This window comes from Leptodactylus fuscus, chromosome 6 (assembly GCF_031893055.1).
Source record: "Leptodactylus fuscus isolate aLepFus1 chromosome 6, aLepFus1.hap2, whole genome shotgun sequence".
NCBI lineage: Eukaryota > Metazoa > Chordata > Amphibia > Anura > Leptodactylidae > Leptodactylus > Leptodactylus fuscus.
The window spans coordinates 87,723,796-87,776,182 of NC_134270.1; the positions used below are offsets into that span (position 1 = coordinate 87,723,796).

At 42.9% G+C, this 52,387-nt stretch overlaps 1 protein-coding gene across 1 annotated transcript; it reads right to left on the reverse strand.

The window, feature by feature from the left end:
* Positions 1-3,639: 3,639 nt before the first annotated feature.
* LOC142209126 (uncharacterized) lies at positions 3,640-51,168 on the reverse strand. The gene is made up of 4 exons (XM_075278064.1): positions 51,003-51,168; positions 49,868-50,190; positions 32,596-33,123; positions 3,640-4,227 (listed from the first exon to the last, which is right to left on the reverse strand). The coding sequence occupies exons 1-4, from the start codon at positions 51,166-51,168 to the stop codon at positions 3,676-3,678; spliced, it is 1,569 nt and encodes a 522-aa protein (XP_075134165.1). The 3' UTR covers positions 3,640-3,675.
* Positions 51,169-52,387: the final 1,219 nt, after the last annotated feature.

Below are 52,387 nucleotides of genomic sequence, written 5' to 3' on the forward strand. Positions count from 1 at the left end.
CAACAGTTGGGAAGTACAGGTTAGAAGTGCGAGACCCCCCAGTAAGTAGGGCCCTGCCAAAGTCAATTGCCCAGGGCCCCGCAAACCCTGGATCCGCCACTGAAAACAAGGAAAAGAGACAAAATAATGGCTATGGGACCAACAGGGTTAAGAAAAAGTAATGAAACGGCACCATATGGAGGAGGGGGAGTGGAGTGCGTAGAGAAAAAAGGAAGCTGCTATGAAGAATCACGGAGATGGGGAGTCAACCGTTGTCTTCGAGGTGTTGCACTCAGAAAAGGCAGGTGCTGGAGTCGTGACATCTGTACATTCCACACAGGGGAAGGTGGAGGTGGAGGGGCAATGATCTCCCTGTCCAGCAGGTGTGGAGGAGGGATTTCTGAGATTTCAGATTCACGTGGGACTGCAGGGTAGCAGAACATCCATTATGCCGAGCAGTAAGGCCTAAAGCGAATCCCCAGTGGTAAGGTACTTGACGGTCACGAAGAAGTTGTAGCAGAGGGCAAAGGTGCCTCAGTTTCTGGAGTGTGATCCAGGAGAGGTCTTGATATAGCTGAATTTGTGCCCCATCAAAATCAAAGTTCCAAAACATCTAGCTTTGGTTAGGATAGCTTCTTTCAAGGCAAAGTAATGGACGCAGCAGTTGACATCCCGGGGAGTAGGGCCAGAGCCCTTAGGGCGCAGGGCCCTGTGAGCCAAGTTGAGCTTGATCTTGTGGGTCGGAGGTTCCTGCAAAATGGAATAAAAAATCACCTCCAGAGTAACATGGAGGTCCTCAAGGAGGCCCTTGACTCTAATGTTATTACACCTTCCTCTATTATCCAAGTCCTCAAGGTGGCGTTGCATATCCATGATAACTTGACGCTGAAAGGAGACAGAGTCCTGGAGCTGGTAGACATAAGCACAAGTCTGATCGTGGTCGTCTCAGTGTAGAGATTTCTGCTTGGATTTCCACCTGACATGCTTCCGTGACCTTAGCAACTAGAGAGTGGAAGTTGTCTTTTGATGGCAGATTATTGAGCAACTGGTGCCACTGCAATGGAGTGAGTGATGCTGGAGGAGTGCTGTGTTGCTGGGCTCCAGGTGAGGTGGTAGGAGCAGGAGACTCTTGGGACGCAGCCGCAAAGCGGGATAGAAAGGGAGGGGCGCCAGGTGAAAGAGGAGCCTCAGGTACCCCAGGAGCAGCGGGCCCCTCAGGAAGAAAGTTTGTAGCTTTGTCAGCAGGGGAGGCTGAGGCAGAGTTGCGGCTGGCCCTATGGACAGGAAGCCTGGAGGCCTACGGGTCGCCCCCCACTAGGGAGCGAGGAGGGGAGACTAGATAAGATGGCTGCTGAGAGGCCGTGCTGCAGTCCAGAAGGAGGGGGAGTACCTGCAGAGGCGAGTGGGCCCAAGTGCGGTGGGTGCTTCAGGGCTGCAGCAGACATCACCAGGGCCTCCTCAGGGTTGCAGCATTGCTATTCAAGGGCGCACTGTGAGGCTGTAGCAGCTTCATACCTGCTAAAGCTAGGTGGGGCCGCTGTAGAGGTGTTCACTGTCTGAGCCGAGGGAGAGAATGGGGCCTGGGAAGATGGCCACTGCCTTGTGGATGTCCGGGCGGAGCATATAAGTGTCCGCTGCCTAGAAGTTGCAGGAGTAGCAGGAGTCACAGAAGACGCTGCCCTAGGCAGCTCCCCATGGGCGCTCAGTAAGGCAGGTTAGGTCCTGTTATTTAGAGCAGGCAGGGCAGGAGCTCCAGTGGTGTGCATCTGGCTACATCTAGGTTCAGGCCACGCCCCTTGTGACAAGGTTTAAAACAAAAGCAGGATGAACATACAAGCTTCTTGCACATGTTGTCCTTGATCAGATTTGAGACTGGGAGTGAAATGCTGCCTAGCGATTACATGAGGTTGTTTGACCTTTGAGGCCCTCAGCAATTATCAGAATGGAGGAACCATAGTACTGGTTCAGCACTGCAGGGACACTCCAGTGTGCAGGGACACTCAAACCTCATGCTATGCTGGGGGAGCTGCAGTGTCACTCCATTCAAGCCACACTGTGATGGGAAAAAAATGGACATTGGCAATGGTCATATCCCATTGACTTAATAAAATATTGCTGAGATAAGCAATGGAATGGAAGATAACACTTTGAAACATAATATGAAGATTATTTTAATGTATATAAATGCTTTATTGTCTTTTTGAATGTTTTAAGGGGCAGCTGTCTATCTCGCCTCATGTTGGGATATGGTTCATGCAAAAATTGCACCAAAGGGTTGGTAATTTGGTATTCCCTTTAAGGGCCCCTTCACACAGAGGATACTCTGGCTGATTCGGAACGTGTAAACGTTCCGAATCAGCAGCGTTTAAAGCAGGTCCCATTGCTTTCTATGGGAGCCGGCATACGTGCGCTCCCCATAGAAATGAATCGGCTGCTTTTTCCCATTCATTTCTATGGGGAGCGCGTGTATGCCGGCTCCCATAGAAAGCAATGGGACCTGCTTTAAACGCTGCTGATTCGGAACGTTTACACGTTAGGAATCAGCCAGAGTATCCTCCGTGTGAAGGGGCCCTATGACAGACAGCTGTCGTATGTGAGAATAGTTGTAACTCAAGTATGACACATGGGATTTTTTGTGCCAGAAATGCACCACTTCCCTCTTTTCTGCCATTTAATAGCCACTTTTTACAAAAGTCGGCAGAGACCACTTAGCCTGGCAAGCTTACAATAACCCATGTCAGAATTTTTGTTTCTAATAGTATTATCTCCTTGTTTTCCTTCAGAAATATGGACCAGTGAACTATAACTTCCCTCTATAATTTGTAGTCAGGAAGATCAGGACTAGGCCTCAGGCAGAGCCAACTGCGCATGCCCACAGGCCACAAGAAAATGGCCGCTTACACCAGCTTACTGAGTAAGCAGCCACAAGAAAATGGCCGCTTACACCAGCTTACTGTGTAAGCAGACACAAGAAAATGGCCGCTTACACAGCTTATTGTGTAAGCGACCATTTTTCTTGTGGCGGCAAGCATGCGCAGTCTTCTCTGCCCGAGGCCTAGCAGATTGAAACCCAGGACGGAAGAAGACACAGGGAGAGGGCATTCCAGAAGAAGATAGAGGCGTCACTGGAGTTTTCTCTCGCAGAATTGGGGACCACCCCCAGTGCTGCGAAAGAACTCATTTGCATAACAAAGAAAACTGGGATTTCTACCAAACGGCGGCGTGGAGAAGACATCTAAAGGTAGGAGAAGAATAGCTATTCTTAAGGCTATTCCTACGTGTTAGGGACAAACAAAATGTCATTTTAATGATAGAATCACTTTAAAGGATGCACCAAAATCTGCTTCAAGTTCCTGAAGCAAAAATTTTCAAATCCAGTGTGAAATTAACTTGACCTATAGGACTTGACCTATTACTGGACATTTTCCACTTATCCCTTATAGACTCAAATCCAGGCAAGATCTGTGAAACTGAGTGACTCAAAGATACTAAATGGCCATGAATTATGGACTGTTTTGACTGGTTTTCGTAGGCATTTTAGCACTGCCATGTGAACATAGCCTAATTGTGCCTCATGAACAAAAAAACAAAACTTTTGGAAAATTTGTATTAATTCTGGCTGATCTTTAGCAGTATAGTAAATGAAACAACCAACAAATCTTGTGCAATGTATAACTTACGTCCATATACACATATTTAGAAATAAACATTTTGAGATTGTTTTTCTGATAGCCCCATGGGGTCATGAATCAAACAAGCCAAGTAACAGCAGATTATCCAGGCCTGATCTACTTGTGCCTCCATGTTCTGTGGATATATACACTTTAAGAAGCGAAAGTGGAGAGCTTTATCTATTAGACTTAAGATACTTAAAACTTGTCTGCTCATTTCCTTCTGCTGCTTTGACAGCCGGGTTGGGACATTCTGCATAAAAGGTGGTAATTCAAACAGTGGACGTATCCCTTCATACATCTCTTCGTGTGACTTGCCATCCATTACTTTAATAGCTATTCCAAATGGTAAACTAGTTGAAAAAGTTATAAAACCATTGGGAGAAGCAATAGCATAGCCACGTCGTAAATAATGATTTCTGGAGGGATGGGTGGAAGATGGTTTAGCACGGTCCTTGGCTTGCACTTCAAAAAATAGGTCTGTACAGTCCATGATAGTACATGTAAGTCCTTGATACTGCACAGTTCTCTTTGGTTGAAAGAGATCTAGGTATCTGGCACTGTATCGGATGGGTATCTGAAAATGAGAATGAAATACATTATAGAAATGTCTTTGAAACAGATTGATACTAGCACAATGTAGAAGTGATGAGTCTCCTCCCCAGTACAGTATGTAACACATTGCATGCTTTGTTAATGAATCTACTATAGGTAAGATGTATCTGCATCATGTACAATCTGACTCTGAAGTCTTCAACACTTAATTCCTATTTATATTGCACCAACATATTCTGCAGCACTTTACAAATTAGAGGCAACAAAATCAGATATTACAGTGTAACAAATGAATTAACGTATCAAACAATAGGAGCGGAGTCCCTTCTCTCAAGAACTTACAATGCATGAGGTAAGCAGGGTGACTCGAGGGCTGGTTTGTTAAACATGTATGCATGTAATATGCATTCAGAAAAGTGACGCTGAGGCTTCTTAAATTAATACCAGGTTAGAAATATGCAAATAAGGCATTACTGGTGAAATAGAGGACGTACCTTCTCTCCCTTCTTATAAACTAACACCATCATTTTCAATTTATTTATTATAGAAAAATTGCATAAGCTGGTTCGTATGTTCTGCTTGTGTTGTGGGTGAAGTCAATGGGAGCCTTTTTTGCAGGCGGATTTTGAGGCGGATTCCGTGTCAAAATCTGCCTGCAAAGAACTCTGTATGAACTAGCCCTAAATGGTTATACAACCAGAATCTGAGTTAGGACACTTTTACATAGGCCAAATCTGAGGCCCAAAACAAGCCATGACTGACGATATGCAAAGTTGCAATGTAGACAAGTAATCATTAACATGATCATTTATTTCTTATTCGTTTTGAAAACTAGCATAGATGGAATGGTAAACCCCTTTCCCCATTGTCTAGCGTTAAAGCCAAACCAGAACAATTTTTCTGGAAAATGCAAATGAGTGTTGGTTAATGGGTGCTTTCTTCGGACAGGCCAAAAGTCAAGTGATTGAAAGCTTGTTCCAAGTTACCAGCCTGTGTAAATATCCCCTTACCTTAATATGGATAGCCCAGACACAGCTCCTGTGTGTGCTATCCTTATGCTGTACATAAGGTAAAATAAAGACGCAAGGACCGGATCTCAGGAGACTCGCATCTATACAACTCCCATGCCAGGACAATCTCCCTCCCCGATAACATCAGCATTTTAATTTTGTAACAGACTGCTTGGATGAAGTTCATATTTTGTTACAGTCACTACTTGCAGAGGTGTAGCTATAGCGGAGCAGCCCTAGCAGTCACCACTAGGTTAAGGAACCCTGAGGAAGGCACAAAAGCCCCTCCAGCACATAATATATACCACTATTCTAATTGGCACATGGTGGCTAGGGGCCCCATTACAGGTTTTACATTGGGTTCCAGAAGCTTCAAGTTATGCCTCTAACTACTTGAATTAAAGGGAAAACACCATATTCTGTAGTGCTGTTCATTTTAGATGTGCGTTTGTTCCTCAATCACGCAAAAACGGCTGAACGGATTTGAATGAAATTTGGCACATAGATAGATTGTAACCTCGATTAAAACATATGCTTCTTTTTATTCTGCTAAATGACATGGATTCACGACTGTAATCAATTTATGTTCACATACTATATTACACTGCTCTTATCTCAGCTTCTGAGAAAGCCAGGTCTGTTATCTCTCTGTGTAAACACATGCTAACCCTCAGTGGTTTGTGTACACATATTTGCATATTATCTGATCCAGGCACTGCTGACAAACTGACAATACTAAGGAGCTCCTTCTATTCTTCGTCTTTGTGCACAAACAACAGTTTCACATCCACATGTGGGGTATATTTTAAGAATCTTGCAGTTCTGACTATGATCATTAATCCAAATAATATGCTGACACTTCCTTTTTTTGTAGACTTCTTTGCAGCAGCCACCTTACAGCACACTGATGATCACAGATATCATATATTTGTAGATAAGACACAAAATCCACCAGTCACAATAGGTAATCTTCTCCCCTGTGTACAGCGACCTCAGGGCATACCTAAAAAAAAAAAACCCTCTCCCATAGAAGTCAATATTGTCCCATACATATATAAATAATAAAAAACAATCCGGTCTGTCAGCAACTTGTATGGATGGAAAATGTCCTTTTATTGGAAAAAGCAGTACACAACGTATTGGTCCACACTGGGACCTTTTTCAAGTGCAAATGAAAGCGAAAGCCAGTGTGGACCGATATGTGGCGTACTGCTTTTTCCAATAAAAGGACATTTTCCATCCATACAAGTTGCTGACAGACCGGATTGTTTTTTCTATTGCAAACCCTTTTGCCTGGAGAGGGGTTTCTGCCGTGCAATTTGTGGGATATTCCCCAGATCTGCTGTCCGTCTGTCTGTCTGACCGATCTTCACAAAATTTGGCACACAGATACTTCAGGTGTCCGGGAAGGTTTAAAACGAGGCCTCAACTTGCTCGGATGTACCGTTGCTGAGATACAGCATTCGCAAAACAATGACCCCCCCCCCCCCCATTAGCCAATACAAACATGCAAGTCTTTCACTCATATTCCACACGGTCACTCCACATGCACAATCCAACACTGATATCCAAACTGAATTACACACATCAGCGGATAAGATACACAGATCAGCACACAATATCACACGCCAGAGGATTAAATATGTGCTTCTGCACACAGTTCCACATGCCAAAGGATTTGATATGCGCATCTGCACACAGTTCCACACGCCAGAGGATTAGATGCACGCATCTGCACACAGTACTACACGCCAGAGAATTAGATACGCACCACTACACACAATACGTCACGGGTGAGGATTAGATATGCGCCTCTACACACAGTACCACACGGGGGAGGATAAGATATGCGCTGCTGGGGCCCAGCGGCGCGATTTGCTGGGCCCCAAACCTCACTGCCATAGAGAAGGATCAGGGAGATGACTGTGTCAAATATCTTCAGCCAGACCCTCAGCTGTGGATTTAGGAGGTGCAGTTGTCTTCTGATGGTATAGAAGGTTCTGCAGGCTTTTGCTTTCAGGGTTTCTATTGCTGCTTTGAAGCTTCCTGATTGGCTGAGCTCCAGCCCCAGGTGGTGTAGCTGTTGTTTTTCTCCAGTGTGGAGCCATTCAGTGTGAATTGTGGGGTGGGGGCTTTGTTGTGGCCCTTCTTCTGAAATACCATGACTTTGGTCTTCTTGTGGTTGATGGGTAGAGCCCATGTGGTGCTGAATTTTTCCAGCACTGACAGGCTTTCTTTCATGTCCAGTACTCTTTGACTCCCATATATGTAGGCAATATATGTAGGCAATATCGCTACACTACACAAATATCTTTGCCCGAGCAAAGCGTTATTCTGCATATATAGTACTAGTGCCATACCCTGGGTACCTGAATTTGAATCCGCTCCTCATTCTAAAGAGTAAATAAAACATATTTTTGTGAGGGGTGGGACCTGCACATGTATGGGCCAGGACACGTTCTGTTGAGGCTACTGCACAGCACCTCTTTAGAATGACCATAAGCCGGTTTTACTTGCAAAAATGGGCTAGAGGCTGCTCAAGTGCCATCCCCTGGGAACCATGATACCGGTGACCGGGTCCTGCAGTCCTCCCTGGACTCAAAATTTGTGAGTCAGCCCAGCCACCTTCCCTGCCTATATCTTGCACCTCTCCTCCACTCCTGACACAGCAGGACCACTATGCCTCACACAGGTGGTCCAGGTCCACACCACCATGACTGCCTCCCCTATTGGGCCTGGAAGCTCCCATCAGTTCTCAAGGAGATCATCCAGCTGGCTCAGTTCCATGCGGCCTTCTCTGACTGGACCATGCCATCTTCTTCTCCAGCATCCTCTCCTGGATGCCCTGTGTTCCCTCAGGTCAGTGGTGAGCTTGGGGCTGTCCCCTGCCTGTTTCCAGGGTATTCCTAGCTGCGGCTCATGACTCCTCTGCAAGGGGACCTACTTCTCTTCTCCTTGCACTGACTCAGCCACAGCTTCATCCTCTCTGGTCGTCCACTTTTGCTCAACTACTGACAAAAACGGACTTCCAGTCACTTATTGCAGAAGTCAGAGACTTGCTGTGCAGAAATTTCTGCGGTTAGAAAGGATCTCCATCATATTGCCACTCGAGTTCAGACTTTGGTGGAGGACCAAAAGACCACCCACTATTATGTTCCCCAGCTACAGGCCATACTTCCCTCCCATAGACATGCACCACCACCTGGTAGACTTAGATAATTGCAGCAGACGCAATAACATCAAATTCAAGAGCCTTTCTGAGGCCACCAAAAAGGAAGACCTTCATGCCACGCTTGAAGCAATCCTTAATCCACTGCTCAATAAACCACCAAATTAAGCTGGATAGAGCGCACAGAGCCCTCCATCCTAAAGGAGTAGGACCTACGTCTAGAGACGTCATATGTTGTTGAGAAACTTTGATGGCGCTAAGCTGAAATTTTTCCAGGATCTCTCTTTGACCATGTCACAAAAGAGAAGGCACCCCCCACCCCTCAAACTGCTAAGGGTTTCCCTTTGCGCTGACTACACGCTGAGATGGCCATTTTATGCTCCTTATCAGATCTTCCTCTCTCTCCTTTTCTACTGTTTAATGTAGATGTGAAGGATAGCTCCCACTCTTATATTTACCTTTCTTTATCTCTGTTCTTTAATTTGGCCTATATGGCCTTCTCATGTCCTGGCCTGTTGTTTGGGACCACTTCCCCCCACTTGGTGCTCCGGCCAACTGTCTTCCTAATGTGGACTCACTTGGCCAAACTCTGGCTCTATTGCTGGGTTCCTCTCCTTAGCCTCATGCCAGGAGATTAAGTCTTGTTTATCGACTCTGTGTTTACAGGATGTTTTTCCCACCTGCATTTTGCTTTGATGTGTTTTTGTTCTTTCTTTTAGCTCCAGACCCAGAACGTCATCACTCCCCAGCACCTCCTCTTTGTGGTGTGTGGTGACTGCCCACTGTATTGCGTATATATTGGCGGCCGGCCCATGCAATGAAGAGGTGGCCTTCCAGTGACAATGTCCTGGGATACAGACACCATTGACATTCCGGCTGGAGGCCGCCGATAAAGTGTTTTTATTTAATTTAATCCATTAAAGGATGGTTGTTCTTCTTTTACAACTTTTTCAGTACAGGATTGGCAAAGTTGGTTCGTGCAATTAGGGGATAGTTTTTGTTTGTTTTTTTAAATTACAAATTGCACACTTTTTGGTCTGACCAGTGCTGGAGCACAGAAGAGGATGGACAGAAGGGATAAGCTGGGATCACCAAGGGACTAAAGCCAACCAGCATCCTGTAATTGCTGGAGGATGCTTCAGGTGTGAAGTTGGATATAGCCAATGGGGAGGAAGGCTAGAGCAATTAACCCACATTGTCCGATATGCACATAATAGTAAACAAAATGTGGTTAGACCCATACTGGCCTAGCCTACCTCTCTGATTTGTGCTCCATAGGGATAGGAAATATTGATATCTGTGAGGAGGTGTGTCCTTTTAATGTCAGTTTTTTGTTCATATTAGGCCAAGACTTAACCTCCTGTGTGTGCCATCATGGAGGATGACAGTGAAAAATAGTGCTACTTATCCCGTACGACGAATATCATAAAGAAAGAACAAAAATCTGTCATGTATTTTTGTCACCGTGCCTCCATCAAAAAGTTACACATACCAAAAATTGCTACCAATAAAAACTACAACTTGCCTAACGTTAAAGAGATGTGTTAAAACATGTATATATTCATTTTATATAGGCACCATACTTTTATTTTAGTATGCCCTGTCCCCTTTATGACTCATCTATCCCTGGCCCATATGTTAAATGTACAGTCCTATGAAAAAGTTTGGGCACCCCTATTAATCTTAATCATTTTTTGTTCTAAATATTTTGGTGTTTGCAACAGCCATTTCAGTTTGATATATCTAATAACTGATGGACACAGTAATATTTCAGGATTGAAATGAGGTTTATTGTACTAACAGAAAATGTGCAATATGCATTAAACCAAAATTTGACCGGTGCAAAAGTATGGACACCCTTATCATTTTATTGATTTGAATTCCCCTAACTACTTTTTACTGACTTACTGAAGCACAAAATTGGTTTTGTAACCTCAGTGAGCTTTGAACTTCATAGCCAGATGTATCCAATCATAAGAAAAGGTATTTAAGGTGGCCAATTGCAAGTTGATCTCCTATTTGAATCTCCTCTGAAGAGTGGCATCATGGGCTACTCAAAACAACTCTCAAATGATCTGAAAACAAAGATTGTTCAACATAGTTGTTCAGGGGAAGGATACAAAAAGTTGTCTCAGAGATTTAACCTGTCAGTTTCCACTGTGAGGAACATAGTAAGGAAATGGAAGACCACAGGGACAGTTCTTGTTAAGCCCAGAAGTGGCAGGCCAAGAAAAATATCAGAAAGGCAGAGAAGAAGAATGGTGAGAACAGTCAAGGACAATCCACAGACCACCTCCAAAGAGCTGCAGCATCATCTTGCTGCAGATGGTGTCACTGTGCATCGGTCAACTATACAGCGCACTTTGCACAAATAGAAGCTGTATGGGAGAGTGATGAGAAAGAAGCCGTTTCTGTACGTACGCCACAAATAGAGTTGCCTGAGGTATGAAAAAGCACATTTGGACAAGGCAGCTTCATTTTGGAAACAAAAATTGAGTTGTTTGGTTATGAAAAAAGGCGTTATGCATGGCGTCCAAAAAGAAACAGCATTCCAAGAAAAACACATGCTACCCACTGTAAAATTTGGTGGAGGTTCCATCATGCTTTGGGGTTGTGTGGCCAATGCCGGCATCGGGAATCTTGTTAAAGTTGAGAGTCGCATGGATTCCACTCAGTATCAGCAGATTCTTGAGAATAATGTTCAAGAATCAGTGACGAAGTTGAAGTTACGCCGGGGATGGATATTTCAGCAAGACAATGATCCAAAACACCGCTCCAAATCCTCAGGCATTCATGCAGAGGAACAATTACAATGTTCTGGAATGGCCATCCCAGTCCCCAGACCTGAATATCATTGAACATCTGTGGGATGATTTGAAGCGGGCTGTCCATGCTCGGCGACCATCTAACTTAACTGAACTTGAATTGTTTGTCCAAAATACCTTTATCCAGGATCCAGGAACTGATTAAAAGCTACAGGAAGCAACTAGAGGCTGTTATCTTTGCAAAAGGAGGATCTACTAAATATTAATGTCACTTTTCTGTTGAGGTGCCCATACTTTTGCACCGGTCAAATTTTGGTTTAATGCATATTGCACATTTTCTGTTAGTACAATAAACCTCATTTCAATCCTGAAATATTACTGTGTCCATCAGTTATTAGATATATCAAACTGAAATGGCTGTTGCAAATACCAAAATATTTAGAACTAAAAATGATTAAGATTAATAGGGGTGCCCAAACTTTTTCATAGGACTGTATATATATGACTTAGTATAAGAGAATAGGAGCTATAAGAGCTATAAAATAAAAGTAATGCACAATATGTATTATTAAATAGTGACTACATTCTCTTTTTTCACCTGTAAGTAAAGAGCCCTGACATATCTCTGTCAACAAAACAGTAAACAAGTTGTAGACTTCAGAATATGATGACCCTAGACAAATCATTTATTTTTTTTCGAAAAAATACATTTTATTTAGTAAAAGCAGTAAAACATAATAGAATCAATATAAATATTGTATCTCTTTAATCATAATGACCTGCCTGCCATGTCAGTTTTAATGCAGAGTGAACACCGTCAAAACAAAATACAAAATATAATGATAGAATTTCATATGGACTCCCCAAAAACATTAAAAGCTAATCAAAGCATTATATATACCCCAAAATGAAAGTGCAACTTGTCAAAGAATAAGCCCTCACCTAGTTATGTTGAAAGAAAAATAAAAAAAAATATGGAAAAAAAATAAATTGCTGAGCATTAGTGTCCTACCCTGAGTCCTTAACCATTTCCGGACCACCCATAGACTATATACGTCCGGGAAGTGGTTGCCTAGTTCTGACACGACGTACCGGCACGTCCAGTCAGAACACAGTAGCTGCACGGAGATCGTGCAGCTACTGAAGCTGGGAGCCGGCTGTAACTTCAGCCGGAGCTCCCACAGAGATGGCAGGGAAGGTTTATTACCTCCCCTGCTATCTTGATCGCTGTGTATACAGCGCTCAATGAGCGCTGTACTGTATACACAGCTATGGACGCTGCTATGATTCAGCTGCCCTCTGACCCGGCGGTCACATGATCCGCCGGGACCAGAGTCTTGCAAGAGCTGCTGGGTCCTACAGGACCCAGATCAGCTCAGTAAGCTGTATATACAGCGTGCAGGAGGCTGGATTTCTCCTGCAACTGAGGCTAAATGTACGAGCCCCAGTTATAGGAGAAATCAGCCTCCAATACAAAAAAAAGTAATCAGATGTCCCCAAAGGTCTCTTATCACCTTATGGGGACAATCTGAAAAAAATAAAATAAAAATATAATAAAAAAGTTTTTAAAAAATGTAAATAAAATAATAATAATAAAAAAAATATATACGCTAATAAAACGCCGTTATTAAAGGTTATAGCCCCACCGTAACGTATTATAAAGTTTTTCAGTGACACTGTGTTATTAAATTAAAGAAAAATAATAAATTGAAAACCAGACACAATTTCCCTCCTATTTTGTTTATATTTTCCCGGATATAAAAAAAATTAAAACACATTTGAAAATAAAAACAACATAAAAATAAAGCCCTATGTGTCCCCGAAAAAAGACGCAAAAATTAGTTGACTGAGACTTACGAGAAAAATGTTACAGACCTCAAAACTGCGCATACAAAATAAACCTAAAATGTGTCTGGTCCTGGACCACAAATTGGCCCGGTACTGAAGTGGTTAAGGAACAAAAGCAACAATCCAACATATTTTTTTTTTTTAGGTTTGCAAGGTAGTAAATCAAAATAGATTCAAAATATGCTAATAGGCTGATGCCCCATGTTATGAAAATGCAGATTTTTTTATTCACATTTTACTATGGTTTTTTGAAGTAAGGCCAGGAGTTGGGAGAGGTAGAAGGTAGTAGTTGGTAGAAGTAAAAGCACTTCCTTTATACTGTAGTTCCCACCCTATTTTTTAGCTTTGGCTTAAAAAACGCAGCAAAATCTGCAACAACAAAAAAAATATGCTGAAGTATATGTCTAGTACCTCTGCATAGCAAGAACATACATTAATTGCAATACAACTCAAGTTCACACTACCGTTGGTGTCCATTATGAAGGTGTCCATTTAAAAGAAAAAAACGGACACCTATCATAACGGACATTAACTGACACTAACTGATGCTAACTGATGTTAATTAGAGATGAGCGAGTACCAGCCGATCTGAACAGCACGCTCGCATAGAAATGAATGGACGTAGCCGGCACGCGGGGGGTTAAGCGGCCGGTCGACGTCAAAGCGGAAGTACCAGGTGCATCCATTCATTTCTATGGAGCGTGCTGTTCGGATTGGCTGATCCGAACAGTACTCGCTCATCTCTAATGTTAACCCCTTCCCGATATGCACCGTAATAGTACGGCGCTGCCGGGAAGGGCTTCCCGCAAACCGCCGTACTATTACTGCGGGCACATGGTGCGCACACAGATTCTGTGTGCGCACCATGCGCTGCGGGTGACAGCCATATGTTACAGCTGACAATGCCCCGTAACACCCGCGGTCTGAACCGGGTCCGATCGCGGTTGTTAACCCCTGATATGCTGGCGGTCAATAAGACCGCCGGCACCTCCGGGGTTTCGTTTGAAAATGGTGGCGATCGGCACCCCCCGCGCCGGTTTCGGGGGGTGCCGGTGTTCGTAGGGGGCAGCCCAGGGTCTGATCAGTGACCCCGGGTCTGCCCCATCACTTACCCCCTTCACGCACCTGGTTGATCCTGCCGTAAATGAAGCTGTCAGCATGTGCGTCCACACAGGCTGACAGCTTCCTGTACACTGCAATACACGTGTAACACGTGTATTGCAGCGTATATGTAGTGAAGCGGTGATCAGCCGATCACTGCTTCAATCCCCCATGGGGACAGAAAAAAAGTTAGAAAAAAGTAAAAATAAAAAAATTTAACCCCTTAGTGACCAGCCTGTTTTGGACCTTAATGACCAAGCCAAATTATGGAAATTTGCCCTGTGTGACTTTATCAGTGAATAATTCTGTAACAGTTTTAGGCATACAAGCGATTCTGATATTGTTTTTTCGTGACATGTTGTACTTTACTGAGAAGGTAAAATTAGACTGATATAACTTGCGTAAATTTATTAAAAAACTCGCAAATGCTGAAAATTTTGAAAATTTTTCAATGTTTTCCATTTTTAGCTGCGATATCTCACATATACACAATAATACAGGGCAAAAAAGTTAGTAGTTATATATTTCTAAATGTTACTTTTGTGTTTCAAGCATATTTGAAATAATTTTAGCATATTTGGGTAACTTAGACAATTTACAAGTTTATCAAGTTTATAAGCAAATTTTGGAAATTTTGAATGTGTGATTTTTTCCTATACCAAGCTATGTTTGAAGACAGGAATAGGTGGCATAATGACAGAACCTCCCTTTAAATGACCCAATTTGGAAAACTAGACCCCTTCAGGTATTCTTTGAGGGGTATAGTGAGCATTTTGATCAAACAAATATTGTTTTGCAAGAATTATTACAAATGACGAAAAAAATTACATTTTCATTTTCTTCAAATATGTGTCATTTTAAAGCCAGTTTTTTTGCACACAACACATCAAAAAGAAGAAACACACCCCAAAATATATCACCCCACTTCTTCTGTGTTAAAAAATGTCCATTTTGTGGCCTTAGTCCTATGTACGCACGTACAGTAGGGCCCAAGAGGTCGGGAGGGCCAAATGGATTTCAAAACACAAATTTTGCTTGCAGATATTTTAGGCCCATTGCACATTCAAACAAGATTTGAGTTACCAAAGCAATTGAAAACCCCCATAAATGACACCATTTTATAAACTAGACCCCTTAGGGTATTCATTGAGGGGTATAGAGAGTACTTTGACCCCATAAGTTTTGAGAAAATTTGCGTCAAACAAAAAAAAATTCATATTTTTTTCACAAGTGTAATTTTATAAGCAGTTTTTTTGCACATATCACATGAAAATGAAAAAAAACACCCCAAAATAGATGACTCCATTTCTCCTGGGGTCAAAAATGTACACTTTGTGGCCTTAATCCCATGTACGGACGCACAGTAGGGCCCAAAAAGAAGGGAGTACCAACTGGATTTCAAGACACAATTTTTGCTTCTAAATGTTTCAGGCCCATTGCACATTTAAACAAGATTTGAGTTACCAAAATAATTGAAAACCCCAATAAATGACACCATTTTATAAACTAGACCCCTTGAGGTATTCATTGAGGGGTATAGTGAGTATTTTGACCCCATAGGTTTTAAAAGAATTTGCATCAAACAAAAAAATTCTCATATTTTATTACACAAAAGAGTAATTTTAAAGGCAGTTTTTTTGCACATAACACATGAAAATGAAGAAAAACACCCCAAAATAGATGGCCCCATTTCTCCCGTGTTCAAAAATGTACACTTTGTGGCCTTAATCCTATGTACGGACGCACAGCAGGGCCCAAAAAGAAGGGAGCACCAACTGGATTTCAAGACACAAATTTTGCTTGCAGATATTTTAGGCCCATTGCTCATTCAAACAAGATTTGAGCTACCAAAACAATTGAAACCCCCCATAAATGACCCCATTTTATAAACTAGACCCCTTAAGGTATTCATTGAGGGGTATAGTGAACATTTTGACCCTATAGCCCAGGGGTAGGGAACGTACGGCTCTCCAGCTGTTGCAAAACTACAACTCCCAGCATGCATACTGGCTCTGCTATTCTGGGAACTCCCATGGAAGTGAATGGAGCATGCTGGGAGTTGTAGTTTCACAGCAGCTGGAGAGCCGAAGGTTCCCTACCCCTGCTATAGCCGTTTCACAGATTTTACTAACTTAGGGATGTGTAGGTTAAAAATTACTAAAATGTCCCTTTATCCCCAAAGTTTTCATTTTCACAAGGGGTTAAAGGAGAGAAAGCCCCCCACAGGTTGTTACACAATTTCTCCTGAACACGGCAATACCTCATATGTGACCATAATCTGCTGTATGGGGACATGGTGGGGCTCAGAATGGAAAGAGCGCTATTTGGATTTTGGAGGGCAGATGTTGCTGGGATAGTTTTCTCGTGCCATGTCGCATCTGCTGAGCCCCTAAAGTATCAATACAATGGAAACCCCTCAAAAGTGACCCCATTTTAAAAACTACACCCATCAAGGAATGTATCAAGGGGTATTATCATTTTGAGCCTAAAAATGCTTCCCAAAAATTAATGTACAAAATGAAAATTGAAATTTTTAAAGAAATATGCCATTTCGGTGCCCAATACTTTGCCCCCACTTTGTGTTGTCAGAGACCTGCACTCCTAAAACTATTAAGGGGCCATCCCGAGGGGCAAAAAATTATATATGTGGGTGTAAACTGCTGCTTGGGCACACAGCAGGGCTCAGAAGGGAAGGTGCACTGCGCTTTTTAGCTATTGGGGTACAGAGTTAGAGGGACTTTCGGGGCGCCATGTTGTTTTTGCAGAGCCCTGGAGTTGACAGTAAACTGGAATTCGCCAAGAAGTGACCCCATTTTGTAGGGGCAATTTTAGGGTCTCTGCAAATGTGACATGGTGTCCAAAAACGAAGAATCTAAATCTGCACTCCAAAAGCACATATTGCTCCTTCACATCTGCGCCCTGCTGTGTACCCAAATGGCGGTGTATGCCCACATGTATGACACTGGTGTACCCCGGATAACGGACTTAATGCTATATGTGGGTAGAAAGGCTGTTTGGGCACAGCTGGGCACAGAAGGGAAGGAGCGCTATTTTGGTTTTTGGAGCAGAGTTTGGTTTTAGGACACCATGCCACTTTTGCAAAGCCCCTGAATTGCCAATAAAGTGGAATCTGCAGACATGTCACCCCATTTTGGACACTAGCCCACTGATGGGATTTATCAAGTGGTGTTGCGAGCATTTTTAACCCTTGAGTGTTGCATTTATTTGGTTTTCAGAAATGAAATTGCGGCTGATAATGAGAAGTTAAAAATGAAGTTTTCCAGAGATTCGCCATTTCAGTATCTGATATGTTGTGCCCGACTTATGTCAGCAGAGATACATACTGCAAAAACTGGTAAGCGGGTATCCCGGGCACAACAGCTTTTAGAGCGTTCATCTCTGATACAAGGTGGGCACAACATATTATGCACTGAAATGACAGATTCCTGGAAAAATGGTCATTTTCACCTTTCACAATCAGCCTCGTATTCATTTATGGATAATAAGTTATAGCAACACTTAGGGGTTAAAAATGCTGTCTGTACCCCTGGAGAAATCCTTCAGGGGTGTAGTTTCCAAAATAACGTCTCATATCAGGGGATTCCACTTTACTGGCGCTTCAGCTCTGCAATAGCCTCATGGCATCCAAAAACCCAATAACCCTTCTTCCCTTCTGTGTCCGGCTGTGCCCTAATATCAGTTTTAAGTGTTTTTAAGAAAAGCGGAATAAAGAACGTATTTTATCTCAAGAGAGTAGCGCAGTTTATCCTCGCATCCATCGGTCTTTCTTCTTCTAATATCAGTTTATTCCCACATATGACATTACGTACATTATCCCGGGTACACCAGTGTCATACATGTGGCATAAACTGCAGTTGGGGCACACAGCAGGGCGCAGAAGGGAAGGAGCGCTATGCAACTTTTAGAGTACAGATTCAGATGTTTGGTATCTGGACGCCATGTCATGTTTGTAGAGCCTATAACGTACCAGAAAACTGGACTCCCCAAAGGAGTGACCCCATTTTGAAAACTGCACCCCTCAAAGAATGTATCAGGGGGTGTAGTGAGTATTAGTATCCCGGACGTGACTGCAGAGGGGATGGCGAAGAGGGAATATGTAAGCGGTGCGGAGGACATTGGGAACACCAAATTGGGACCAAATTGGGAACACCAAATGTCCCATGATTGGGGGAGTTACTCTGGGGGTCACTTCCAGTGTCTTTTCCCTCGTAAGCTCTAAATCTGGGGTGTCCCCTGATATTCGCTCGCACAGCTTATATATTCCTTTCCTGCCGCAGCCAGTTGTGTTCTAATGATTTGGCGATTTTGGGGTTGTTTGTCTTCACATTACTAGATGCTATATTTTCTTTATTTTTCTGGTGACGTGGCCATATAAAGGCTTGTTGTTTACGGGATGAGATGCATTTTGTAATGACACCATTATTGGGTGCCTACAACTTACTGAATACATTTTATTAACCCTTTTTTGCTGGATTTTTTAAAGAAAAATCAATCCTGGCATTGCATTCTACCTTTTAAATTTTTTGCCATGTAGAGTACAATATAAGCAACATGTTCCCTTTATTCTGTGGGTCGGTACAGTTACGGTGATACCGCATTTATATTATTTTTTTATGCGATACTAATTCTGCAGAACAAAAACACATTTAGGGACATAAATCAATGTTTTTTGCATCGCCATCTACTGAGAGGCGTAACATTTTTATTTTTCGGTTGACAGTGCTGGTTGAGGGCTTATTTTTTGCGGGACAGTGTGTGCATTTTATTGGTACTGTTGTGGGGTGCATATGACTTTTTGATCACTTTTTATAGCATATTTTGTAAGGTGATATGGCGAAAAATCACTATTTCCGGCGGGTTTTTTCCGTTTTTTTTTTTTTTTTTCCAACGTTCACCGTATACATTAAATATTGTTGCAGTTTTATTGTTCAGATTGTTACGGACACGACGATACCAAATATGTATTGTTTTTATTAACTTTTAGCTTTTTTTAAAATATAATTCATTTTCTATAGAAAAAGGGAATTTTGGGGCTTTATAAGTTTATTCATTTTTGTCAGACACTTTATTCCATGTTAGAGACACTGGCACCCCCCGATCTCGCCGCGGGGGATGCCGATTCGGCCGGCACCGTCACGGAACCGCTTCAGTTCCGTGATCATGTTTGATCCAATTATGTTTGATCCTTCCCTGACTGCCCGACGTAATTTTACTATAGGGCAGTCAGGAAGGACCTGCAAGTGCCGACGTAATTTTACTATAGGCCAGTCGTTAAGGGGTTAAATAAGTTTAAAATAAATTAGAAATAAATAAAGCCCCAAAAAATCCCTTTTTCCCCATACATATTTGGTATCGCCGTGTCTGTAATAACCTGAAAAATAAAATTAATACATTATTTAACCCGAACGGCGTAAAAAAAAAACAAAACGTAAAAAACCGCACAAAATAATGATTATTCACCACCTTTCCCTTACAAAATGTTCAATAAAAATTAAATGGTCATATGAAAACCAAGATGGTACCAATAAAAAGAAGAGGTCTTCCCGCAAAAAATAAGCCCTCAACCAGCTCTGTCTAGCAAAAAATAAAAACGTTATGCCTTTCAGAAGATGGCGATGCAAAAATAATTGATTTTTTTCCCTAAATTGAATTTTATTCTGCATAAATAGCAACGAATTAAAAAATAATATAAATGAGGTATCGCTGTAACCTGGAAAAATATGGCATGCACTCAGCCCCTTAATAATAAGATAGTTTTCTGTAGTGCCAAAAAAGAAAAAACATGTTCACTTACAATTTATGTATTTTACGGTGTTCGCCTGAAGAGTCCTCCTGGATGCACAGGAAAAAGGGCTCCCTCCGGCTGGAGCCGTGGCAATTGCAGTAGAAGAGAAAAAGGATCCAGCACCCAGAACTCTTGCACACGGGAGTAGGGTTAAAACTTCGCTTTTATTTTTCACATTAAAAATTCGGACATCTCACAATAGTGTGGTCCATATGCAGAGGTGGTACTGTTTAACGCCGACGCGTTTCAGTGCCGTGGCACCTTAGTCATGGCATACTGACAACTGTTCTGTGAGGACTTTATATACTAAAAAGATTTATATACATATGTACAAAGGGTTAAAAAAACAGGGAAGTACCTCCCTACTGCATTACAGCGGAAGTGGTCACCATTCAAAGTGGGGTAAATAGTAAGATACAAGAAACAAAAAAGAAGAGGAGTAAAAGATTGCATAGTGTGAACTTATATTTTCTTACTTTACTCCCTTTCTTTCTCTCTCTAGGGTACAGGTATTATGTGAAAAAATCTATGATTGACGTGGACATGTATCATACGTACGAACAGAAGAACGATGTTAGCATGAAACAAAGATTATGTCATGTTAACCTGCCTGTTTATGTTTTGCAAGTTTATAAAATAAAAATGAAACTGATATGATAATGATCAAAATGTAATGTTGGAAGAATAAAAGGGAGAAAACATATTTTTAAACATGTATCTGACAGTGTTTGTGATTTAACCAATCATGTGTGAGCCTACTCGTCCCATTATAATGTATGAGAACCACGACAGCCAATAAGAAATCAGCCTATAAATGTCCATGTGACCAATCACGTTTGAGCCTACATATCCCATTATAGTCTATGAGAGTCCCGGCAGCCAATGAGAAGGCTGCCTACTGTTTGAGTGACGTTTAAGAGCTGTCGGACCTGAAGGAGAACTTGTTACATCTGATACTGGACTCAGCCGTGTTATTATGTATCCAATCACAGAGCAGCCTACTTTCATCCATGATATATATATATATATATATATAGGGTGCGCTGTGACCAATCAGAGAGTTGCCTACCTCCTATGGGTTTTATTGTGGAGAGCTAGAGGGTCACATGTTAAGATAAGATATTCCTTTAATAGTCCCACAATGGGGAAATTTCAGTGATACAGTTTCATAGATGGTACAGTAGTATATAACAAGAGAGAAACACATAGAAGCTCATGGCAGATAGAGAAATCCTAGGAATCATAGCAACTAAAAAAGAAAGAAACACAGACACACTGCAGGATCATTTAGTTCTCTGTGCAGATTGATGTTAATAATAATAATTATAATAATAATACAGCCGACTTGGTTGTAGGACACGAGGAGGGGGGTCACAGCATGTGGATATAACAAGCAGAAATTTTTGCAGAGGTGGGGGACATATGCAGCTATCATGATAACATGTGGCAGTTCCTTTGGTAGGTGGTGAGATCTCCTACTCACAGCTGATAGTTCGGTATCTTGCATCAGCACTATTGTCCTTTTAACCACAAAAAATGCCCCAAATGTCCTTCATCACAAGCCCTCCTCCTCCTTACCACAGTGTTCTACTGCCCCAAGGAAGTCAGAGACCATCCAGGTATACATGGTGCTGCTCTCTTGCTAAGCTTCCATAACTCCTGGGGTAGGTGGGTGATGGTAGGTTCCCAGGTTGTAACAGTGTCCCACGTGTCCACAGTAATAGAAAGAAATACCAGTCAGCTGTAGCATCTTCACACATCAGCAATTGACGCCAGAAATCATCTCCTTGAACGAAGAAGTCTGCATTTCCATGTAGGTTTCTCTTCCATGCCGCATGTTGAGCCATGCTGTCCTAGCTGGGGGGATGGTAACAGGCACATGTGGAAACCAGCTGAACCAGGTCTTGAGTCCATGCTTTACAATGGAAACAAAAGGAACAAAAAACTCCACAGGGTCTTCCATTCGATTTATAGTTGCTAAATTCATAGTGCTAGATTGCTTGGTTACCGGATTCTTGAAGATATAGAGAAAAAGAGTGAAAAGGAAAGAAAAAGTTTGCTCCCAGCTTGGAGCACTGCATCAAAGGCAGCCAGCCATCATAAGGTGGCCTATCGTTGTCTGTGATATATAAGAAAGGAGTGTAGCCAATCACAGAACAGCCTACTTTTGCCCATAATGTGTATAGAGTTGATTCTGACCAATCATAGGATTGCCTACTCCCTATGGGTTTTGCTATGGAGAGATGCTCTAAATTGTTTAGAGAGATCACATGTTGTTATGTGACCAATAGCAAAGGAGCCTACTATTACCCATAATATGTATAGAGTTGATTCTGACCAATCACGGAGTCACCTACTTCCTATGAGTTTTACTATGGAGAGCTGCTCTGTGTTTTTAGAGGAATCACATGCTACTGTGTAGCCAATCACAGAACAGCCTACTATTCTCTATAAGTATGTATAGGGTTGATTCTGACCAATCACGGAGTTGCCTACTTCCTATGAGTTTTACTGTGAAGAGCTGCTCTGTGTTTTTAGAGGAATCACATGTTACTGTGTAGCCAATCACGGGACAGCCTACTATTCTCTATAGTGTGTATGGGGTTGATTCTGACCAATCACGGAGTCGCCTACTTCCTATGAGTTTTACTTTGAAGGGATGCTAAATGTTTTTAGAGAAGTCACATGTTACTGTATAGCCAATCACAGAACAGCCTACTATTGCCCATGGTATGTATAGGGTTGATTTTAACCAATCACGGAGTTGCCTACTCCCTATGGGTTTCTATAGAAGGCTGTTTGGTGTTGTTTTGAGTAGGTCACGTGTTATTATATAGCCAATCATGAAGCGGCCTACCATTATCCATGATATATATAGAGTTAAATATAGCCAATCGCAAGGCTGCCTCCTTGTTATGAGTTATGTAAAATTAACTATTGTTTCGCTGTAATAGGGTCACGTTTTATTATATGATTAATGCAAAACAGTTTAACTTCATCTAAAAATAAAAGGAAGAATAATAAGGCCAATCACAAAGGAGCCTACTACTTATGAGTTTAGTGTAGTAACTACTGCTTTAACGGCTAGTCTTATGGCGTGACTTAATTAAAAAATGGATCTACTGCATATTATTATCTGAATGAAAGATATATATACATTCTTCATTAAAGAGGCAATATATGTGTATTCTTATATGAACAAAAATAAGTAAATCTCATCTCATAGAAGTATATATATATATATATATATATATATATATATATATATATATATATATATGCAGTACATGTGTGTACATACACATACATACATATTCCCTGAACCCCATTAATAAAAGTAAGACAAATCTGTCCTTTTGTTCATTCCCAGTGGATACCTGGTATTAAAGGTATGTATCCAATAGGCCTCTCTGGTGTATAGCTTATGTTGCCAATTTCCACCTCGGTGCGGTTTAGCAACCGCTTCTATGGCATGGAAACGAAGACTTCCAATATTTCCCTGGTGTGTTTCAGAAAAATGTTTAGAGGCTGCTGATTTATTGAGAATGTTACTATTAGTACTGCCTCTAATGTGCTCTGCTATTCGGGATTTTAACGGTCGGGATGTGCAACCTACATATTGCAGTTTGCAAATGTCACAGATGATTAAGTAAATAACATGATCTGAGTCACAATTTAAAAAAGTGTTAATATGGTATATATTGTCCCTCGTGGAATCTGTAAAAAAATTTGTTTTATGTGCAAATTTGCATGTATTGCACCTATTTCCCCCGCATCTAAAAAAGCCTTTCATATGAGAGGGTAATTTAGGGCTTTTTTTATCACTCAAAAAAAGACTGGGTGACAACATATTGCCAAGTGACTTGCCTCTTCTGGCTACGTATCTACAGCCATCCTTGAGAATATGGCTGAGGATATCGTCCTGTTTTAAAATGGCTAAGTTGTTATTTATAATTTTCACGATGTTTTTGTAGTCCAGGCTATATGGGGTAGAAAAATAGACTGCAGTATTGTCTTGTGTTGTTTTTGGTTTGTGGCTCAGAAGATCTGCTCTCATTTTGGAGGCAACTCTATGTTTAGCGCGTTCTAAATGCCATTTTGAATATCCCCTGTCACAGAGTCTGTCTGAGATTACTTTACATTCTTCAGTGTATTCTTGTTCCTCTAAACATTTTTCTGAAACACACCAGGGAAATATTGGAAGTCTTCGTTTCCATGCCATAGAAGCGGTTGCTAAACCGCACCAAGGTGGAAATTGGCAACGTAAGCTATACACCAGAGAGGCCTATTGGATACATACCTTTAATACCAGGTATCCACTGGGAATGAACAAAAGGACAGATTTGTCTTACTTTTATTAATGGGGTTCAGGGAATATGTATGTATGTGTATGTACACACATGTACTGCATATATATATATATATATATATATATATATATATATATATATATATATATATATATATACACACTTCTATGAGATGAGATTTACTTATTTTTGTTCATATAAGAATACACATATATTGCCTCTTTAATGAAGAATGTATATATATCTTTCATTCAGATAATAATATGCAGTAGATCCATTTTTTAATTAAGTCACGCCATAAGACTAGCCGTTAAAGCAGTAGTTACTACACTAAACTCATAAGTAGTAGGCTCCTTTGTGATTGGCCTTATTATTCTTCCTTTTATTTTTAGATGAAGTTAAACTGTTTTGCATTAATCATATAATAAAACGTGACCCTATTACAGCGAAACAATAGTTAATTTTACATAACTCATAACAAGGAGGCAGCCTTGCGATTGGCTATATTTAACTCTATATATATCATGGATAATGGTAGGCCGCTTCATGATTGGCTATATAATAACACGTGACCTACTCAAAACAACACCAAACAGCCTTCTATAGAAACCCATAGGGAGTAGGCAACTCCGTGATTGGTTAAAATCAACCCTATACATACCATGGGCAATAGTAGGCTGTTCTGTGATTGGCTATACAGTAACATGTGACTTCTCTAAAAACATTTAGCATCCCTTCAAAGTAAAACTCATAGGAAGTAGGCGACTCCGTGATTGGTCAGAATCAACCCCATACACACTATAGAGAATAGTAGGCTGTCCCGTGATTGGCTACACAGTAACATGTGATTCCTCTAAAAACACAGAGCAGCTCTTCACAGTAAAACTCATAGGAAGTAGGCAACTCCGTGATTGGTCAGAATCAACCCTATACATACTTATAGAGAATAGTAGGCTGTTCTGTGATTGGCTACACAGTAGCATGTGATTCCTCTAAAAACACAGAGCAGCTCTCCATAGTAAAACTCATAGGAAGTAGGTGACTCCGTGATTGGTCAGAATCAACTCTATACATATTATGGGTAATAGTAGGCTCCTTTGCTATTGGTCACATAACAACATGTGATCTCTCTAAACAATTTAGAGCATCTCTCCATAGCAAAACCCATAGGGAGTAGGCAATCCTATGATTGGTCAGAATCAACTCTATACACATTATGGGCAAAAGTAGGCTGTTCTGTGATTGGCTACACTCCTTTCTTATATATCACAGACAACGATAGGCCACCTTATGATTGGTTCTTTTAATAACATGTGACCCTCTAGCTCTCCACAATAAAACCCATAGGAGGTAGGCAACTCTCTGATTGGTCACAGCGCACCCTATGGATGAAAGTAGGCTGCTCTGTGATTGGATACATAATAACACGGCTGAGTCCAGTATCAGATATAACAAGTTCTCCTTCAGGTCCGACAGCTCTTAAACGTCACTCAAACAGTAGGCAGCCTTCTCATTGGCTGCCGGGACTCTCATAGACTATAATGGGATATGTAGGCTCAAACGTGATTGGTCACATGGACATTTATAGGCTGATTTCTTATTGGCTGTCGTGGTTCTCATACATTATAATGGGACGAGTAGGCTCACACATGATTTAACCAATCACAAACACTGTCAGATACATGTTTAAAAATGTTTTCTCCCTTTTATTCTTCCAACATTACATTTTGATCATTATCATATCAGTTTCATTTTTATTTTATAAACTTGCAAAACATAAACAGGCAGGTTAACATGACATAATCTTTGTTTCATGCTAACATCGTTCTTCTGTTCGTACGTATGATACATGTCCACGTCAATCATAGATTTTTTCACATAATACCTGTACCCTAGAGAGAGAAAGAAAGGGAGTAAAGTAAGAAAATATAAGTTCACACTATGCAATCTTTTACTCCTCTTCTTTTTTGTTTCTTGTATCTTACTATTTACCCCACTTTGAATGGTGACCACTTCCGCTGTAATGCAGTAGGGAGGTACTTCCCTGTTTTTTTTAACCCTTTGTACATATGTATGTAAATCTTTTTAGTATATAAAGTCCTCACAGAACAGTTGTCAGTATGCCATGACTAAGGTGCCACGGCACTGAAACGCGTCGGCGTTAAACAGTACCACCTCTGCATATGGACCACACTATTGTGAGATGTCCGAATTTTTAATGTGAAAAATAAAAGCGAAGTTTTAACCCTACTCCCGTGTGCAAGAGTTCTGGGTGCTGGATCCTTTTTCTCTTCTATCGCTGTAACCGTACCAACCCGCAGAATAAAGGTAACATGTTACTTTTGCTGTACGCTGCGCAGGAAAAAAAAAAAAATGCTAAAAAGCAATGCCAGAATTGATGTTTCCTTTTACATCCCACCCAGAAAGAGTTAATAAAATGTAGTCAATAAGTTACAGGCCCCAAAATGGTGGCATTGAAAAGTACATCTAATACCGCAAACACCAAGCCCACATATGGCCACATTGCCAGAAGATAAAAATAAAAATCTAGCTTGTACAATGTGAAGACAAAAGCCCTAAAAGTCACCAAATCATCAGAACATAAATGGCTGCGACTAGAAGGAAATGTATAAGCTGTGCGAGCGTTTTCAGGGGACCCCCCATATTTAGAGCTTATGAGAGAGAATACACCAGCACTGATCCCCCAGAATGCCCCTCTTCCCCGTCCGTGTCATAGGAGCTAGAGGGAAAATAGAATAGGATTTGGTGTGCCCAATTTACTCCGCACAGCTTACATATTCACTTCGGGGTTACTAATGCTCACTACATCACTTGATAAATTCTTTGAGGGGTGAGGTTTTCAAAATGGGGTCACATTCTAGAGGTTTCACTGTTTTGACACCTCAAGGGCTTTGTAAATGCGACATGGCTGCTGAAACTGATCACAGCCAGATCTGCCCTCTAAAAGCTCTTTGGCGCACCTTCCCTTCTGCGTCTCGCTGTGCGTCCATATATTAGTTTACACCCACAAGTGGGGTACTGTGGTAGTCGGGAGAACTTGCATAACAAATTGTGGGATGCGTTTTCTCCTTTAACCCCTTGTGAATGAGCAAATTCTAGGGCTAAACGAAAATATTAGTAAAATAAAATCAAATTTGAAAATTTCACCTCCATTTTGTATTAATTGCTGTTAAGCACTTATAGGGTTAAAATACTAGGTATATGTTGCTTTGGCTTATTTAAGGGGTGCAGTTTTGAAAATGGGGTGATTTATGGGGGGCTTTAATACAGGGGTCTTTCAAAACCTCTTCATAACTGGATTAGTCCTCTAAAAAATGGGTTTTGGAAATTTCTTGAAAATTTTGAATATTGTTGATTCACTTGTAAACCTTCTAATGTCCGTAAAAAATAAAAGGGCGACTAAAGTTTGATGCCAACATAAAGCAGAGATCTGGGACATGAGATTTATGATATAATTTTGGCGGTCTGACTATCTGTATGCAATGCACATCATTTCAAACTTTATAAAATGAATATTTTTCAAAATTTCCACCAAATTTTCTATTTTTCATAATTAAACACAAAACATATCAACCAAAATTTACCACTAACATGAAGTATAATGTATAGTGTTACGAAAAAACAATCTCAAAATCACTTTGGTAAGTTAAAGTGTTCCAAAGTTATTGCCACATAAAGTGACACGTCAGTTTTGAAAAATCGAGCTTGGTCAGGAAGTCAAAAAGTGCCATCGGCGGGAAGGGGTTAATGTATCCGTTTTTTTTAACTGATCCATTTAATGGATCAGTTAAAAAACGGACACATTAGTATCAGCTTAGTCACCATTTGGAGTGAAACAGAAATCACTCCCTATTCTCAGCTGGTCTGGGTTCCATTGAGCTTTTCAGATTGGCGGGTCTCTCACTCTCATGTTTCTCCCATATTAGGGGCTGATGCTAGTGATATATATTAAGAGCATGAGGGTTATGTGAAATGCCACCTATCGGGGCATATGTAGCTCCAGCTGCCTTATAACTGCTAATCCCCACATAGACCTAGACACTGACATTCCCTCTACTATATACAAGAATATTGAGGGTTATCTTTGTTGGTGATCTTGGTACCAATTATTTTACCCTAGGAGTGACAATAAGAGGAGTGAAGGTTCTAGATCATTATTATTGTTTTACTAGTAGAATACCCGCAGTTTCACGGAAAATATGTTAAATTGTTGGTTATGCTATAGAAAAATTGTCAGTGTCACACTGTAATTGACATTTTCAGAGCGCTCCATCTCTGCCCCAGTTTCATGTCCCCCTCCATCTCTGCCCCAGTTTCATGTCCCCTCTACATCTCTACCCCCAGTTTTATGCCCCCCCTCCATCTCTGCCCTAGTTTAATTCCCCCCTTCCATCTCTGCCCTAGTTTAATTCCCCCCTCCATCTCTGTCCCAGTTTCATGTCCCCCCTACATCTCTGCCCCCAGTTTTATGCCCCCCCTCCATCTCTGCCCCAGTTTCATGTGCCCCCCTCCATCTCTGCCACATCTGCCGGATGTGTAACTATGGCGACCGCCCGGGAGCCGGGCGGCCGCCGTGTGTCTACTGCTTTAAGCAGTCGACAACCAGCGCTAATGTCTCCCAGACCGATCGGAGGCATTAATCCCTCCTGCGCCACGGTCAATGGATGCCGCCATTTTGCTGGTGATCGCCGGCGCCTGGAGCAAGCTCCAGGGCCGACGTCACGTTGCCATGACATCCGGGAGCCTTGTTAAAGGCTCCCGGCCAGTCTGCAATCTCTTTCTTTTGCAGGCTGGTCTATGCAGCCTGCAAAAGAAATGATGATTTTTTGCAATGCATTAGCATTGTAATTAGAGATACGTGAGTACTGTTCGGATCAGCCGATCCGAACAGCACGCATGCATTGAAATTAATGGAAGCACCTGGTAATTCCGCTTTGACGCCGGCCGGCCGCTTAACCCCCCCGCGTGCCGGCTACGTCCATTCATTTCAATGCGTGCGTGCTGTTCGGATCGGCTGATGAAGATGGGGGATGGAAAATAACATTTTTATTTTAAGTAATATTTAATTTGCATGCACAAAATGGGTTGGCGCATTTCTGCGATTTTAGCGTTTCTTTATCACCCGCCCCTGTAAATATATACATGCGTTGTATGTATGAACGCCTCATGCATGTTTTGCAGTTTTTTGAAAAGTACATTTTGCTTGCAGAAAGGGATTGCTTGAGCCGCACTTTAGTGACAAATTAGAATTTTTGTGCAATTTTTGCTAGCAATCTCCGTTTGTTGCAAAGTTGCATGAAGGTGGTTGTATATACAGTGTTGGCCAAAAGTATTGGCACCCCTGCAATTCTGTCAGATAATACTCATTTTCTTCCAGAAAATGATTGCAAGCACAAACTCTTTGATATTAATATCTTCATTTATTTGCTTGCAATGAAAAAACACAAAAGAGAATGAAAAAAGTCAAATCATTGATTATTTTACACAAAACTCCAAAAATGGGCCGGACAAACGTATTGGCACCCTCAGCCTAATACTTGGTAGCACAACCTTTAGACAAAATAACTGCGAACAACCGCTTCCGGTAACCATCAATGAGTTTTTTTTACAATGCTCTGCTGGAATTTTAGACCATTCTTTTTTGGCAAACTGCGCCAGGTCCCTGAGATTTGAAGGGTGCTTTCTCCAAACTGCCATTTTGAGATCTCTCCACAGGTGTTTTATGGGATTCAGGTCTGGACTCATTGCTGGCCACTTTAGAAGTCTCCAGTGCTTTCTCTCAAACCATTTTCTAGTGCTTTTTGAAGTGTGTTTTGGGTCATTGTCCTACTGGAAGACCCATGACCTGTGAGGGAGACCCAGCTTTCTCACACTGGGCCCTACATTATGCTGCAAAATTTGTTGGTAGTCTTCAGACTTCATAATGCCATGCACACGGTCAAGCAGTCCAGTGCCAGAGGCGGCAAGGCAACATCAAAACATCAGGGAACCTCCGCCATGTTTCACTGTAGGGACCGTGTTCTTTTCTTTGAAGGCCTCTTTTTTTTCCCTGTAAATTCTATGTTGATGCCTTTTCCCAAAAAGCTCTACTTTTGTCTCATCTGACCAGAGAACATTATTCCAAAATGTTTTTGGCTTTCTCAGGTAAGTTTTGGCAAACTCCAGCCTGGCTTTTTTATGTCTCTGGGTAAGAAGTGGGGTCTTCCTGGGTATCCTACCATACAGTCCCTTTTCATTCAGACGCCGACGGATAGTACAGGTTGACACTGTTGTACTCTCGGACTGCAGGGCAGCTTGAACTTGTTTGGATGTTAGTCGAGGTTCTTTATCCACCATCCGCACAATCTTGCGTTGAAATCTCTCGTCAATTTTTCTTTTCCATCCACATCTAGGGAGGCTAGCCACAGTGCCATGGGCTTTAAACTTCTTGATGACACTGCGCATGGTAGACACAGGAACATTCAGGTCTTTGGAGATGGACTTGTAGCCTTGAGATTGCTCATGCTTCCTCACAATTTTGCTTCTCAAGTCCTCAGACAGTTCTTTGGTCTTCTTTCTTTTCTTCATGCTCAATGTGGTACACACAAGGACACAGGTCAGAGGTTGAGTCAACTTTAATCCATTTCAACTGGCTGCAAGTGTGATTTAGTTATTGCCACCACCTGTTAGGTGCCTCAGGTAAATAATTTTATTTATTTTTTCAACTGTTAATTACACAAATTAGAGAAGCATCACATGATTTTTCAAACAGTGCCAATACTTTTGTCCACCCCCTTTTTTATGTTTGCTGTGGATTTATATCCAATTTGGCTTTTTGACAATTCTTTTTGTGGTTTTCCATTGAAGACAAATTAAATGAAGATAATACCAAGGAATTTGTGATTGCAATCATTTTCTGGAAGAAAATGAGTATTATCTGACAGAATTGCAGGGGTGCCAATACTTTTGGCCAACGCTGTATGAATTATTAAATAAATAGTGTTTTTATATACAGTATACTGTGTAATCTGAAAAAAGTAATATTTTGGTATCAGTCACAGTTTGCTAGGTGTAGTATAGATTTTTAACATATTAGTGAATAACAGCAAAATCCTGCTTGTCCTCTGTATTAGGCTCTGTTCTCACGGAGTAATGCGGCACTCATTTAGACACATACAGTATACACGTGTCAGAGCGCGTCGCTTCAAAACGGATCCCATTGATTTCAATGGGTGCCGACGTACACGTGCTACACATTGAAATCAATGGGTTACAAAGCCTTCCATTGATTTCAATGTGTAGTGCGTGTACGGCTGCACCCATTGAAATCAATGGGATCTGTTTTGATGCGCCGCGCTCTGACACATGTATACGTGTCTAAATGAGCGCCGCATTACTCCGTGAGAATGGAGCCTTAGTGTTTTTGGCAGTCCGAGCTCTTGTTGTAGTTGATATTTGCAGTACTTACAGTATATATACACAATGTCTACACCTTAAGCTATTATTTTATATGTATTTTGTATATGAATGTGAGACTGAATATGAATTTTAGGTGCAAATATGTGTTTTAGTGCATTTTTTCCAAAAATTCTTGTCACAAAGTTGCATGAAGGTGGATGTGGCAATCGATAACCCATTGAGACATTTCTAATCTTCAGGTTGTCTACTTTCAAAAAATATATAGGGTTTAGTGTTTCACTTACTTTTCATAGTGTGTAATCCCTACATTTTATAGGATGATAATTTTCTAACATTTCCAGCTTCAAAGCAGATTTTTGTTCCTTCCAGTTTTGGCGATTTTCTGAAAACACGTGCATGCGGGTGTAAGCCATAGTGATATGAATGAACTCTGCACATTTTGAACTCTTATTTTTAGGAGGTTTGGTGCATATAATTTTTTGTTTGGTTTCCACTTTTAGCAACTAATATACATTTATTTGCATTTTTTCATAAAACATTCACTTTAAATCAAAATTGCATGAAGGTGCCTGTTCGTGCACAGTACTAAGTGGCATTCTGACAATGCTGCAGGTGTCTACTTTAAGAAAATATATAGGTATGGGGGGGGGGGGGGTTGTTTTTTTTAATGTTGCAATTCAGGTTTGATTTGCCCATCTCAAAACTGTGAAAGTTGCTCTGGCTACTGGAGGTGCAAAATTTCCAGAGACCCTTGGCAGTGAAAGGGTTAAATTTGGTTTCCCAGCTACCCCAGTGTTAAAAAAAAGTGTGAGCCAAAATGCTTAGCTGCTGGAGCTAGTGTCCTGGTGTGGATGTTATCTGAATGATAAGCAATAAATTAAGGATTTTATACTGTAGAACCCTGGAATTTCGGGCAAAATTTATCCTGCAATTAAAAATATATTGTTATATTTTCTCCTTACCTGGGTAAGACGTGCATGTAAAAGTTCAGTCCAATTTAACCAGTAGCGGGAGACAGTGGACTCTGATACTCTAAATCGAAATGCTAAATCCTGAAGCAGCAAACCTAACCGTAATCTTGTGAGTACTAGGAGGAGCTGATCTTCCAAACTTAATGCACTCTGAGGTCCCACCTCTGTTTTTCTCTGAATTTTGCCAGTACACAGTTTTTGGTCTGCTGTAAGAAAGCCAAGGAAGTCTGTGAGATGCTCATAGCTGTAAAAGCCTGTATAAAAGCGCACCCATTTGTTATCATTCTTAATGCTGTTCATACAGAAGTTGGCATCCTCCCTGCTGTGTTCTTGCTGTTTTACTTGCTGATCCAAATGCAGAATTGTTCCAGACGTTCTCTCCAGCTGTTCCTGCAACTCTTTGTTTTTCTTTTCCAGCATCTCCTTCTCACAAGTTAAGTTCTGTATCTCTGATTCCAACTCAGAAATTTGTTGGCCTGTATCACACAATAGCATCCATTTTTCATTCTCCCACTTCTCCTTTAATGTTGGAAATAAAAGCAGATATTAAACACAGTTTCAGCAGAGACATCAACCTGGAAGAGCAGGTAATTCGTAAGGGCACAGGTTACATAAATACAGACCTCATAAAATAATATTAGTCCCCAGATTGTTACTGGTTCAGTACAATAAACAATTGCACCATTTTTTTTTTTATTTATGCCATTTAGTGATCACTTTACATATTTTTTGGAGATACTGAATCTCTCTATATTTATTTATAATTTAATAAAATATTGCAAAAGACTTTTTTTTTTCATTAGATGAGTTTATTCTCATAACAAGCTTTATCTTCCCTTACATTTGTGACATATATAGAGACATATCTCCATATGCCAGTACACTTTATGCTTAGAAAATATATTTTTAGAGGGGCTCTATCACTAGATTTTCATGTTTTTAAGCTAAAGATAAGCCTGAATAGCCTTTAAAAAGGCTATTCAGGTGCTGCTAATCGTTTGTAGAAATGAATCGTTTCTAATGAAGTCACGCGCCTGCGCAGTCGCGCTCCCTCTGGTGTGCAACTGCGCATGCTTCAGCATCAGCTTGCAATGTTCTCTACGGGAAAATGGCACTGGTGCATGTGCAGTAGCGCGCCAGAGGAAGCGTTACTGCGTACGCATGCGATTTCAATAGAAACCGCCAACGATGGAGGAGGAGAATAAGCAGGACGAGGAGGGCTTGGAAGCGACGGTGGGCATCCAGAAGGTATGATGCAAGGGGGTGCACGGAACGCCCACCGTGCACGGTGGAGCTGATTTGCATATTGAATTCCACGGTAATTAACAAAAACGGGGGGAGGGGGTCGGGGAGTGGCTTGGCATGCATGCGAGCAGTCGCATGGTTTAAGCGCTCCGTGCTCCGGCAATATAGGATCCCGACTGCACACCAATGGGCAAAACGCGGTCCAGGAGCACCCAGGAGGACCTCCGACCTTCCCTGAAGCCCGAGAGTCCCATTTCGTCCTTCTTCACCCCTCGGACGGGGCAGCGTCAGCCGGCGTTCACTGCGGTCTGCTCCGGAATGCGGGCGCCATCTTCCCCGCCAGCACACGTGCAGTCCGGGGACCTGCAACGCATCTCAGCATCCACTTCGCTTCCTGATCTGAGGCGCCAGGACTCTGCAGACGCCGGGCTGGTAGTTGCTGGACCGGCACCAACACAGGTACCATCCCTTCCCTCTCCTGCTCCGATCCCAGCATTGGCTCCCATGCGGTCCCCTCCACAGGCTGTTGCTGCAGCCCAACAGGGATCAGCGGCATCAGGGGCGAAGCTAATCTCCACAGCCAGATCTCCACTGCCAGACCTCAGAAACACCCCCAGGTCACTCCAACTGACCCCTCCACTGCCCCGCCAAGAGGAATGGCATACTGGAGATGGCAGCACTCATCTGGACTGGGGTGTGTGTCCACCATACAAGTGGCCCCTTACTTGATACTTCCACAGGCAGGTCTCAAATTTCCTATGGTGCGTTGAACAAAGTGAGGAGACTCCTGAACTCTATGTTGTTATGTGATGCATGGCGGATCCTTCATCCGCTTGATAGGGATTACTCCTTTTTTTCTCCACCTCATAACTCGTATAGTAGAATTGACTATATTTTCCTATCGCCTGACCTCCTTTCCCTTGTAACTTCTGCTAGAATTGACCCCGCTTTCCTTTCTGACCACTCTCCGGTCTCTGCTTTCCATCCCATCTCCTCTTCTGGTTCCCGTGCCAATACTTGGAGGCTCAACGAATCGCTCCTCTTTGATGTTTGGAGGATTTAAAGCTTTCTATCTCTCACTTTCTTCAGGACCACATGGAGGACGACACTTCCCCGCCAAATCAATGGGAAGCCCTAAAATGTGTACTCTGTGGCGTCCTGATGAAACATGGTGCACGCTTGAAGAGAGAGGCCGGTCTGAGGTTCCGCTCTCTCCTGAGTGACCTGGCGTCCCTGGAGGCCCAACTTAAGCAGACTCTCCAACAGTCGATTCTACCCTCCCTGACGGCCACCCGACAGGAACTCAAATCCTTGCTTGAACAATAAAACAGGACGTCTCCTGGCGAAGGCAGTGAAGGAGTGCCAGGCGGCCTCCCATGTACTAGCCATCAAAAAATCTTCAGGGGCTCTTACTCATATTACTGCTGATATCGCCTCCGCCTTTCAGGAGTATTATGCCTCGCTTTATCATCTACCCCCGCCGGGGTCCGTCCATCCGGTTTCCACCACTAACTTTTCGTTCTCACAGTATGTTGCTGTTACGACCCTCCCCTCCCTCTCCCCTGGGGATGTGTCTCTGCTTGAGGCGTCTTTCTCATCTCCTCTCTCCCGAGAGGGAAAAGTACCGGACTGGACGGCTACACGGCGCGATTTTTTAAAGCCCTAAAAACGGAACTAATCCCCCCGCTGTTGAAGGCGTTTAATTCCATCTCCCCTGATGTTGCGTTCCCCCGTCGTTTCTCCAAGCACATATCATGGTCCTCCCTAAGAAGGACAACACGCTCTACTCCAGTTACAGACCAATTTCGCTCCTTAATACGGATGCCAAGTTATATGCTAAACTGATAGCCAACCGTCTGAGCCCGCACATGGGGGACCTTGTTCACCTGGATCAGGTGGGCTTCATCCCCTGCAGAGAGGCACGTGACAATACCTTGAAGGCCTTCTCTGCGATCCACCATGCTCAACGATCGCGGACCCCTATGTTTCTGCTCTCTTTGGACATGGAGAAGGCCTTTGACAGGGTGGACTGGGGTTTCTTGGAGGCTATGCTGTCCCAGATTGGCCTAGGCCCGGCTATGCTTACTCGCATCCGTGTGCTTTACAACTCCCCCGTGGCGCGGGTCAGGGTTAACGGCTCCCTCTCCTCCCTCTTTACTATATACAACAGTACGCGTCAGGGCTGCCGCCTTTCTCCGTTATTATATGCCTTAGTCACGGAACACCTCCTGGTCGCTATTAGAAATAATCCCGACATCAAGGGCTGAGAGCCAAAAATTTACACCTTAAGGTTTTTGCGTTTGCTGATGACGTCCTCCTCTTCATCACTCAGCCGCTCACCTGGCTCCCCTCTCTCCTCCGGGAAATCAGCATTTACAGTTTTTACAGCAAATACAAACTGTCTAAAAGCACTGCTCTTGATGTCTCCCTGCCAGCGTCGGTCCTTGGCACCCTGCGCTCCTCTTTTTCGTTCTCTTGGTCTCGTGGTTCCATCAAATATCTGGGTGTACAACTCCCCACCAATTTGGCGGACACTTATTCACAAAATTTTCTACCAATTTTGCGCACCCCTCATGCTGATCTGGAGGGATGCTAAGGGTCTCTTGTGGTTGAGACGTATCAACCTGTTGAAAAAGGTTATTGTACCACGTTATCATTTTTGGTCCTCCCCTGTCCCCCCCCCCCCTCTTCCCCTTTGCTCCCGCCCTCCCTTCCTTTATTGTAAATAACTTTAAAAATGGTTAAAAAAAACCCATATCAATTTCCATGGTAATTAACAAAAACGGAGGGGGGTCTTTCTACAAAAGATTAGCAGCACCTGAAGAATAGTCTTTCTAAAGGCTATTCAGGCACATCTTTAGCTAAAAACACGAAACTCTAGTGATGGAGCCCCTTTAAGTATACAATGAACTCACATATAGAAATCGCTCTATATACTATGTAGTCACAGTACAATACTACTGCAGGTTGGGGTTAGGAAAAAAAAAAAAAAACTCCTATGGAAACTAATAGAGCTTGCAATTCATTGCACTGAGGAGATGTCACAATGCAGCCAAGTGAAAGAGACCTGTGAGGGGGCCTGAAAACCAGGAGATTTTTGGGTGACTTGACGTATCCATTTCAGGCATCTATAACATATTTTTAATCTCTAAGCTATGTTAAAGGTGTCATTTTCAATTGATATTAATTCTACTGGATATTATACTCTAGAGAAAATACCTGACGCTGTCCGAGTATAAAGTGTGGGTTCAAAGGCTTTCACCAAAGACAGTAAGATCACTTGGCAACCACTACCCCCTTCAAGAGTTATGACTGAAAACTATAATATGTGCTGTAAATGCATAGGATGTAATGGGGAATGATTTATCTAAAGTAGTGGAAAAGTAAAATAAAGCAGTTGCCCATAGCAACCAATCTGGTATCCCCTCTGTCATCTGCTTAAAGAGGACCTTTCACCACTTTTGAGCACATGCAGTGTTATATACTGCTGGAAAGCTGACAGTGCGCTGAATTCAGCGCACTGTCGGCTTTCCCGATCTGTGCCCGGTGTAAAGAGCTTACGGTGCCGGTACCGTAGTGCTCTATGGTCAGAAGGGCGTTTCTGACCATTAGCCAGAGACGTCCTTCTGCCTCGCGGCGCCAATCGCGCTGTACTGTGGAGCGGGGAGGAACGCCCCCCTCCCTCTGCTCACAGCGCTCGTCCATAGACGAGTATTATCAGGAGGGGGAGGGGGGAGTTCCTCCCCGCTCCACAGCACAGCGGGATAGGCGCCGCGAGGCAGAAGGACGTCTCTGGCTAATGGTCAGAAACGCCCTTCTGACCATAGAGCACTACGGTACCGGCACCGTAAGCTCTTTACACCGGGCACAGATCGGGAAAGCCGACAGTGCGCTGAATTCAGCGCACTGTCAGCTTTCCAGCAGTATATAACACTGCATGTGCCCAAAAGCGGTGAAAGGTCCTCTTTAAGCCCCATTGAAAATGAAAGTACTAATCAGATTGGTTGGTACAGAAAACTCCTTCAATGTATCTCCCTGTATAGCATAAAGTAGTATAGTGGCCAGGATTGTGGCAATATTATAGCTACAAAACCTGTGGTGTAATAACTTAAAGTATCTCCTCTGGATACAATTCTCTGATAATGACTGATAATAGAGAACAGCTTTCGTCACATGTGTATATGGGTTATGCAAGTGCTGTCCTCTGTGAGAACAGTGGACAAGAGAGAGTGAATGCTGCAATCCTCTGATATGGTGTCATTGAGGGATAGAGGCTAGCCTCAGATGTGACGTCAGGTCCAGCCTCAGTGGTCAGTTGACTTAGTTATGTACAACTGAAGTACATACAACTGGAGTACAACAGTCCTCCTCCCCCCCGATCCGTTTTTGGATTACGTCAGATAACACAGAACTTTTTTTTTTTTTTGTTAAAAAATTGTCAACAAGGACTGTGTGTGGATTTGTTTTGTATTCACTGGGAGACCTCAGAACCATGGGTATAGACCTGGTTACTAGGAGGTGGACATTAGAGAGATGAAAAGCTGCCAGCTCCGACTCCAAGCTATACCCTCTCCACAGACCGTGTGAATTAATTAGTTTATACCACAGCAGGAGAGAGTCCCCCAGCGAATACAACAAGAACAATTTTTTTATGGAGAGTACAAAAATCCCATTTTTTGCCTTATTTCAATGGGGGACACAGCACCATGGGGATGTCCCAAAGCAGTCCCAGAGGGTGAGAATTACATTGCCAGGCAAACCACCTAGCGCACTGTCGCTTTCAAAACTTTGTGAAAGTGTGGATGGAGGCCCAGGTAGGAGCCTTAAAGACCTGGGAATCAGAAGCCTGATATATAACAGCCCATGAAGCTCCAACAGCTCTCGTAGAAAGAGCAGTCTCATGGAAGGGCAGGGCCCTACCCATAATCCGATAGGCCCCCAGAACGCAGAATGAAGCCATCAGGAGATGGAAGCAGGCTAGCTCATACGAGGGCCCTGATGGAGAATGAATAAAGTGTCTGAACGACGGAAAAGGTGAGGGACAGCAGACTCAGATCACCTGCACAACCTCCAGGCAGGGAAGAGAACACTCACGTGGATGCCTGGGGTCTGGGCAGAAAGATGGTAAAACTAAATCCTTGTTGATGTGGAAAGTGGAAACCACCTTAGACAGAAAAGATGGTGGTAGATGGAGAACAACCTCATCCTTGTGGAGGATTGTGGACCAGAAAGGGAGGTTGCCAGAAAAGAACAGCCAGACTGGAGATCCTGCGGCTGGAGGTAATGGCCACCAGGAAGCTAACCTTCCAAAACAGAAGGGGAAGATAAATATCCTACAAAGGCTCGAGGGGGGGGGGGGGGGGAACCCGAAGCACCTCATGGAAGAGGCTGAGATCCCACAGTTCCGAGGCAGGACATTGGGGAAGGCATAGTGTGCCACACCCTGTAGGAAAGTCTAAGACCTAGACTCAGACCAGACTGTAGTCAAAGAACCAGGAACCTGGGATGAGAAACGTTACTCGCACACCAGCGGACGTAAGCCTTCCACATGCTCTAGCAGATCTTAAATTACTAGAATTTAAGGGCCTTGGGGGCAACATGGCGGCTCAGTGGCTAGCACTGCAGCCTTGCAATGCTGGAGTTCTGGGTTCCAATCCCGCCAGGAACAACATCTGCAAGGAGTTTGTATGTTCCCCAAGTTTTCGCTTATTGTCAACCTCCTAGTGGCCAGGTCTATAACCATCGTGCTGTGTTCCCCAGTGAAATAAGGGAGAAATATTTTTTTTTGTGTGCGCTTATTTTAATTTAATTAAGAAAGCCTTAGTAATGGCCGCTGACTGACAAAAGTTAGCTTCTGATGGCGGTGGGTACTAATAGGTAATAATAATAATGGGTGGTTAGAATTAGCATATTTAGTGGCTAACACCAATCCCTGTCTTAGTAATGCTTTTTGTCAGACAATGGCCATCACTAAGGCATTACTAACAACAGAAAACATACAAGAACATTGTTTTTTTTTATTGAAATAAAACATTCCCACATAAACTTTGCTGATCATTTCATTGGAAAAAAAACAAATTTGTGGTATCAAATGTGCTGTAGACCACAAAATAGATCTACAAGAAAAATAAATAAATAAATAAATGTTATATATATATATATATATATATATATATATATATACAGTATATATAGTTATTATAATACTCGCTCTCCAACAAAACAGCTCATTGAACGGTTTATTCTATTTTCAGCTGAAGGAATGCCTGTACAAGAAGGGGTTAATTGTAGCCAGAACTTGACCAAGATTACCCTCTATTCTGCAGTCCAGGGGTTACCTACAACAGGGCAGCTTTAAAGAGGACCTTTCATTGATTTAGGCACAGGCAGTTCTATATACTGCTGGAAAGCAGACAGTACGCTGAATTCAGTGCACTGCCGGCTTTCCCGACCTGTGCCCTGGGTAAAGAGCTAGCAGTGCCGGTACCATAGCTCTTTACAGTCAGAAGGGCATTCCTGACAATCTGTCAGGAACGTCCTTCTGCACAGCAGCGCCTATCGCGCTGTGCTGTGTGAGTGGGGAGTAACGTTCCTTCCCGCTCACACTGTACAGCGCTATAGGCGCTGCTGTGGAGAAGGGGCACAAAAAATTATAAAGGTTACTCACGGTCATCAGTAACACTTCCTAGCAAGGGGACTTCAGTGTAGAAATTGGCTAGGCACACTGCTAGTACAGCACACCTAGCCCATGTGATAGCTATATTTGTACATCTTGTCACACAAAGGATAAGACCTTGCATTATGGAAATAAATTTTAGAAAAAAGTTTAAAAATTCTGAATTTTGGAATATGGAGATGGGAAACATGAGAGCCTTAACAACCAAACTAAGCGGCAATATTAAGGGGTCAAAACACATAAATAATACTTTACCTAATTAGAAATACCACAAATGCAATAAATCAACTCAGAACAGAAGGTTATCCTATAACAGCTCAATTCTAACCAGCTCTATAATGAATAGAGATGAGCGAACACCGTTCGATCGAATAGAATGTTGCTATATACGTGCAAACCAGTTTTTGTTAGGGGTGTCCCCCAAAAAATAGCCGGAATCCACAGCAGTTACTTCTTTCTATATACGTAATAAACAGCATTTATTAGGAATGTACCCCCCAAAAATAGCAGGAATCCACAGCAGTTACTTTTTGCTATATACGTGATAAACAGCTTTTATTAGGGGTGTCCCCCCAAAAAAATAGCAGGAATCCACAGCAGGCAGTTCTTGCTAAAAAAAATGCTTAAGGCTAGCACAAGGGGATGGGGATGAGGACAGGGGAGTAGAAATGCAGATATGGAGCAAGGTTGCACTCAACCAACAGCATCTACTGTGCCTACTGCTCTGAGGCAGCAAGCATTGCGCTTCCCCACAGTCTCCGGCTTGATGGCCACATTAAGTAGGGTGCAGGGTACAACCCTAACCAGGCCCGAGCACCAGGAAGAGGTGTTACAATGGCTGGCGAACAATGCTTCCAGCACATTCTCCACCAGCCAGTCAGCCTCTACCTCAACTCCTCCACCTACTCAACAGTCTGGTCCTCCTTCCTCACAACATGCCCAATCTTCCCAGCAATCTAATCCCACCTTTCCCACCTCCCAGGAGTTGTTTTCGGGTCCATTCACTGTCCCTCTCTCAGTCCCACCACGTCCTGAATCACCAGAGGTAACAGTTGCTGTGTCCTGATGCACAAACACTGGAGCATCCGTTGTCTCCTGTTGTTGTTGTTAAGCAGCAATCGGCCCTCAGTGACAACGATGACGAGACACAGTTGCCATGTGCGGTGAGCAAGAGGAGGAGGAGCCGTCAGAGGAATTGGAAGAGGAGGTGGTGGACGACGAGGACACTGACCCGACCTGGACAGGGCGGATGTCAAGCGGGGAGAGCAGTGTAGATGTGGAGGGAAGTGCAGAACCAAAGAGGGTGGCTAGAGGTAGAGGCATGTCCAGAGGCAGAGGACAGCTGCTTCAACGAAGCCAGGCCACAGCCAGCAGGGCCCAAAATTTTCCCTCTTGTAGCCAGCCTAGAAAAACTCCCATATCGAGGCCACGGTCTTCGGTGGTTTGGAATTTTTTTAATGTCTGTGCGGCAGACAAATATACTGCTGTTTGCACACTCTGCAACTCGAAACTGAGTAGGGGCTCTGAAAAGAGCAACCTTACAACCAGTGCCATGCGCAGTCATTTGGAAGGCAAGCACTAGGCTCAGTGGCAGAGAGAAAACGCAGGCCAATCATTATCCGGCATTGCCGCCACTGTCTCTCCCACTGTTGCCAGTGCTGGCGGTGCAGTCCAGACCAGCAGCCAGGAAACCTCCACATCTGCCTCCACCACTTCTCCCTCATCCTCCCCTTTTCCTGCCTCAGCTCCTTCTCCTGTACATTCATGTGCCTCTTCACAGCAACCCACTATCTCCCAGACTTTTGAGCGCAGGCAAAAATACAGTGCTACCCACCCCCATTCACAAGCCTTAAACGCGCACATCTCCAAACTCCTGGCCCAGGAGATGTTGCCGTTCCAGCTTGTGGAAAATCAGGCCTTCCGTGACCTGATGGCAAGTGCGGCACCTCGCTATGCCGTCCTGAGCAGTCACTACTTCTCCCGCTGTGCCGTCCCCGCCTTGCACCAGCACGTGTCACTCAACATCATCATTTCCAAAACCCAAGGGTTCCTCAGAGTCAGCTCCCGCAGTTTCTGCACCATGACTTATGTGAGATTTTGCGTGTCTTTGAGGGTCAGCTGTGACGACGCACTCGTGAGTGTCACAATCCCGCTCCTGTCTGTGATGCGGGAATCCCTCATCGCCATCAGGGATAACGCATTGGATGCTGAGGAGTCGGGCATAGGAGCACAACCATCCCAGCAGGATAGTCAGGGCACACTCCTGTCCGCTTCACAGCGTATATTGAGGGAGGAGGAGGAAGAGGATGACGAAGTGGCAGATCTCAATGTCACACAGGAGGCTAGCGGGGAAGTTCATTGTGTCCCATTACTGCAGCGCAGTTGGGGAGAAATGGAGGAAGAGGAGGAAATGGAGAGTGACCATTCCGGTGGGGGCAGCCAAGGGATGCCAAGTAACACTCTGGCACACATGGCTGAATACATGTTGGAGTGCTTTGCAACTGACAAACGCAATGTCAAAATCCTGGAGAGCAACCAATACTGAATTTTTGCAATCCTCGACCCCCAGTATAAAAATAATATCTCTACTTTTATTCCGGTAGGGGGAGGGCCAATCGCATTAATGATTGCCACAAGCAACTGGTGCAGAATATGATGGAGATGTTTCCATCAACTCTCGTTGACGGCAGAGAGGAGAGTTCCTTTAACAAGCTAACAACTGCCATCCGGTCCACACCCACCAGGTGCACACTCTCCAAGGTCTGGGACACATTACTGGCACCCTGTGACCAAAGTACCACCACTGAGGGGCCTAGTGTCACCAGGAGGGACAAGTATAGGCGCATGTTGTGGGAGTACCTGGCCGACACCAGCCCTATACTTATTGGGTCTCCAAGTTGGATTTGTGACTGGAACTTGCACTGTACGCATTGGAGGTCCTTTCCTGCCATGCCGCCAGCGTGCTTTCAGAAAGGATCTTCAGCGCAGCTGGTGGCATAATTACAGATAAGCGCAGCCGGCTGTCAGCTGACCGGCTGACGCTGATAAAAATGAACACCCACTGGATCGACCCATCATTTTCATGTCCACCGGTGTCAAACACCTCGACATAAAGTTTCCTGTGTGTGCTCACCCTCTCCAATTCCTCCTCATACGTCAGCGTTGCACAATTGTGCTCCTACTAGGCTCAATCCACCCTGATTCCCCCCAACTCTGCTGGTTAGTCTCAATCCACCCTGATACTCCCCAACTCTGCTGGTTAGTGTCAGTCCATCCTGATTCCCCCCAAACTCTGCTAGTTAGTCTCAATCCACCCTGATTCTCCCCAATTCTGCTGGTTAGAGGCTCTACTCACTCCAATGGCCAAAAACACTGCCGGTGCAAGACTCTACTCACTCCAAGGGCCAAAACCACGGCATTTTAAAGGCTCTACTCACTCCAAGGACAAAAAACACTGCCGATGCAAGGCTCTACTCATTCCAAGGGCCAAAAGCACTGCTTTTTAAAGGCTCTACTCAATCCAAGGGCCAAAAACACTGCTTCTTAAAGGCTCTACTCACTCCAAGGGCCAAAAGCACAGCATTTTAATGACTCTACTCACTCCAAGGACCAAAAACACTGCCGGTGCAAGGCTCTACTCACTCCAAGGGCCAAAAGCACTGCTTTTTAAAGGCTGTACTCACTCCAAGGGCCAAAAACACTGCTTCTTAAAGGCGCTACTCACTCTAAGGGCCAAAAGCACTGCTTTTTAAAGGCTCTACTCAATCCAAGGGCCCAAAACACTGCATTTTAAAGGCTCTACTTACTCCAAGGGCCAAAAGCACTGCTTTTTAAAGGCTCTACTCAATCCAAGGGCCAAAAACACTGCTTCTTAAAGGCTCTACTCACTCCAAGGGCCAAAAGCACTGCTTTTTAAAGGCTCTACTCACTCCAAGGGCCAAAAACACAGCATTTTAATGACTCTACTCACTCCAAGGACCAAAAACACTGCCGATGCAAGGCTCTACTCACTCCAAGGGCCATAAGCACTGCTTTTTAAAGGCTGTACTCACTCCAAGGGCCAAAAACACTGCTTCTTAAAGGCTCTACTCACTCTAAGGGCCAAAAGCACTGCTTTTTAAAGGCTCTACTCAATCCAAGGGCCAAAACCACTGCATTTTCAAGGCTCTACTCACTCCAAGGGCCAAAAGCACTGCATTTTAAAGGCTCTACTCACTCCAAGGGCCAAAAGCACTGCTTTTTAAAAGCTCTACTCACTCCAAGGGCCAAAAGCACTGCATTTCAAAGGCTCTACTCACTCCAAGGGCCAAAAGCACTGCTTTTTAAAAGCTCTACTCACTCCAAGGGCCAAAAGCACTGCTTTTTAAAAGCTCTACTCACTCCAAGGATCATAAACACTGCCGATGCAAGGCTCTACTCACTCCAAGGGCCAAAAGCACTGCTTTTTAAAGGCTCTACTCACTCCAAGGATCAAAAACACGGCCGATGCAAGGCTCTACTCACTCCAAGGGCCAAAAACACTGCTTCTTAAAGGCTCTACTCACTGTAAGGGCCAAAAGCACGGCATTTTAAAGGCTCTACTCACTCCAAGGGCCAAAAGCACAGCATTTTAAAGGCTCTACTCACTCCAAGGGCCAAAAGCACTGCTTTTTAAAGGCTCTACTCAATCCACGGGCCAAAAACACTGCTTCTTAAAGGCTCTACTCACTCCAAGGGCCAAAACCACGGCATTTTAAAGGCTCTACTCACTCCAAGGGCCAAAAGCACAGCATTTTAATGGCTCTACTCACTCCAAGGACCAAAAACACTGCTTCTTAAAGGCTCTACTCAATCCAAGGGCCAAAACCACTGCATTTTCAAGGCTCTACTCACTCCAAGGACCAAAAACACTGCCGATGCAAGGCTCTACTCACTCCAAGGGCCAAAAGCACTGCTTTTTAAAAGCTCTACTCACTCCAAGGGCCAAAAGCACTGCATTTCAAAGGCTATACTCACTCCAAGGGCCAAAAACACTGCCGGTGCAAGGCTCTACTCACTCCAAGGGCCAAAACCACTGCATTTTAAAGGTTTTACTCACTCCAAGGGCCAAAAGCACTGCTTTTTAAAAGCTCTACTCACTCCAAGGATCAAAAACACTGCCGATGCAAAGCTCTACTCACTCCAAGGGCCAAAAGCACTGCTTTTTAAAAGCTCTACTCACTCCAAGGGCCAAAAGCACTGCATTTCAAAGGCTATACTCACTCCAAGGGCCAAAAACACTGCCGGTGCAAGGCTCTACTCACTCCAAGGGCCAAAACCACTGCATTTTAAAGGTTTTACTCACTACAAGGGCCAAAACCACTGCTTTTTAAAGGCTCTACTCACTCCAAGGGCCAAAAGCACTGCTTCTTAAAGGCTCTACTCACTCCAAGGGCCAAAAGCACTGCTTTTTATAGGCTCTACTCAATCCACGGGCCAAAAACACTGCTTCTTAAAGGCTCTACTCACTCCAAGGGCCAAAAGCACAGCATTTTAATGGCTCTACTCACTCCAAGGACCAAAAACACTGCTTCTTAAAGGCTCTACTCAATCCAAGGGCCAAAACCACTGCATTTTCAAGGCTCTACTCACTCCAAGGACCAAAAAACACTGCATTTTAAAGGTTTTACTCACTCCAAGGGCCAAAAGCACTGCTTTTTAAAAGCTCTACTCACTCCAAGGATCAAAAACACTGCCGATGCAAAGCTCTACTCACTCCAAGGGCCAAAAGCACTGCTTTTTAAAAGCTCTACTCACTCCAAGGGCCAAAAGCACTGCTTCTTAAAGGCTCTACTCACTCCAAGGGCCAAAAGCACTGCATTTTAAAGGCTCTACTCACTCCAAGGGCCAAAAGCACTGCTTTTTAAAGGCTCTACTCACTCCAAGGACCAAAAGCACTGCATTTTAAAGGCTCTACTCACTCCAAGGGCCAAAAGCACAGCATTTTAATGGCTCTACTCACTCCAAGGACCAAAAAACACTGCTTCTTAAAGGCTCTACTCACTCCAAGGATCAAAAACACTGCCGATGCAAGGCTCTACTCACTCCAAGGGCCAAAAGCACTGCTTTTTAAAAGCTCTACTCACTCCAAGGGCCAAAAGCACTGCATTTCAAAGGCTATACTCACTCCAAGGGCCAAAAACACTGCCGGTGCAAGGCTCTACTCACTCCAAGGGCTAAAACCACTGCATTTTAAAGGTTTTACTCACTCCAAGGGCCAAAAGCACTGCTTTTTAAAAGCTCTACTCACTCCAAGGATCAAAAACACTGCCGATGCAAAGCTCTACTCACTCCAAGGGCCAAAAGCACTGCTTTTTAAAAGCTCTACTCACTCCAAGGGCCAAAAACACTGCATTTCAAAGGCTATACTCACTCCAAGGGCCAAAAACACTGCCGGTGCAAGGCTCTACTCACTCCAAGGGCCAAAACCACTGCATTTTAAAGGTTTTACTCACTCCAAGGGCCAAAACCACTGCTTTTTAAAGGCTCTACTCACTCCAAGGGCCAAAAGCACTGCATTTTAAAGGCTCTACTCACTCCAAGGGCCAAAAGCACTGCTTTTTAAAGGCTCTACTCACTCCAAGGGCCAAAAGCACTACATTTTAAAGGCTCTACTCACTCCAAGGGCCAAAAGCACAGCATTTTAATGGCTCTACTCACTCCAAGGACCAAAAAACACTGCCGTTGCAAGGCTCTACTCACTCTAAGGGCCAAAAGAACTGCTTTTTAAAGGCTCTACTCAATCCAAGGGCCAAAACCACTGCATTTTCAAGGCTCTACTCACTCCAAGGGCCAAAAGCACTGCATTTCAAAGGCTATACTCACTCCAAGGGCCAAAAACACTGCCAGTGCAAGGCTCTACTCACTCCAAGGGCCAAAACCACTGCATTTTAAAGGTTCTACTCACTCCAAGGACCAAAAACACTACCGGTGCAAGGCTCTACTCACTCCAAGGGCCAAAAGCACTGCATTTTAAAGGCTCTACTCACTCCAAGGATCAAAAACACTGCCGATGCAAGGCTCTACTCACTCCAAGGGCCAAAAGCACTGCTTTTTAAAGGCTCTACTCACTGTAAGGGTCAAAAACTAAATATCTGCTGTTTACAGGCTCAACTCACCCAAAGGGTCAAAAACTAAATCTCTGCTGCTTAAAGTCTCAACTCAAAGGACCAACAAATCTCAGCTGGTGCAAGGCTGAACTAAGTTATAAGGTCTAAAACTCTGCAGGTAAAAGGCTGAAGTCACCTGAAGGGCCTCAATCTCTGCTGGTAGTTCAGCTTAAGGGCCTGTAACTTAATTTGGAAGGGCTCACGTTAAGGGCCAGAAAACTGAATTTTTGAAGGCCTCATCACATCACACACACATGAACAATGACAGTTAAGGGTGGAGGCTTTTGGATTTCCCATTGCCTATTGATTTGTCATGCGTAACGTGATTTAAAGGGCTGCTTGTTAATGTTTCTTTAGCTTTAAATTTGGGTTTCTGTCCATCCAATTGGGGAGGAAAGAAGGTTTCCAGGTATTTTCCCACTTTGATAGAGATTTTTTGAGTGTGGAAAGTGTGCAGTTGATAGGCTGTGATGGTGGGGTAAAACTGTGATTTGGGCTTGTTAGTTGCCCCCAGGCATGCTTCCCCTGCTGTCCCAGTTGCATTGCAGAGGTGTTGGCATCATTTCCTGGGGTGTCATAGTGGACTTGGTGACCCTCCTGAGTCGAATGGTGGGTTCCCCTGAAACGAAGCATTTTTCCCCATAGACTATAATGGGGTTCGATATTTGATCAAATAGTCGAATATTGAGCGGCTATTCAAAACGAATATTGAATATTTTACTGTTCGCTCATCTCTAATAATGAACAGGCTAGAATTCTTACTCCAGAGTAACAGTCACTACTAGGCCCTGAACCATGTGGGGGCCCCAAAGATCTGCTACATAAAATATATCACTATTGTAAATGACACATTGTAATAGAGCCCTATCTACTGTTTTAACACTGTGGCTCAGAAGATTCAAGTTACCTCTCTGTGTAAGGAACTTATCCTACCAATTCCATTATTGACTCTATTCTGCTCTGTCATACAGGCTAGAATATGAACTTTGGGTAAGGTCTTTTATCCTACCAATCCATTACACAATTCCAGGGTAAGGCATCTTATCTTACTAACTACATACTAGCCTGCTTTATACAGAACAGAGTAGAATGCTAAATACAGGGTAAGCACTTGATCCTACCCACACCATTCTACTCTCAATTGTCAGGCTATTAAGAGTGAAGGACCTGCAAGTTTAATTAACTAATACAGATAATGAGAGTACTAGCCTCTGATGATTGCTGATAACAGAGAACAATAATGGGTGGGTGGTGCTAGATTTGATTTGTCAAGAACAGTAGGTCCTAGAGAGCCAAAACTCTGTTTACAATCTTAAGAAGCGCCCGATTTATCTTCTGTATTTTTCACTTTTTAAAAGACGCATCGGATGAGAAGACACCTAGGTTTTAGAAGAGAATAGGGAAAAAAACATTTTGAACCAATTCCTGGACAACTTCATTATGAATAATGTCCCATAGTGGCCCCTGCTTATAGTATAATGTCTATTAGTGGCCTCCACACAGTTTAATGTCCCACATCGGCCTCTCGACACAGTATATTGTCGTACAGTGACTCATCCGCACACTATAATGCTCTATATTGGTCATATGATTTTCCTTACAAATTTTCCAAAAAAATTGAGTTCAGAAGAACCTGAAATTCTTGTTGTTCGCCACCCACAGACTATTATAATACTCTTCAGACTCCAGAGTATAATGAGCCCCGAGGAGGTGGTCAAACCTAATAAGCAGTGCAAACCCCCCTTCCTCCTGGGCTTTGGTGCTGGTTTTCTCAAGTCTTTAGTTCACAATAACATCTCTGAATGACATCAGAGAACGCTGAGGCCTGTGACTAGGCCACACTGGTCACATCAGCGTGACAAAATGACAGCAGCGTAATCCATGTGATATTATGCTGGCGTCATTTTGTGTCAAGACACCGATGTGACTGCTGAGGCCCAATCACTGCTGAGGGTCTCTGATCATTATAAATTAAAGAGACTAAACTAAAGAGACCCCCAGAGTATAATAAGCTTGATTTTTAGCACCTCCGCTTTATATAATGTACTGACTTTTTCCCCCAACACTTTGGATAGAAATTTGGACAGTCCGTCTTATAAAGCGTCAGATTTGATCAGTTGTTTGGCTGTGCATAAAAAACAGACAGGCAACAGAAATTAATTTTATACATACAGAGATAGATATTACGTTAGTTATACTAGTCGTCTGTAATTACCTGGAGTTGCTGACATTGCATTTTTTGGTTGATAAGTGCTTCTTGCACTGAATGCAAAATTTGGCTCTGCTGATAAGATGTCTTCTTCAACTCTCTCACCATCTGTTTCAAGAGCTCAGGGTCATCAGGAACACAGTAATCTCCATGGTCATGTACAATACCTTCATTCCCTTTACCCACATTTTGGATTGTTTCTTCATTTGCTTTCTCCATCAACTCTGCAGCCAAAACCAGATCACCAATGCTGGACTGAACTTCTGCAGAAGGTGGAAGGATGGAAAGACAAGATTTAACGGCCTTTTTCGTACATGTATGGGAGAAAACTACCTAATTTACTAATAGGCACATAATAAATTCTACACACATTATTGACGCTCTGCTACTACATAAAATACTCTCTATAGAATAATGGGCCATAGATAGAGCAATCTGATAGATTCTCTAAGCAAATACTGGAGTTATAAAATGGCTTGAATGTAGATGCACTTTAGCATCTGTATTACAGCCAAAATACTTGAAGTTCCATGGAAAAATCAGCTTAATTTTTATTTGATTAGAACTAATACTTGTGTCTAGTTACAAAATATTTAAAGGGATTGCCCCAAGACAGACATTTAGCACGTCTACAGGCTATCACTTTAAGTTTCTCATAGATATGGTCCCACCTCAGGGCTCTACGTGGAGTTTGGAATTGGAAATAATTTCTAGAGAATGATATGGTCCCAAGCTTTGGCATATATGGCATATCTTGTGGATATGACATATAATGTCTACCATGGAACAACCCCTTTAAAATATGGTTCTTACCTACGCCTTTCTGAATCTGAGAAAAAAAAAATAGCTCTTTTTCTACTTTCGATTCCATTCTTTTTTCTCTTGAATGCTTTACACGTCTTTTTTTTTAGGCATAGGTCTGTCTTCGACCACATCTTGTTCTAGTCCATATTCAGGATTAGGAATGCTAGATATTGCAATGCCCTAATGGAAAATTAAAAAAAAAGTAGATTATATATATAACTTGATATTGAGATAGGAACTGAGAGAGAGTGAGTATTCTGGGCTGATCATCGTGGCAAAATATTCCTCGTTTGGCAGGAGGAGGGGGGCAATTAATCGAAAAATATTCTAAACTGACCATCTATAACCAACGTGATTTTGTGCATATCGGTTATTTCACTTTGGTTATTAAAGTATTTGCGAACTTTGCCTGCAGTTTCGTTCAGACTGAAAATGTCTGAACCAGAACAGTTATTATACTTATAATTAGCAGAGGTGCTGCTCCAGTGATCCTCTTCAGGCATCATGTATGACTTTAAAGGGATCCTATCTTTCAAACTCATTTTTTCGGAGTAATCCATTGGAATATCCTTAAAAAGGCTACTCTTCTCCTACCTTTTGTTGTCTTCTCCGTGCCGCCGTTCCGTAGGAATCCCGGTTTTTAGTGGTATGAGTTCTCTCGCAGCACTGGGGGCGGGCCCCAGCGCTCAAACAGCACTGAGGGCATCCCCAATGCTGCGAGAGAACTCTCTCCAGTGCCGCCTCCATCTTCGTCAGCAACATACTCTTCTTCCTGTGCAGGTTTCAGACTTCTAGGCCTCGGGCAGAGCAGACTGCGCATGCCCACAGGCCGCAAGAAAATGGCCGCTTACACAGTATTGTAAGCGGCCATTTTCTCGTGGCCTGAATGTTACTGTGGCCTGAACTGAATGTTACTGTGTTGTAGAGAAATGTAGAAAAAATGAGGGTGGGGGAGAGTCACTGCAAACAGTTATATCTCAGACATTATAAAATGTGAAAACTTATCATACACAAGGGGAGCTTCTAGTCTCCTCAAAAGTTACAGTACTATATAAATTATTTACAGTTATAGCACTGGCTGAAAACACAGTTTGGATTAACATATTCATATGCAGCTCTATAATATACATGATATAAATATCGTAATCCCAACTGGGTTTTCAACCAGTGATATCTCTGAAAATAATTTAGAGAGCACTGTAATCTTGTGTCATATGAAAGAAGTCTGCACCTTTTATAATGTTCTAGATACTGTGAAAGAAATAATTATTTGAGCCCTTGCGCATACTGTAAGATTGCCCACTGACAAAGACATGAACAGTCTATAATTTTAAGGGTAAGTTTGTTTTAACAATGAGAAACAGAGTATCAAAAATAAAATCAAGAAAATCACATTGTATAAATTTAATTAACTTATTTTCAATTTGCATAGAGAAATAAGTATTTGTTCCGCCTGGAAAACAAGACTTAAAGGGGTTGTCCCATCTCAATGATCCTATCTATACTGGTAGCTTATGTAAATTGAAGTCTTTTCCTAAATATATTGCTTTAGAAATTCTGCTTTGTTTGCCTGGTATGTGAATTTATTCCCACCATTGTTTACACTGCGTTGCTATAACCACAGACCTATAGGACAAGTAAGGTCACTCACTCACTGTTCTTGCAGGCAGGACAATCTGTTCAGATAATTGCAGTTATCTGATAAATCTAAGTCTGTTATCT

Coding starts and splice junctions, on each gene's coding strand:
- LOC142209126 (XM_075278064.1), bottom strand. CDS start 51,168: ATGCCTGAAGAGGATCACTGGAGCAGCACCTCTGCTAATTATAAGTAT. Junction 50,191..51,002: donor AATCACGTTGGTTATAGATG/GTCAGTTTAGAA, acceptor TAAATTAGGTAG/TTTTCTCCCATACATGTACG. Junction 33,124..49,867: donor TGCAATGTCAGCAACTCCAG/GTAATTACAGAC, acceptor CCAACATTAAAG/GAGAAGTGGGAGAATGAAAA.